General features: G+C 42.9%; 1 protein-coding gene and 2 long non-coding RNA genes across 3 annotated transcripts; 2 read left to right on the top strand and 1 right to left on the bottom strand.

The window, feature by feature from the left end:
- Positions 1–20,963: 20,963 nt before the first annotated feature.
- On the top strand, positions 20,964–23,328 carry Tspyl5 (TSPY like 5). The gene has a single exon (XM_059247157.1). The coding sequence runs from the start codon at positions 21,022–21,024 to the stop codon at positions 22,249–22,251; it is 1,230 nt and encodes a 409-aa protein (XP_059103140.1). The 5' UTR covers positions 20,964–21,021; the 3' UTR covers positions 22,252–23,328.
- A 125-nt stretch (positions 23,329–23,453) lies between these two features.
- LOC131896597 (uncharacterized) lies at positions 23,454–25,039 on the top strand. Its single transcript, XR_009375470.1, has 2 exons — positions 23,454–24,313; positions 24,421–25,039. It is a non-coding gene; the product is annotated as an uncharacterized LOC131896597 (long non-coding RNA).
- A 13,308-nt stretch (positions 25,040–38,347) lies between these two features.
- Positions 38,348–42,410, bottom strand: LOC131896913 (uncharacterized). Its single transcript, XR_009375547.1, has 5 exons — positions 42,072–42,410; positions 41,168–41,259; positions 39,281–39,408; positions 38,752–38,944; positions 38,348–38,548 (listed from the first exon to the last, which is right to left on the bottom strand). It is a non-coding gene; the product is annotated as an uncharacterized LOC131896913 (long non-coding RNA).
- Positions 42,411–72,089: the final 29,679 nt, after the last annotated feature.

Genomic DNA, 72,089 nt, shown 5'->3' on the forward strand with positions numbered 1-72,089 from the left:
ATAGAACATATTAAGTATTAGATTCAGGTTCTTTAGGATAGAACACCTTTTGGAATGATCCTTGTAACATGCCGTTTACCTATCCTCCAGACTTCTCTGGATTTTAGTGTGTGTCTCTTGTTTCATATTGTTCATGAACTACAACCATGTAGTTCTATTTTATCTAGGTCATTATCCCTTATTACTCCTGGACAATAATTGATAATCATTCCTATTGTATATAGTCTTGTATTAGGTTAGAACCTTCTTATTTAGACAAAAGGGGGAGATGTAGTGGGTAGCCGTTCCAGCTTTGACCTGGAAATACCACCCCCTTTGAGGCTTCAGTAACTGTCATGCCTACAAGGCAGAGCCGAGAGAGGACCCCTGAAGACCCAAGATCCAGATGGGGGAGCTCTCTTGGTTCCTGGACCCTAGATGCTGGAAGGAGACCAAGCAGAGTTCTCGAGAACACCGCTGGACTGCGCTACACCTTTCCCAGACCCTGTTACCTATCCCTTTACTTGTAAGTTACCCCACAAAATAAACCTCCCTTTTAACTACGTGGAGTTGCCTTAATAATTTCACCAATAATCCATTGACACCACAGTGGCCACAGGTGGTGGCCCACATTTTGGGCATCCCTGTGGCCTTAGTGGCAGCATTAGTCATGGACGTCAACATAGATCCCAGCTCTAGCAGACCCAGATATAGCCTTAGGCAGCAGCCCAAACCCAGACGTCAGTCTGGTCCTGGATGGCAAGCAGGCTACCAACATCAGTCCATTCCTCACAGTCCTCGCTTCTTCAGAACCGCCTCTTACCACAGCACAGGGACCATTCCACCTCTCTTTCTCTCTGACTTCACCATCATACACTTGCTCATCATATTGGCACTCAACTGGCTGGTGCCTGTGGGTGCTTCAGGCAGCCCTGCCGGTGAGGACCCAGGCTACCTAGTGATTGTCTTTCACCTGCCTGAGCCGCATGGCATCAGGGAACCTTAAACATAAGGATTTTTAAAAGGGAAAAGCCTGTGTGCCTAGGTTCATGCCCGTTTTCTCCATTTTTCATGTGTATTTGTATATGCATGTTCACTTGTGTGGGGAACCATGCATGCATGCAGGTGCACGTGTGTGTAGAGATCTGAAGCTGGTGTCCAGAGTGTTTGATTGCTCTTCTACTTTTTCTCTGAAGCAGGACCTCTCAAACTCAGAGATCACCAATCCAAGCTAGGCTGACTTGCTGTGGTCTGGGCTGAGATCTCCCAGGGATCTCAATCAGTGACCCCCACAAGAGGGGCTAAATGTTAAAATCAGCAAATAAAAATAATATCTTGTGCTGTAGTGGAGGAGAGATGTCATCTGCCTGTTTCTGGATATTTCAGAGGTTGCTGGAATGGATTTCCAATAACTAGATCTCAATTTCCAATAGCTAGCTTTTTGAGGCTAGAATTACAAGGTAGCCAGCTTGTCCATCCTACATTTAAATGAGTTCTGGGATCTGAATTCAGGTGTTTCTGCTTGCATGGCAAGTGTTTCAACTAGTGCATCTACTACTCTTTTCCATAATGATGGGTTTATGTGGCTGAGAACTATGTACATCAGGAAAATGTAACCAAGGTAACTAGCAAATCCCGATCTACGGAAAGGATAAAAATTCTGTCCATTCTGGCCAGGCTACGGGAGCTGGAGTGAGTGCTGAAAGATACCAAGAGGCATATTGTTTGTTAATGTCTGTGTCCATGGAGTGCTCACTGAACTATATACTGTTCATGCTAAGAGCTTCCCAGCTGTGCCCTCACTCTGCTTCTCAACTGCTGCTGCTCCAGGTCTTTAAAAACACCACAGTTTACAAAGACAACAGTGAGGCTTGGACCCATTAGGCAGCTGACCCATGCGATAAAGCTAATAGGATATGAAATGAGGACTGAAATCTCCATCTGACTGAAGCAACAGCCATGCTCAGACAGAACATCCCAGCATCTGCTCATCAGGAAGCAGGCCACTGTCCATCATGCCAACTTTTCATCAGACTCACAACCTTTGGACACAAGTCTCAGGAAATTGCTGGCTGCCCTCTCTTACTAGTCTTCCAGAATGAATTTCCTTGCAAACGAGAAAGTGGAAATGACATCAATGGGTAAGAATGGATGGATGGATAGGGACTTCCAGATGGAGGTGGGAAATGCTGAAAAGATGGCTTGTATCCATAAATCAGCAGATGTGTCATGGCTCCTGGTGACAGACCCCCATTTGTCCCATAGCCAAATTGTGTGCTTTGGCTTTGCAGAGCTGGGGTAGAAGCCAAGCTGTCTACTACTCAATCAGTGACCCCCACATGAGGGGCTAAATGATAAAATCAGCAAATCAAAATAAAATCTCATGCTGTAGTGGAGGAGAGATGTCATGTGCCTGTTTCTGGATATTTCAGAGGTTATTGGAATGAATTTCCAATGACTAGAAGGGCCAGAGGGACAACTTCCTTAATTTGTGAACATAAAGTCTGTTTGTCCTTTTGCTAAGGAGTAAACATAGCCAGGACAGAAGGAATTATTATGGGACAATCATTCAACTACTATTAAAGATGAAAGTGAAACATAAGAGGGAGCCCCCCCAACGTTGTAATATTTAAGCTAGACAGTAAAATCTAAGGCCTTTATTGTAAGCCGTTTTTATTCTGTTACTAATTCAGATAGGCCAGTGGATCTTTTGGAATGCCTTGCTTTTTAATGCAAATTTAAACCATGAAACTTGAAACAGTGTAATAAGAAAATAATAAAGCTCTCTGAAGGTACAAACCTAAGATAATGTGAAATTCCCATGTTGCCATGGCAGGAAACAGATGGCACACTTAACCTATGAGAAAGGACTGTGTCTAAAGGTACCTATTCCCCTCCAGAGGAAGCGGCATGAAGCAAGGGAGAAGGTATCGAGTCCCTGAGATTGTGCCTGGGTGGCCTGGTAAGAGTAAGGTCTTTCCTGCTGATTTAGAGATTGTGCCTGGGATTAGCTGCCCCCTCCACCATGATTTCTTGTAAATTCTGGAAGCCTGAGGGTGAGGAAACGTGGTGAGGTAGTCAGTAGACATAGACTTCCCCATGGTACAGGAAACCTTGTGAGGTGGTCAGCGGACACAGACTTCCCCATGGTACAGAGCAAAGTCAAGCAGGCTCTAGGACAGGCATGTGACAAAAGACTATATCCCACTCCCGAATTAAACCAAAGGGAGAGAGACAAGCCACACAATTTCGGCCTGCGATGGCAGGGTACACTGTAAACGATGCTGGTGTTATCACGTGGCAGTGCCGTTTTGGCCAGCAAAGAGCTCCCAAACCGATTTCAGGATTGCTCTTGAACTGTCGACTTAGAATTAGAAAATGCTTCCAGGAAACACACCTTCCAGTATATTCAATCTTCCCTATTCCTTTTCGCTCAAATAGTAATCTGGATCGAAGTCTCTTGCATTTAAGCCACAGGTTAACTATCAGACTACAGAAAGAATTCCAATTTACTTTCCTTCATATAGTTTCTGTGCTTGAAACGGCACAAAATTAGGATTTTAAAAGCACAATTCTATTTTCATTTTGAGGAATGAGGCATTTATTGAGCTATGCAGCTTTCCTTTGTCCTGGAATTGACCATTATTCCAAGATATTAATTGGAACAGAGTAAACAACTTCGTTGGATGTAGTCTACAATATACCCCCAACTTCCAGCATAATGTCTGGCTCTTAGATTACGTGATAAATATTTTTCTTTTCAGTGTTGGGATTTGACCCCAGGGTCTCACTTATACTGGACAAGCACTCTACACTGAGCAATATCCCCAACCTTCAATATTTCCTAAACAAACAAAAATTTATTTAAGGTGGTATACCAACTTATAACCACACTGCACGTTTTAGTTTTAATAAAAGATGACAGAATTGCAATACATGAAGATCAGCTTCCCCTCCCCACTACAACAGGGGGTAAGTGGCATGGAATAGTCAAGACCAGTACTTGAGCTATGGGCCAGTCATTTTGATGGTTCCTGTAGGAACAGTCATTGCCAATTGAAAGCATTTTCCAATAAGACCCAAAGAAAAATAATTTCAGATTCCTGACTATACAGAAAACCTGAATTTCTGACCAAGCTAGGCATAAGTATCATCATGGAGGTAGGCTCACTCTGTGTAGCCATCTTATTTATATAGCGTTCATCTTGGCAGTCTCAAAGTTCAGCCTCACATTGGTTGGAGATTTTCTAGGATCCAGCCTGCATTAGCTGTCAGAAACAAAGAACATACACAGTAAAAGAGGATAGAATGAACCTCTGCCCCATCAGAGTGAGCTTTGATTGAAAAGTCTGGCATCTGGGATATTTTTAATCCAGAATCTATGTGCTTGATTTTCATTAGGGAGGAGCCTCTGTCTCACTATCTGTCTCTATGTTTCTGTCTCTTCTCTCTCTCTCTCTCTCTCTCTCTCTTTCTCTCTCTCTCTCTCTCTCTCTCTCTCTCTCTCTCTCATAATTTCCTCAGTATATAAATCTCATCTCCTCTGTCTCTGTGTAGTGATGTCATCATGGCTTGCAGAAGCTGGAGGCATGGGAACCAGCCTCTACCTCCACAGCCACTGCTGATTCATCTCTGTGACTCATCTGCTTGGATCTTGGGCTGAGAAGGAGTAATGTTACTGGATAACCTTTCCCTGGATACCTTTTTAATTTTGTATGTGTTCATCTAGGGTTTGTTCAGCTGAGCAGCTTGCAAGCCTAAGAACTCACATAACTTCCTAAAGGCTGGGTGTTCCCAGGAAGGGAGCCCAGGGATGCTCATCAGTGCAGAGCTGAACTTCTTAACCTTGCTCACCATGAAGCCATTTATAGATTTAGATAGCCAGAAGGGGACCCACCTAATCTATCTGTCTTAGTTTGAGTTTCTATTGCTGTGAACAGACATGATGACTATGGCAACTCTTATAAAGGAAAACACTTGATAAAGTGGCTTACAGTTTGAGAGGTTTAGTCCATTACTACCGTGGTGGGACATGGCGGTATGCAGGCAGACAGTGGTTCTGGAGAAGGAATTGAGGATCCTACATCTTCACCTGTAAGTAACAGGAAGGCGTCTAAGACACTAAGTGTGACTTGAGCATATATGAGATCTCAAATCCCACCCTCACAGTGACTCACTTTCTACAACAAGACCACACCTACTCCAACAAAGCCATGCTTCCTAATAGTGCCACTCCCTATGAGCTTATGGGGGCAATTACATTCAAACTACCATACTACCCAAGAAATCATACAACCTTTTCCACCCTGCCACGCCTCTCTGTTTTAAGGTGAATTGTTATAAACTATTAACTTTGTAAAAATGCTTTCAATTGTGTTATAAACCATGGTCCATTTCTTTATGATTTTAATTCAAAACCTTCCAGGTAACAGTTTGATCGCTGGTTTGATTCTTCTTCTTCTATTCTTCTCTTCCAGTACAACCTCTGTGCCCTGTTTCTAACTTAACAGTTTCCAGCTGTGTATCATTTGGTTATGATCCTACCCCAGCCTTTTCTGTAATGTTCAGCTGGACTCTTTCCAGGTCCCAGATGAGCTATATATTTATGCTGCAGCATCTGGGCTTTGATATAGCTCAGTCACTGCAACAATGCAAACTTGTGGAAGAGCTGACTGACAGCTGGCTGGCAGGCTGCATCATCCTGAAAGCCAGAGAGGCATTTCAAAGGAGGATGAGGCAGACAAAGGAATGGATGTGAGGAGCAGTGGGGACCCAGCTGAAGCCAGAAGCTGTGGTTTTTATGGCTGTGTATGAGTGCACTAACATGGGAGGATGAGAGTCTAGATGCTTTGTAAGCAGAGTGCTGGTGCTGCAGAATTCAAATAACTCATTAGTCTCCATTTGTACACCAGAAATGGAGGTATCAGTGAAAGAAGGGGTGGCAGTCTTCAGTGATGGAGCTGTGAGCATCAGGGTCAGACATTTAGGAGCTATGGGAGACTAGGAGACAAAAGTCCTGGTTCTGATTTCAGCTTTCTACTTGTTCTTTCTGTGAGATCAGTTAAGCTATGTTTGTGGGCTTCTGTATCCTTCCCATGAAATAGAAAGAATGTAATGATTTGTGGCTTTTCAATCTGTTCTTTTAACACTTCAAACAAAAGCCAAAGTAGAATCCTTAAGTAGAAATGTTGAGTAGGAGTGTATGTGCTCTCAACACTATTGTGAGAAGTAGTGTTAACTTCCATTCCAGCTCATACTCCACCATTGAAGAGTCTAAGGGAGGTATAGATGTGAGAAGTGTGCATCTCCTCCATTCGGTCATCCTGACTTCAAGAGTCAGAGAACAAACCTCGTCTGACCTTTGCTCTTGTCCCTTCCATATCTATGATTGGTAGTTGGGGTTAACCCCCTCTTCCTTTTGGCTTCCTGAATACTTTGCCAGTCACTCTGCTCCATCCTGTCTGTATAAGGCAACCAGGATAAGGACCTTCTGAGTCTTAGGCAAGCCCCAGTGATGAGGGCAAAAGTATGTAGCAGTGTAGGCCACCCTTTGGCCATTTGGGGAACTTTTGTAGAACACAGAAGATTTCTTAGAACATAGTTTGAGAAGCAATCAAACAAGATACATTCACCACACCAAATATCTGAGCTGTACAAAACACCCCAAAGAAGCATGTTCTTTATGTAGACTAGAATTCTAAATGAGGGAGGAGAACCTCTGTAGACCACCATTACCCTCTGCTATATGAACTGCCTGGCACCAATGGAGTCTCTCTAGTTGGAAGAAAGCTTTCTTGAAGAACAGTTCATAACTCCTAGAATGTACTTGTCTTCAGGTCACACACCTTTGTCTCTGGTGGTGGAATGTTAAACCACTTTAAGCATATAGATAAAGGAAATTTTCTGGTTCTGAAAAATCTCCATTTATAAAAATGGCTTCTTATACACAATCCCAGGTGGCCTGTAGGTGAGAGTCGTAACATGAGGGAACACCCCAATCACCTTGACTCTCTGTGGTAATTATAGTGACAAGAGACCACTACTTTCCTGTAATGCCAATAAGCACAAGGTTCAGAGCCATGGTATGGGGTGACTCTCAAATACCTGCTATGTAGATGTCAGGTCTTATCATTAAGTTGATTGGCCAATGAGGGAGTGAGCAGAATTGATACCCATCACATCTAAATCAATGCTCTAAAAGCCCATGTGAAGCCCCATCATCTCATTCTTTCTCTTATACTAACAAGTGAAAAGATCTGCGATGTAGGTGAGCTAACACCCACATGGTGGCTGCTTCTTCAGCCAGGCTCTCAGAACGATAGTGCAGAAGAGATGAGTGAATTTTGAGATCTGAAGCACAATCAGGAATACAGCTTTGTTGTTATAGCCTCAGCATACTTGAATTGTTTCTTATTGGTTAGGAGTCACATGGACCTAGGCTTGAATTTCAGACACTGGCTTTTCTCATTCATGATATGAGGGCGATAATGACACTTACCTCTTTGGATAACTGAGAGATTGCATCCAAGTAGACTGCTTGGTGTAGGACTTAGAAAACACTCAGTAAGGTCTACCTATTGTTATGTTTAGATTTAGGGCTCAGGAATAAAAAGCCATGGGCATGTATAAGAGGGAGGTACACAATCATGAAGCATGGTAATGGATCAAACACCTTTGAACACTTCTCTTTTAAAAATAATACTTCCAATTGTAATTACATGTTGGTGCGCATGCACACACGCACACACACACACACACACATATAACAATTAATATAAAAGAAAAAGTGGCTATCATCTTAAGGGGGGTCATAGGAGGTACTGGAGGGAAAGTACCTGGAGGGCATGTGAAGGAAAGGGAGGAGAAGTGATATAACTGTGTTTCTTTCCTTTTTTTGAGACAGAGTTTCCAGGTGTTCTCTGTGTAGCCCTTGCTGTCCTGGAACTCACTCTGTAGACCAGTGTGGCCTTGAACTCAGAGATCTACCTGCCTCTGCCTCCTGAGTGCTGGGATTAAAGGTGTGCACTACCATGCCTGACTGCATGATAATATTATATTTCAATTAAAAACATATTTTAAAAATCGGTAACAGTAATAATACTTCCTTATGTCAGGCAGAATATCATTCTCAAGATGTCCAAACTCTAAACCCCAGAACCTGCCAACTTGTTACCTTATAGAACATAAGAGACTTCACAAATGTGGTGAAGGATTTCAGAATGGAAGAATGTTCTGCTGATCTAAGTGGGCTCCATGCAACCACAAGAACCCTTACGAATGGGAGGAAAGTCCCAGTCAGGGACGATGTGATGAAGGAAAAGGCATGAGGGATGATACAGTTCCTGGCTGGAAGAGCCAAAACCTGCAGTGAGCCTGTGGAAGGAGAAGCCGCCTAGGAGGTGGATTAAGACTGTGATCCAGTGCAACCGATTTGGACCTCTAACCTCTAGAACTGTGAAACAATGAGTTGATCTTGTTTAAAATGATCAAATTCATGGCAGTTTGTTTCAGCAACAGTAGAGAACTAGATCCTGTCCCAATTTTCTTTCCTTATTTCAGCACTGTAGCATCTTTTCTGCATGTAGCTTCACTTTTTCTGAGTTGAAAATTAGAGAGGCCTGGACTGGATTGCTTAGGTACTGGTGCACATGGACCTGAGTTAGCCTCCTAGCTGTGGCCACCCTTTTCTGACAACCCCCGTCCCACATGATTCTACATATAGAGTCTTATGAGCACAAAAGGAATTTTCTATTTTGAAACAATATTTTGCTATGTTAATGACGTGTATATTTATGGGGTGACTAACCATGATATTTTCCTGCTGCTGCTGAATGGTAACGTAAGACTGTAGCTAGAGTTTTCCTGCCTGGCCCACAGTCAGGACAAATCTCTGTCACCTGCCAGTCCCACAGCCGCTCAGACCCAACCAAGTAAACACAGAGACTTACATTGCTTACAAACTGTATGGCTGTGGCAGGCTTCTTGCTAACTGTTCTTATATCTTAAATTAACCCATTTCTATAAATCTATACCTTGCCACATGGCTCGTGGCTTACCGGCATCTTCACATGCCGCTTGTCATGGTGGCGGCTGGCAGTGTCTCCTGACTCAGCCTTCCACTTCCCAGAATTCTTCTCCTCCTTGTCCCACCTATACTTCCTCCTGCCTGACTACTGGCCAATCAGTGTTTTATTTCCTAACCAATCAGAGCAAAACATTTGCCATACAGAACATCCCACAGCGTAAGACCAGGAGGCCAGGCCGTTAGATGAACCTGAATTATGCCAGCATTATTCTTAACATACTTTTTCTCCCCAGGAAACTCTGATGGTAAATGAGTTCTTTCATCATCCAGAGAATGTCACATAAACTCTCTTGATGGTAAAACAAAATCATTTACTATAATAACACTTTGGACATATGGAGTTATTTGTTATAAAAATTGTTGGTTCCTCAAATCTGGTTTGATAATAAATGTGGAGAAGTGATTGTTGTTGCTTGCTTTTAAGACACTTTTGTTTTAGTTTTTAATTGGTTTGATGGATAGAAGGTGAGAAACGGGAGAGATGTCATGTCTTCCCAGAGGCACTTTGTTACACGGCTGCTCTGCTTTCTCTGTGTGCTGGGAAGGACGCCTAGGGACTCCAGGAGTATCTAATGTTCATAAATCTGCAGAAGGCAGCTGGTGTCCACCATCATTTCCAGGACTGTCCCTGCTGCAGTGGGTTCCTCCAGCAGGATGCAGGGGCTTTGAGTTAAGACAATATGTCATTGAAAGAAGCATTAAGCATCCTGTTTTCTCAAGTAAGTATAAATCATGCACTTAATCATACAATCACAAAATGGCATCAAAGCAGCAATTCTACTGCTTAATTTGCTCATTTTTCCTGAAAAGGTAGAATTAATGCATGGGAGGAGCATTCTCTACATGTTAATTCCAGAAAGATCTTTATCTTTTCTTATTTTGAGCTTGTGTTCCTAGAACTTTCCCCATAGATATGTTAGAGCTCAGAGCTAGCAGCTTCCTGCATCTCAGAGGAGTTTTCCAACTCTGAGGAGTGGTCCTAGAGAAAACTGTCTACTTATGATGTTTCCAGTACTTGCATTTCCCATCTATGGCATCTGTAAATCCTGGTCTCAATACTGGTCTCAGTGTTCTCGGGTTAGAGTCCTGCTGTTACATTTCAATCCAGATCCTGAGGTGGGAGCTCTCACAACTTTACTGCCACATCATTCATTTGTGTTTAATATTTTGTCTAAATATGGTTAGATTCACTTTCAGCGAGACATTGTATGATTTAGTTCTGAATCATGCCTAAGATCACGTGGAGCTTGCTTTTTCCAAGGAAGACAAAGCATGAAGCTTGCTAATTTTCATTATGAAAAATGCCAGCTGGCTGGTATCCTAATTATCTTAATCTGTGAATCAGAGGGGCCATATGGCCCACCCAATCAATTATACAGGTATTGATTAAGTTTAGGAAGAAAAAAATGTACCAAAAGAGGCATCATTAGTCACTCAGGCTACCACTTATGTCAGGAGCCTGTTAGGCTCTGTAAACATTTGCAGATGTGGCTAGGATAGTTAAGTGGATGGATGTTGTTCAGCTATCTTGAAAAGCTTTCATATTGTAGGGTGGAGAAAATGTTTGGAGAAAATGTTTATCCATGGTAAGAAACCAGGGGTAGTGTGGAGTCTCACGTGTGAAAAACAAACATTGAAATTAGTGATCATCTTTGAGGTTAAAAATAAAAAAATGATAGAACCTTTGTTTAACAATAAATAATGATAATAACGATAATAATAATCCTTCCTTCTACAAACTGTCCTCCAGTTACCACCAAGTCCTCATCCAAGGCAGACCCCCAAGGCAGATCCCAGCTGTGACTCCAGAACGGCATTTGTTTTCTAAGGCAGCATCAGAGTGATAGGACCAAGAATCTCTTTTCTTTCAAGTAATTCAAATAATAGTATACAGACATATGTTTGTGATTTTATGTGAAACTTCAGAAGGGTGTGGAATAGGGTTGAAAAGGGGCGTCCATAAGCTGAACTGTTTTGTTTGGTCCTTACTGGATTTTACTTAGGAGGAAGTTCTCAGGAAAATGAGGATTTCTCCATGGCAACAGTCTCATGGGATTGAGTGGCACCTGCCAGCTTGAGAGAGGGTATCCCTAGACCCACAACTTCCTAAGACCATGTGATAAACTGTGTTCTGCCTCTCTGGCCCTGACCCTGGCGACCACCTCTGATGCCGTGGAGAAGCACGAAGGAGCTCTGATAGGAAAGTGAAGTTTTAACTTCACTGAGATTCAGTTTTTTTCTTTGTTTTGTTTTGTTTTGTTTTTTCAAGACAAGGATTCTCTGTGTAGCTTTGCACCTTTCCTGGATCTCACTCTGTAGACCAGGCTGGCCTTGAACTCACAGAGATCCTCCCGCCTCTGCCTCCCGAGTGCTAGGATTAAAGGCATGCCACCACTGCACGGCTGGGATTCAATTTTAATGTGAGTGAGGAGGCCCAGGTGCAAAAACAGTTTTTAGAACAACAGAAATAACTTCTCTAGACATAATTGTGTGGAGAGAGCAAAAAAGAAAAGTGAGAGGTAGCAGCCCCAGCAGCCCTGGTCCATTCCTTGTGTGATGTTGTCTACCACAGACAATACTCAGGTTCTAGGAGAAAAACCGTCATAGACGAAGTACGTATGGCCGAGGATGACTGTGCTCTATAAAGTCTGTAACTAGTGCCTGTATTTTAGTCATTCTGGATTTGGATCTGAACCGCTATGGAGCTGCTTTTACAGAATGCTGTCTTGCTCCCCAGTCTATAATTCTGGAGCTTGCAGGATATGGGCTATGGAGTGGGAGATGGTTAGAATCTCGTGGGGCTTCTAATCCTAAAATTCCTCACAGAAAATGTGTAAGAAGCCATTCTCCCCAGCCCCTCCCTCACCAGTAATATAAACATTATAAATGTTACTACACATTGATTTCATGCATGAAGGGTCAGAATTAAATCCATGGCCTATCACTAGGGAGAATATGAGCACCAATGGAATGGAAGGTATTTATTCTGGATTTCCAAGAATTCTTGAATTTCCTTTGTCCTTTGCTTACCTATTAACTTTTAAGTGCTTTAAAAAATGTCTTACTACAGCAGGTATTACACTGCAGAATGAATTGCCAAAATGGGTGTTCTAAAAGTCAAGGAGTATCTTAAGTTAAATTAGCCCAAATAAAATAAAGTGGAATGATGAACTCTAAGCTTAATTGCAACATAAAATATTTAACCCCAAGATGCTTGCCCATTAATTAAAATTCAGCACAATTGTATCATTGCTCATTCTTCCATGTCTTTGATGTAAATTCCTAGTTCATTAGGGTTAGGGTGAAGTCTTCTGATTGGCTGCTTCACCTTCATAGTTTCCAAGCTGGTGTATAAAATGAGATGGGTTATCAAATGGGCTTCATTCCCAGTCCTTGCTCCATGATCTAACTCCATTCAGGTCCAGGTCATTCTCTGAAGCAAGACCAGGTATGTTTCATGAAAGATTTTTGCATATATGGGGCAGAGGTGACTTCAGTATCTGTTGTCTAGACCACTCTTTGTCAAAAATTTCCTGGAATAGCCCAAGACATGCCAGGTTCAGCTCCCAATGGAATATTTTCCTCCTATCAACCTTTCCAGTGAAGATGTTATAACTTCACTTTCTTTTATCCTGTAGCACATTTCTGTACTACTAATTGGGAAATGTCTTGGTTACCATACTATTGTTGTGAAGGACCACTATGAACAAGGCCACTTATAAAAGAAAACTTTTTTTTTTTTTGGTTTTTCGAGACAGGGTTTCTCTGTGTAGCTTTGGAGACTGTCTTGGAATTCACTCTGTAGCCCAGGCTGGCCTCGAACTCACAGAGATCCACCTGCCTCTGCCTCCCGAGATCTGGGATTAAAGGCGTACGCCGCCACCACCTGGCAAAAGGAAACATTTAACTGGTTGTTTGCTTACAGTTTCATAGGGCTACTTCATAATCATCATGATGGAATGTGGCGGAAGGCATTCAGACATGGTGCTGGAGGAGTAGCAAAAAGCTTACATCCTGATCTGTATGAGAGAGAGAGAGAGAGAGAGAGAGAGAGAGAGAGAGAGAGAGAGAGAGAGAGAGAGAGAGAGAGAGAGAGAGAACTGGGCTTTTGAGACCTCAAAGCTCAAAACTCACTCCAAATGACAGATCTCCAACAAGGTCACACCTCCTAACAGTTACATCAACTGGGACCAAGCATTCATATATGAGCCTATGGGGCCCATTCTCATTCAAGCCACCACATGGGTGCATGTAGTAATAAAGATATAATATTTAGGACTATGATCGCAGCAAACACTTCTGAGCAGCATAAAAGGAGATATCAAGGAAGAGAGAGAACCATGTCCCACTGGTTTTTGCCGCAGACAACACAGAGCATTGCTGACTAAGAACAACTTTATTTTTGATTTGGAAATTATTGTGAGTTGTTTGCTACGGCCATGGCTTTGGGCCAATGCAGGGGAAAGGTGCTGAAAGCTTTATACACGAGGCAAGCTTGGCTTTTATAACTCATTGAACTTCCTATCTGCCTGGAGACAAATCTTGCCTAGATAACTTAACTTGGGAAGAATTCAAGTACATGATAAATTAGAAAATCATTCACTAAAAGCAATAACCTTGCTGGGCCTGATAGTTCAGCCCTTTAATCCCAGTTGTTCTGAAGGATGATGCAGGATCATAAGTTCAAGACCCGCCTGGATGACAGAACAAGTTCAAGGCTATTTTGGGCAACTTAGTGAGGCTCCTTATCTCCAGGTAAAAAGTAAAAATAAAAGGACAAAGGATACCAATCAGTAATAGAGTGCTTAGCTAGCATGCACAAGGCCTGGGGATAATCCTTACTACCAATAAATAAATAAACAAATTACGCTCAGTAAATGGGGCCTCTGTGCCTACACATCTAAGTTCAGTCCATACCCAATGAATGGGAGACTTTCTTGTAGAACACTTAATTTTGTGTGAGCAGTAAAATCTACTTGGAATATAACGGATCTCTTCACATCTGCTGTCACAGTCATGTGTTACAAGACCTTCATTTTTAAGGATTTATTAAATTATTAAAAATTTTTAATCGTGTGTGTGTGTGTGTGTGTGTGTGTGTGTGTGTGTGTGTGTGTGCATGTGAGTGCAAGTGTCCACTGAGGTCAAAATAGAAAGCTGGATCTCAAGGAGCTAGAGTTGAAACAGTCATGAGCCTCCTGATGTGGGTGCTGGGAACCTATACACTCCCAGTCACTGAACCATCTCTTTAAGACCTTCTTTAAATATTTTTCTGCTATTGTAAAATTATGAATAAATTAGATACTGGGTATGATCTAGATGATAACATTGTAGTAAGCATGTATTTTCATAATTGCAAGATTTACACAATGTTGTTGAACTTAAGTTGGTGATTCAAGTGACTCAGATAGATATAAACCACTTAATCATTTGGGATAGTCTCTGTTTTATTTCTCTGTATCACCCAGGGACTAAGAATTATCCATCATCACTGATGAAAGTGTAACTGCTCTGTGTCTCCTGTTTTTGCTGATCTCTGCTGGGTTTATCTGGACCTGCTGGTCTTTGAAATTGGCTTCTACTTTCAAGTGTACAGTTATGAGACATGCCCCCCAGAGAGTTCTTTATCATCCTTTATTCTGAGCCATCTGTGGCTAGATTGCAAGACCCAATTAGACTATCTGATCATAGCCAACCTTTGTGGCTTTATTATTTAAGGAATGCATGGCTGCTCTTCTGCTTCCTTTTGTGAGTCAGGCCATTTCAGAATATTCTTTATTGATTTACCTCATGTGTCCTATCATCTGTCTTTGGCTGTCCTTTATTGATGGGAAGCCCTCAGGTAGAATTTGTCTGAGCTCCACTTGTTGAGAGTGATTTCTCCTTAATCTCACATCTCTACCTTTTTGAGGAAATGGGGAGTCTTTGTCAACTCCTCAAAGGTTTGGACCTCTGGAAGGCCATTGTGTGAATCCCTTTCTCAAGATTCTATTCCAGTTCTTCAGCCTCTGGATCTCCTCCAAGCTCTTTAATCACAGATCGGATAAAGGTTTGTTCTCTTTGTGTGGTGGAGAAATGGCCAGTATTCCACAACATACTTTTCTTCTATGGTTTATCTTACAAATTCTATGCGCTTGCTACTCAGGAGGATGATTTATGATTTACCATATATACACATATATTGTCCCAGTTAAAGGTTACTATTGCTGTAATGAAACACCATGACCAAAAGCAAGTTGGGGAGGAAAAGGTTTATTTGACATTTTAGTCCATCACTGAAGGAATTCAGGACAGGAACTCAAGCAGGGCTTGAATGTGGAGGCAGGAGCTGATGCAGAGGTCATGGAGGGGTGCTGCTTACTGGCTTGCTTCACATGGCTTGCTCAGCCTGCTTTTTTTCTTTTTCTTTATTCTTCTTTCATACAATACATCCTCCACAGCTTCCTCTTCCTTCACCCCCCCCCCCCCCACAACACTGCCTCCCCTCTCCTCCAGATCCACTGCTCTTCTGTTTCTCTTCAGAAAAGAGTAGGCTTCCCAGGGATATAAACTGAACACGGTATAACTAGATGCAATAAGCATAGGCATAAACCCGCATGTCAAGGCTGGATGAGGCCACCCAGTAGGAGGAGAAGGGTCTCAAGAGCAGTCAGCCTGCTTCCTATAAAACCCAGGACCACCAGCCCAGGGATAGCATCACCCACAATGGTCTGGTCTCTCCCTCTATCGATCTCTATATAAGAAAATGCCCTGCAGCTGGATCTTGTGGAAGCATTTTCTCAACTGAGGTTCCCTCCTTTCAAATGACTCTAACTTGTATCAAGTTGACATAAAACTAGGCAGCACCCTCTCCACACATATATATTATTTCTGGCATAATAGCATTGAAACATATAAATATACGCACATACAAAGTAATATGTATATATACATATAAATATACATATATTTGTATATATATATATATATATATATATATGTATGTGTGTGTTTATATGTTTCAATGCTATTATGCCTTTGCTTCTCAGGATACATTTTGGAATTAAAAGTGATAAATTTTATTTAAAAATCTTTTTCTGGATTCTTAAGTATTTTCCTTTTACTAACCTAGAGATCTTTTTTAATTAGTGTTGGTATTTCAGAATAAAAACGAATTCCAAGAAGGAAAAACACATGTGGAAATACTTTAAAATGTTCTATGGCTGCTTATATGAATGAACTGAGATGACTTAGGTGGTCTACTGTGGAATTGTAGCTTTGGGGCTTCTGAAGACACTAAGCACATTTTTCAAGATTAACATCTTGAAATCAGATAGTCTGGACATTTACCATAAGAGGTTAAGTTTTTCTCTCCTTCTTTTATTGGCTTTGGAAATATTCCCTTGACACTGCTTTCTTTTCCATGCCCTTCTAGAAGCTGAAGGTGGGGGTTAGTTGGCAAAATTCCACACAGCATGCAGTACTCACTGCCATCTAATGGGGCTTGAAGTGTTTCCTTGGGGAAGAAAAGAAAAGTTCCATTGCTAAAAATGTCAAGTCTGGGATCCTGAGACCCTGTTAGAGAGACTGTGGGAAATGTTCCCTTGGCTGGGGAACAGACTGGGTGGCTGGGATGTCCTTTTCCAAGTTCATTAGTGTCTATGATTTGAGGAAAACTGACCTTAAAAGAAACAGAAGGAACCAGACTTTCAAACAAAAGCAAAGCCTAACTATAACAACTTGACTTATTTTTAAGTTTGCCAAGAATAAAATGCCACAATAAAAAGAATTGCATGCTCACATTATTATGGACTAAGTCCTTACATATTAGGAAGAAGTTACAACATCCTTAAATCCCTTGAGTACATGATAAGCTTATGTTTATCTAATAATAGTCACAGAATGCTTAGGACAAGCAGAGCAGAAACTGAAGGGCTGTATTCCCACCACCGGCTGTCGAACTTAAACTTACTCATGTTGAGTACTGCAATGTCAAGTATGTTAACACACCCTTTGACAAATCCTACTTGCTGTATATGTTGTATAGATGTTAGCATATGCATAATAAATATATATGTATGCATATATAACTTTGTATAATTATGTATATATAACTGAAAATACTAGAGAGGAAAAGAGCAATTAGGGTGCTGGAACAATTAGTCTTTCAAGTTACAATCTGACATCATGGGCCACTAGGGAAGAGCATGATGCTGGAGTTGAAATGACTTTGTGAAAACCACTTGCTGGCTTTGTAACCTTAGGGAAGCTGCTGAAACACTTTGTGTAGCAGTAACCTCATCTTCCAATGAGAGCAATAATTGCTTCTGCCCCTTAGGGTGGCTATAGGGATTAAATGAGTTAAGATGTGGCATTGTTTAAAGTAAAGTAAATGTGAGCTTTCATCATAATTACTAGTATGTGCAAGGCTCCATGCTAGGTGCTCTGAGGGATAAAATTAAAATGATACACAGTCCCCTTTACACAGTTAAGCTTCAATCATATAAGCTTTGATATTAATAACCGGGAAGAAAACCAGCTCATTGCCACAAACCAGCCTTTTAAATGTAAAAGCCACAGGGACTAGGCGATCCAGACCAGAGAGTATTTCTGTAAAGAGTGTTAGTCTCTTACTTGTCTCTACTTACGTGATACATATCTATTTGACAGGACAAGACAAGGCTCAAGGCAGATTGCACACTAAACTGTGTTTGCAGTGACCTGGCCACTGTTAATCCTGCAGTGGCTTAGCTTCTGGTGAGTTATATAATGTAGATACTGTAGCTGGATTAAGACTTTTGACAACAGAGATGCCTTAAGCCCCGAGTGCTCAGAGAAGTGTCCCAATTTGTAGAGGGATATAGGCCGCTTCAGCTTACTTTTTATTTATTAGAGGTTTACAGAGTTCCAGACCATGATTATCCGGTTTAAGAAGTAATTCTGTGATAGAACTGGGAAAAAGAGTGTGTGTCTAACCGCTGAACAAAAGGTACAGTGAGCCAGTGCCCCATGAGAGTCAGGTCAGGACTACTTACTGTAGTCTGAGCTGACTAGAAGATGGGGAAGCAGTGGTTAGGAAAGGCCTTCAACAAGGACTTAAGGTGATCGCTGGACTAATTAATCCCCGTTAGTCAAATAGAAATCCTCTCAACTTACGTTTTTCATCTGTCACTCCAGATTTTCACTTACACATTGTCCCTGAGGGGTACTTCATAACAAAAGACAGATTTCTGGCCAAATGTTGGGTTTAATACGTTCCCACAGGTTGACTTGAAAATATAGCTTTTGCCAATAGCTTTGCTTCTATGAAGAAAGGGGAGTATTTTGAATTTAATATACCAGTTATAAACTTTTAAAAAAATTCTGCTTTACTTGATTCTTCCAATCTATAATGATTAAGTGCTATTCGTATGCAGAAACTGAAGATACAGTGAACAAAGACCCTTCTATTAGCATTCAGGAATCTGTACTGGCTGCCCTTAGGGTCCTGACAGGATACATCCTCAGCGGAAGCCACTACGAGCACCCCCTTGTGTGCATTTGCTATGTTCCCTTATAAAAGGCAGGCCCTGCCTGGCTCTCATTCTTTTCCTTTGCTCTAATCATCCCCAGGACTGGTCTCTGCCCCCTTCTCTGCTCCTTTTTTCCCCTCCCCTCAATAAACTGCATATGTGGGCCCTGTTGTATGGTGTGACTCCTTCCCGCTATTTTTAAAAGAACACCCTCCGTCCATGGAGATGACATTCTGGAGGGGAGACAATTAGATAATAAACCGTGGGGCTCTGAACTGACGCAGCTCTGCAAGCCTCACCACCTGAGTTCAATCCCAGGAATGCACATAAACACAAACAAACAAACAACAACAACATCAAACAGTGCAGTGGCCTGTGCTGCATCTGTGACCTCTGTACTCCTGTGGTGGGGTGGGAGGCAGACACAGGAGAGACGCCCAGAAGCTCTGGCGAGCTAGCGTGGGCTACACAGAGCAGCGAGAACAAGAAGGAAAGCTCAGACTCAACAGTGTGGAAGGAAAGAGCCTGCCCTCTCCAATTATCCTCTGACTTCCACACCTTCACTGTGTTACACTTAAACTAACACACACACACACACACACACACACACACCAAATAAATAAATGTATATACTTTAAAGATGATATATAAACTACTCTAAACTATAGGCAGTATGTAGGATGTTGATAGGTGCTATGGAAAACAAACAAACAAGCAGAAATAGAAAGATTTGACAATTTCAAATATGACGGCATTGAAAGTGAGAAATTTAAGTGAAAAAGGGCCCAGACCACATGTGGGGTAAGGAGCATTTTAAAGTAGTAGGAAGGACCAGCACAGAGGTTTTGAGCCTAGAGACCAGAGTGAAACCAGTGTCATTGCAGAGGGTAGCAGACAGACAGACAGAGGTGAGACTTGTGTTGGAGCTGGAGCCTTGCAGGTATCTGCCTGCCCTTTGGGAAACTTACAACTCACCTGTATTGAGTTGGTTTAAACTAGGGCCTGTCTGTGTCAGAGTAATGTCCCCCTACCACATCTTCTACACTTAAATTTTTATGTGCATAAATGCCACCTGAGAACTTGTTAACATTTAGCTTCTGATCTGGTAGTTCTGCACCTTGAGCAAGCTTCTGGATGTTGCCCAACTGCTGATCCACAAAGACACTGAATGATAAAAGCAAGGAAGGGTTGAACCCCTAGAGGCCGGTGGGCTCACTTCTCTGTTACTGCTGCAAGGGCTTTGCTGCATTTGGACCTGGAAGATCCACTCAGGTTTCTGTTCACACATCCATGCTGGCCATGGATTCCCTTACTACTACTCATGGTCCTGTAACCTGGCTGTTGGATCTGGGGCTCCTCCAGAAATTCCAGTCAGGTTGGCTGCTTTTCTGCTGGCTGTGAAAAGTTCCTAGGGCCTCTTCATTGCTCCTAGAAACCCTCTGCCTCAGAATCTCACCTGGAAATCCTTCTATACTCCTACAGCGATTTTTTCATTTTATATGTGTCCTATTCCAATGACAGCAGCTTGGACTTGGGACCTTTACTTCTGGCTCTGGACTGGGATTCACAGTGCAACTCTGTGTAGGTCTGAGGCAGCTGGAGAACTTGGGCCCAGGCAGAAGAGTCTGGGGTCTGTTAACAGCCTTTCTTAGGAGCCAGCACAATCATATGCAAAGGGCCAACAGATTGTGATAGCGTAGGTAATGCAGTCAGATACGCCACGGCCTCCTCTCTTTACCTGTGTAATCTCCAGAATGTTCCTTCCTCTCCTTCCCCTCCTGGCCTCCTCCTCCTCTTCCTCCTCTTCACTAAGGACTGAAGTTCCCACATGCTGTGCAAGTGTCTTACCACTGAATTGTAATGCCAGCCTTTCAGCTGCAGTTTTATCAAGAAACTGGGAATAATAAAAATACCTCCTTCATGAACAGAGATAATGCAAAAAAGTATTCAGCAAAGTGCCTTGTGTGTATGATTATACAATACCAGCTGCTATTACTTTTTGTTCTCTCTAAATCATTCTGGATCAGTATTATGGCACCTGCCTACACATGCCCTAGAGTTAAGTTGCTGGGGCAAATCTCACAGTAGAATAATTATGTGATGAGACAGAAATGTTGATGAAGAGGAGGAGCAGAAAATTGATGATGGTGACTGGTGGTGGTTATCTTCAAGATGCCATTGTAAGAGCAATGGCTGTGTCTTACTGGGGACACGCTTGCGATCAGTGGTAGGAGATGAATCAGCAAGACAACCAAGGTCAACTGCAGGTGGAAACTGACTTTCTAACAGCAAAAGAAGATTAAGGGGGTGCGGCGTGTGAGGGGTGGGCTGGTGCGCAGCCGCTGCAGCGGAGCCAATCACTGGGAGCAGCGGGTCCTGCCGTGGTGACGTCACGGTTGCCATGGAGAGGCCGGCTCGGTAGAGACCCCGGGCTGACAGAGCTTTGAAGCGGTGTCCGTCCGCACCATGAGCGGCCGTAGTAGGGGTCGAAGGTCTTCCCGCGCCAAAGGCCGGGGCAAAGGCCGGGCCAGAGCCCGGGTCCGCGCCGCCGAGGACGAGGCCTGGCGCGACGCGAAGTCGCCGCAGGACCCGCAGCTCGGGGAGGACGCCGCGGCCGCGCAGGTGCAGGCCGACGCTGCTTCCGGAGGCCCGGAACCAGCCGAGCTCGGGGACGATGCGGCCTGCCGCGTCCCGCTGGACTGCGGCCTGGCGCTGCGGGCTCGGGCTGCGGACGAGCGCGGGCTGGCGGCCTCTGACCCAGCCCTGGAATTGGCCACATCCCTCGCCGAGCGCCTGGCCACCGACACCGGCTTCGTTGGAACCGTAGGAGCCTTGGCGAGGCTGCGACACCGCACCCGCGTTGGAAATCGGCGAGTCCCCGGGAGGAGGGCCCCAGATACTCGGAGTGCCGCGGGGAGGAGACCTCAGGCCACAGTCAGTGGGAAGCCAAAGATGGGCTCTGCGGGGCCGTGTGTCGCTGTCCCAGTGGGGGAGGAAAGGAAGGTGGCAGAGAAGCATGCTGGGTCAGGGTCCTTCGCGATGATAGGCAGCATGGATACCCTGGAGACGGTCCAGCTAAAGCTCGAGACCATGAATGCACAGGCCGACAGGGCCTATCTCAGGCTCTCCCGCAAGTTTGGCCAGTTGCGCCTTCACCATTTAGAGCGCAGGAACCTCCTTATTGAGAGCATCCCTGGCTTCTGGGGGAAAGCCTTTCAGAACCATCCCCAGCTGTCATCTTTTCTGAATAGCAAAGATAAGGAGGTATTGACCTACATGAACAGACTGGAGGTGGAAGAGCTTGGCCTCGCTAGATTGGGCTACAAAATCAAGTTCTACTTTGCCCCAAACCCCTATTTCCAAAATAAGGTGCTCGTCAAGGAATATGGATGTGGTCCCTCCGGTCAAGTGGTGTCTCGCTCAGCTCCAATCCAGTGGCTCCCAGGTCATGATCTACAGTCCCTAAGCAAGGAAAACCCGGAAAATAATGGTAGCTTCTTTGGGTGGTTTTCAAATCACGGCTCTATTGAGTCTGACAAGATCGTTGAGATAATCAACGAGGACCTGTGGCCCAATCCTCTACAGTACTACCTGGTCAATGAAGAAGCCCGTGGGGAGAAAGACAAGGAAGAAAGGCCAGGCCCAGCGAAACAGCCAGTGGAGACCGCTGAGCCTGGGGCGAAGCAGTCCAACTGATGCTGCCCGGATCTCCCCACTACCTCCTGATGGACCTGTTAGGCTGACCACGTGCGTTTGGTTGTCTGCCTTCTGTTGATGCCATCTTATGTACACCGCAGCCGCTTTGGACTGATCTTCAAGAATGTGGAATTTGTGATCATGTTCTTTGCTTCTCCGTGGCCTCACCTTGTCACAATAGTGACACATCTCACTCTCACTGCTTGCATATTAAGCACTAAGATGTATGCAGCTTTACACTATCCAATCCCTGTTATTAGCTCTGGCCCTTCCCACCTGTCTTTCTGGTGGACATTCCGAGTCATCGTCCAGATGGATACTCAAGCTATGTTACTTCGTGGCCAGTCAGCTGGGCTTCCTCTTCATTTTAGCCATGCATGTTATCAATGGCAAGGTTTTCTGTTGCCTTCACAAAACGAAGCCAGTGCACATGGCATTGGCCATCAGCCAGATTTTATTGTTCTGTGGGTCTGGGGACAACAACCAAGGTTCTTCCTGTTTTGTTTCCAGCTTCAGCCTAGGGTCCAGCAGACTACTGGGTGTGGATGAGGTCAAGGGCAAACAGGAGTAAATTCTGTGTTCTTCACATCTCTTCTTGCCTCTGGGCCAGTCTACTAGTGAACCTTCATCCAAGTCTGGCCATGCCTGATTGTAGTCAGTCTGTTGACTATTGGCTAGGTTGCTGTTGGCTCCAATTGACTTGTTCATGAAAGACTTCAAGAACCTGCCTATGGACCCAGGCATCCTCACAGTGCATGAGCTACAAACCTACCCTCCACAGACTTTAGGAACCCTCCTGGTGGGCATCCTGGTATTTGTGAGTCCTGAGGAGGGTAGGGCTTTGGGCCACAGCCTTATCAACTAGGTATCTGTGTCAACTGTCCTTGTTCCTTGCTGAGATGGGACAAGAGCACTTCAGTGGGATGCTGAGGAAGACAGATTTTTCATTTGTATGCTTGTGTTTACTTCACACCTCCATGCAACTAGTCCACTTCCCTATCTACCCACCCTGTCCTTCCTACTCTCCTCCTTGTTCCCCCACCCCCTGCCTCCTACCTTTAAAATAGCATCAGCTCAGACAAAGAAATTCATCACCCAGGCTTTTCTGTATACAGCTAGGGAGGTAGATAGGGCTTCCCATGCACACGCATGTAGTAGGCTGAGATAGGGAAAAACAAAAACAAAAACAAAAACAAAAACAAAACAAACAAAACCAGAAGGCCTCAAGAGGGTCTATGGCTAGACCTGGGCCCTGAATCCCAGATTCATTCTGTAGTTCTGAAGTTGTATGCATCTGCTAGGATGCCCCTAAGGCAGCAGTGTTGTGGACTCTAGTTTAGTCTTCTGTGTGTTCATTTAAAGACCCAGGGGCTTCCTTTTGTCTCCGTTGGTAGCCTGTGCAACTGGGATCCTCAACCCTCACCTTTCCTTGCTTCTTAGCCCAAATATACTCACTATGGGGGAATCCCAAGGTGTTCTTAGGGACAGGCATAGGCAGGGCCTGTTCTAGATATTTCTAGTGAGTGTGCAGGCTGAGCTGGGCCCTCTCTGCCCAGGCTTGCCTGTGTCCTGACTTGCCTTCAGTGGAAAGTAGAACTCTCTAAACCAGTTTTTCCCCAGACCCACATTCTGCTATGAAAGACTTCATCCTAACCTCTGTGAGGGGGTCCTTGACTCAGAGGTAAGGAGATGATAGGCAGGGGAATCATGGCAAGAGAACATAGAATAGGTATGAGCCTGGTATTGAGTGGATCAGGAAAAACTTGACAGAAATGGCTTGTGAAGATGCAGAGTGTGATCCTATCTCTCAGTGATGAAGGTGACAGGAGAGACCTTACTCAGGGTTGGGAAGGGAGAATTAAAGGGGTTGTTGGTAAACATACCTGGGCAAGGATGGATCCAGAGTTCTGGACAGTCTTTATTATCATTAGTGGATTTTTTTTTTTTTTTGTAATCATAGAAACAAACCAAAAGCAATGTTACTGTGTTGGATGTTTTCTGTTCTAGGTGCAGCTTTGTGTGTGTGGAAGATTGTGCTATATGCTGTGTATCTGGCCTCAAAGTAAAATCTTATAACTTTTTGTAGTTTTGCCTAATGAGGGAAATAGAGCTGTACAAATTTGCTTTAAAATAATATTTGCTCTTTATTATGTAAATTTACACAAACAGGAGTGGAGGAGATGGTTCTTGGACCCTGTATGCCTTCTACCTCGAAGCATTCATCATCAGCCACAAGCAACCGAATTTCATCTGTAGCTCCTCTTCCTCCTGCATTGTTTATCAGAAGTCCAAGGTACTGTTGCCAATGCAGTCAGATGTACTTTGGGAGACTGGGGCTCTGGTGTTGATAGTTGTGGGGTACACTCTTACGATCACAGCAAATCGACTTCTGTGTATCATTTTGTGTAAATTAATGATTTCTCAGAAGTGGGCCTTATAAATGAGTCTTCATAATTGTGAAACTCAAGGAGTGATGATGAGGATATTCTACTCTCCCCAACATCCACAAAAGAAGAGGCCATTCTGCTGTAAATCTGTCTAAGATCCTAATGTAAGATACCCTTCACAATATCAGTCTTTTCTCCTGTGTAACATAGAGACTTTTATGGACTGTTAGGGTTGCTGTATTCTGTGAAAATAATCTCTCCAACATAATCTTTCACTGGTTGTTGTAGTTGATATTTCATACCCTGGTAATAATGTGATTATTTCCCTGTTACTAAGCAGCATAAATACTTGCAAGTGTGCATGTTTGGTGGAAAAATAATAATAAAAATTCTTGTGTTACTGTTTTGTTTCACATTGCAGAATTATAACCGGAGGGGTTATTAGACAGAAGCTGAGCAGAAGTGAGGAGTGGTATTCACTGGCCTACATTAGTGGGTCCCAGGCCTCAGGCCCCCTGACTGATTACACAAGAACTCTTAAAATCCTGCTTCTCAGGCCCTTCCCAGAGACTGGCATTTATGTGGCTCTGGAGGAAGCTAACTAGTCTTGTTTATAATGAGTTTTCCAGATACTTCTCGTGGGAATTCAGTGTTTCTAGCATCTTGTAGTAAATTTGAATTATGTGGAGAATCCTGCTCAGTGGATTTTGATTTAGTAGTCAGGCAGAGCCGGGACTCTGTAACAAGCTTCCAGGTGATGAATTGTTGGTGACATGAGGACTACACTTCGAGTTACAACTGAGATGACCTTAGAGGCCCTTTAAAGAGCTAATAAAAAAGATGAGAAAAAATGTTTTTTAAAAAGGCCCTTAAAACTAGAGTAATGGTGTTCAACCCTGGTTGCATGTTAGAATTAACTGGGAAGTTAAAAACAAAAAACAAAAAACACCTGCCCTAGCTTCACACAATGATCAACTAAGTCAGAATGAGGAAGGAGATTCACCCAGCCACAAGTGACTCCAAAAGCTTTTCAGGTAACTCAACATTCATCTTGAAAGTAGGCTCTGCTCATTCCACACCCAGAGAAAGGAACATTTCCATCAGAAGAAGCCATCTTCCGTGATGACCAAACACCACAGAAAATGATTAGAAAAAGAGTGGTTCTAATGGACAAGGAAAGCACACAGGGGCTGGCATGATGCTCACTAGGGAAAGGTTCTGGCTATGCCTAAGACTCGAGTTTGAGCCATGACGTAGGTGAAGGAGGAACCAACTCCTTCAAAGTGACTTTCCCGTGCATGCCACAGCCTGCCCATCCCCCGTACAGCAAATAAAATTGTGATAAAAAGTTAGGCTTGCATACAAAGGTGAAGATGCTAGATAAATAATATGCAGTGTTGGGGCATAGTCGGTGCTCCAGTGTTGGATAAACATTTATTCTTGGTTTTATTCAGATGTCCTGGGGCTAGTGGGGTAAATACATTAAATGTGTTGATTGTTTCATATGTACATCTACATTAGTTCTCTTCCTGCATGAAGTACCACAGACTAGGGTCTACAAAACTATAAAAATTAATTTCTCAGTTCTGAAGGCTGTAAGTCTAGGATCAAGGGGTTGCCATGGTGAGGTTCCTTCTGAGGGCCTCTCTCCTTGACTACAGCCAGATTTGTGTATTCACATGGTCTATTCTTGGTGTGTGTCTTGTGACCTCTTCCTCCTAGGAAGCAAGCCATTCATAACTGGGATCCACCCCAGGGGCCTTAACTTCCACTTCTCTTTTAAAAACCTAGTCTCTAAATACAGCTTGAGGTGCTGAGGGTTTGCTCTTCTGTTGGACAATGTACATGCTTTGCATAGTCTCTAAGATTTATCATGTTCAAGGTACTTTTACAGTAACATTATGAAGATTAATTTCCTTCTTTTCATAGTCCTAGAAGATATGTGACCAAAAAAAATGGAATAAAAAGAAGCTAAAAAAATTGTTTGGGTCAGATCCCAGCATTAAGTTTGGGTAGTCTGGTTCAAGAATCCACACCAATTCTTACAGTTCCTAACAGTAAGTCAATTGCCAGAATACGTTCTCACCTGCTTTTAACTATTTATAGAGACAAACTTGGGTGCAAAAGTATTTTCTACTATAAGGATAACAAGCTGACCTGATGCTCAGAGACCCTGTGAAACGAGGAGCTGATGCCTGTGTAGAAGTTGTTCAGGCTGTGTGTAGGTTAGGGACAGCAACTCTGGCACTCCAGAGTTTATTTAGGGCCATGAAGAGTGGGGAATGAGGATCTTTCTGCAGATTTCCTAGACTTGTGTATGTGTGGGTGTGAGTATACCCTAACAGGTGAGGAGGTCAGGAGACAACTTGTCAAAATCAGTTCTCTCCTTCCACCACAGGTGTCTTGGCTTGGTGGCCGGTGTCCTTGCCCTCTGAGCCGTCTCATCAGTCTTAATTTTTTTTAACCCAGTGTTTTTCTTTAAATTTAAAAAATTAGTATACAAGGTATTAGATGCCATTATGGCACATTGATCAAAGTGTGTTTTAGTAGATTCTCCTCTGGCCTCACCATTCCCACCGGTGTCCCTAACCCTTTTGGTGAGTCCCTTAGTCTCTTTTCCTCTTAATGCCACGTCTATTCTTTTGCTCCTCTTTGGAAATTCTTTTTATTCTCTCATGGTCTCCTATCTAGATTTTTAGGCTTTACCCATATTTCACCCATCACTACACACACGTATACAAGCTATGATCCACAGATAAAAAAGAACATTTGTAGGTTTTGTTTTTATGATTCCGGGTTATCTTGCGTAATATACTTTTCAGATCCATCTATTTTTCCTGCAAATTTCCTTAAGTTAAATAAAATTCCACTGTGTATAGGTACCAAATTTTCATTATCCATTCGTCTGTTGATGGACATCCAGACTGGTTCCCTTCTTGCTGTTGTGAACAGAGCAGCAATCAACGTAGATGTGTAAGTGTCCCCAAGTTTTTTACTGGCTGATGTGTAGAGTGTAGAATGCCATTGACATCTGCTTGTTTTTCCAGGCAGGAGCCTCTGGTTAGGAATTATGCAGCGTCCTCCTATCATTACACTTGGGTTCCAGCTAACTAAGCTTGTGTTCCTACAGATGTAGGGAAAAGGGGCTGGCTAAAGAAACCCACTCTGACCCTGGAGCCCAGAACTAGGGGAAGATGGCTCAGATAAGGCCAGTGAAAGAAACACAGTTTGGCTCAAATCAGAGTCATCTCTCCCCCTGGCCAACTGACTTGTGAAACCAACCAGTCAGGACATTAGAACCCTGGCCCTGGGGCCCAGGACCAGGGAAAGAAAGCCTGGGTTTGGGACCTGAGCCAGAGAAAATGAACACTTTGTCCCCAAACCCAGAACCGAGAAAACATGCCCTGACTCTGAAACTAGTGCCAAGGAAACACTCCTGGTCCCTAGAATGAGAGTCAGTGAAAGAAATGTGCCCTGGCCTTGGAATTAATGTCAAAAAAGCTAAGTAAGGCCAGTGGAAAAGGAAACTGTTTGGCTCAGATCACAGATCAGGACAGTAGAACCCTGGGCCTCAAGTCAACTTCTGGTTGACTCTGCCCCAAGACATCCTGTATAAACCACCCTGCCTGGTCAGTTGTGAGCTGTTTCCTTCACCCTGGTAGAGGCAGCTACTCTACTGGACTACTCCAGTAGTGGGATGTTCTGTATGGCAAATGTGTTGCTCTGATTGGTCAATAAATAAAACACTGATTGGCCAGTGGCTAGGCAGGAAGTATAGGCGGGACTAACAGAGAGGAGAAAAGAAAGAACAGGAAGGCAGAAAGAGACACTGCCAGCCGCCACCAGGACAAGCAGCATGTGAAGATGCCGGTAAGCCACGAGCCGCGTGGCAGGGTATAGATTTGTGGAAATTGATTAATTTAAGCTGTAAGAACAGTTAGCAAGAAGCCTTCCACGGCCATACAGTTTGTAAGCAATATAAGTCTCTGTGTTTACTTGGTTGGGTCTGACGGCTGTGGGACTGGCGGGTGACAAAGATTTGTCCTGACTGTGGGCAAGGCAGGAAAACTCTAGCTACAGCCACCTCACCTTGCCAGTTTCTCAGCTGATCCTGTTTCCTCAGACTGGAAACCTCTGTGTCCTCATCAGGAATGAATCTCAGCTGAACTGTGCTGCTCAAAGCCTAAAAGCTTAACCAGCTTAGTTCCTGGTTTTCACACCTCATATACCTTTCTGCTTTCTCCCATCACTTCCTGGGATCAAAGGCATGAGTCACCATGCCTGGCTGTTTCCAGTGTGGCTTTAAACTCAGAGATCTGGATGGATCTCTGCCTCCCAAGTGATAGGATTAAAAGTGTGAGTGCCACCACTTTCTGGCCTCTATGTCTGTCTAGTGGCTGTTCTGTTTTCTGACCCCAGATAAGCTCATTAGAGTGCACAATATTTTGGGGAACACAATACCACCACAGCTATTCTGTGAAAAGAGGCACATTGACCTAAGGTGACATTTAAAAATCAGTCTTGGGAATTCTTTGGTCAACTAATCTGGTCTCTGAACATTTAGGAAAACTCTTCTGCACTCTTACCCTCATGGTATCCTCGGCCTTGGAGAGCTACTGTTCCAGATACATGAAGTCATTTCCCTCAAGTGTCCAGGAAGCAGGAAAGTCAGAGCCCCAGCTATCTGCCCCTGGTTTTTCTTTGTTTGCCTTCAGTACGTTCAGTTTTGTTTTTGGAATCTTCTCCAAATACATCTCACTATTCAGGCTCAAAACTCATTTCTACAGACTCCCATTTTCCTTGACTCCAGCCTTGTGTTAGCGCTGCTTCTCTACTTCAGATCGTCCATCTCTTCCCTCTGTCTGGGTGACAGCTCATAGCTTACAAAGAATATCCATTTACATTGTCTCCACTATAATAACTATCTCATTAAAAGTTTCGTAAAGCCTGTGACCAAAATTACAAAGTCAGTAATTATGAGAGGCCAAATTTCAGTCTTCTGATGCCAGACTCCATCCATATACCCTTGGATGGATTAGCCTAGTGCAGGTGTCTGGCTCTCTGAATCTACATACTCCCGGGCACAGAGCCTACATTTAATATTGTTCATAGTATATTAGCTAATCAGTGTGAACCATTCTATCATCCAAACATCAGTGTTCACACCATTAGAGCTCAGTTAGAAGGACTGACGACTCAGAGAAGTGGGTAAGACTTTTTTAAATGTGTTGTCCTAGCAGTGTACTTCCACATAGAAATCTAGTGGTCTGGGTTAAAGGTTCATGTCAGTGACTCCATGATATTCGGGCTCTGGTCTAGATTTCTGCCTTTCTTTTCTTGGCCTTCTCCCTCCTGACCTACAGTTGCAGTGGCCCTCGCCAGCTGTACTCACGAGCAAGAAAGAGGGAGCAGTGGGAGAGGGTTCTTTACATCTGTTTTTTTTTTTTTTTTTTTAATCAGGGAAGAAAGCTCTTGCATGTAGCCTCTTAGTTAGGGTTTTATTGTGAGGAGACACCATGACCATGGCAACTCTTATAAAGGAAAGCATTTAATTGGGGCTGGTTTACAGTTCACAGGTTTAGTCCATTATCATCATGGAAAGAAGCATGGAGACAGTTGTGGTGCTGGAGAAGGAGCTGAGAGTTCTACATCTTGATCCTCAAACAGCAGAAGGAGACTGTGTGCCATACTGGGTGTAGCTTGAACATATAAAACCTCAAAGTGATACACTTCCTTTAACAAGGCCATACCTTCTAATAGTGCTACTCCCGATGGGCCAAGTATTCAAGCACATGAGTCTATGGGGCCATAACTATTCAAACTACCACAAAGCCCTTAGAGAAATTCAGGAGACCTAACTAAGGTCCTTTGTACTAGAACCTTATTAGGCTGGCTATATGCCTAAACCACTTCAAGGAAGTCTAAACTCTCCAGCATCTTTCATGGGAATAGAGTTTTTGCCATGAAAGAATAGGGAGAGCAGGAGGCCAGAGCTGAGAGGCAATTTTTTTTTAATTTTTTTAATTTTTATTTTGCAATACAATTCAGTTCTACATATCAGCCACGGATTCCCTTGTTCTCCCCCCTCCCACCTCCATCACCTTCCCCCGAGCCCGCCCCCCATTCCAATCTCCTCCAGGGCAAAGCCTTCCCCGCAGACTGAGATCAACCTGGTAGACTCAGTCCAGGTAGGTCCAGTCCCCCTCCTCCCAGGCCGAGCCAAGCGATCCTGCATAGGCCCCAGGTTTCAAACAGCCAACTCATGCAATGAGCACAGGACCCGGTCCCACTGCCTGGATGCCTCCCAAACAGATCAAGCCAATCAACTGTCTCACCCATTCAGAGGGCCTGATCCAGTTGGTGACCCCTCAGCCATTGGTTCATAGTTCATGTGTTTCCATTCGTTTGGCTATTTGTCCCTGTGCTTTATCCAACCTTGGTCTCAACAATTCTCGCTCATATAAACCCTCCTCATTCTCGCTAAATGGCCTAGCCATGGATCTCTGCATCCAGATCCCTCAATATGGCGCTTTCTTAGAAAATTGGGAATCCATCTCTCCCAAGATCCAGCTATACCACTCTTGGGCATATACCCAAGGAATGCTCAACCACACCAAAAGAGCACTTGTTCAGCTATGTTCATATCAGCATTGTTTGTAATAGCCAGAACAATGAAACAACCTAGATGCCCTTCAACTGAAGAATGGATAAACAAAATGTGGTACATATACACAATGGAATACTACTCAGCAGAGAAAAACAATGACATCATGAGGTTTGCAGACAAATGGATGGATCTAGAAAAAATCATCCTGAGTGAGATAACCCAGACTCAGAAAGACAAACATGGTATGTACTCACTCATAGGAGGATACTAGATGTGGAACAAGGATGACTGGACTGCTACTCACATCACCAGGGAGGCTTCCTAGAAAACAGAACCCCAAGAAAGACACGGGGATCGCCCAATGATGGAGAAATGGAAGAGATCTACATGAACAGCCTGGACATGAGTGGGGGTAGTGAAGGGCGAGGGTTGAGGGAAAGAGAGCTTGGGGGAGCGGGAGATCCCAGCTGAATCAACAACAGAGAGGGAGAACAAGGAATAGGAGACCATGGTAAATGAAGACCACATGAGAATAGGAAGAAGCAAAGTGCTATAGAGGCCCACAGAAATCCACAAAGATGCCCCCACAGTAGACTGCTGGAATGGTCGAGATACAGCCCGAACTGACCTACTCTGGTGATGGGATGGCCAAACACCCTAATTGTTGTGCTGAGAGGCAATTTTAAGTCATCTGTTGGTCTCTCCTTCTGAGAAGCCTTTGCTGACATGGATAGCCAGCTTACACCTGCAGGCACTGTACACCACCTTCCTCCTAGTGCTCCTGGTTATGCCAGACAAGAAGGGTCTAACCTGGGCTACATCTTTTGCAGCTTATCTGTAGCCAGGTTGCATGACTTCAGTTTGTGTCTCCTACAGCATCTAGTTTAGGGTTTGTTTCATAATGGTGATCAGTAAATGCTGGTTGAGTCAGTCTAATAAGTACATCTAGAACTGTTGGAATGTGACCTTGATCATGCCAGTTACTTGCTGAAGTCTTTTGGCAATAAGACCCAGACTCCTAATGTGCTCACATTAAGCCCTTCATTATGTGACGTTGATTTTTTTCATTTCAAACATTTTAAGTTAAAAATCCAAATATACTAAAGTACATATATTCCCATATATGTTTCACTTACATTCAGTGATCTCAGACCTCTGTCATATTTATTTTTATATAAATATATGTATTTTGCAAACCATTTGGAAATTAATTGCTTGATGCTTTACCCCTAAGTACTTAGCATGCATATCAGGGAAAAATAAGAATACTTTGCTATGTAGTCTCAGATAATTATCAGACTGTAATAAGTTAGAGTCCCAAATCTAGCTAGTGTCCAGTGTGTATTTAAATTTCTTCATTTCTAAGATCATTTTACAATAAGGGCATAATCATTTTGTAGCATTGCATTTTGTTGTTATAATTCTCTGGTCTTTTTTGAACACCAAGCAATTTTCCCACTGTTCTATGTGTTTCCTGTTCCTGACAGTGGTTTTCTGATGAAGGTTGGGCAGATGTTTGTAGGAGGTTCTATACTTTTGATTTATCATATTGCTTGTTTGTTTGGGAGTTACTTAACCTTTTCCTTGATCTCTTGCATTCCTTATAAACTGGAAATTCCAGGAACCACTTTTGCCAAGAGAGCTACCCTAGGCTGTACGTATCCTGATGCAGCAGACTAGATGCAGTGCCTGGGGAGCCTGTTGCTGTGCTGTTAGCTTACGTCTAGGATAGAATGGTGTCTCCAGCTCTCTCCCTTGCAAAAACATTTTCCCTTTGTCTCAGCAAGTAGTCCCTGGAATGGCACCCAGCCTCTTCACTGAAACTTCCAATCCCAGCAGCCATTCACAGCATTAACTCAGGTGCGATATTCCTGTGGTTTACAGAACAGTGGTTTCCTGATCTTTTCATTTCTTGTAGGTTTTTGAGTTTTCAGTCTAGTATAAGAAGCTCATTCCCTTGTCCCTTCGTGGGTAAATGTTCCTCCTAAACAGGTAGTGCCAAATGCTGAATTCTTTCCCTTAAGTCAGTTTCCAGAAAGTTGGAGTGATGATCAATGCTATGTGTCCAGTGAGGGCACACTTTCCTTCTTGTCTAAGATTTACTCCTTTATAGACTTGTGCATTTCCATTTCTTGCTTTAAAATCGTTTACACTCATCTTCCTTTCAGTTGCTTAACTGTACCACGTTTTGGCCCTAGCTTCTGTTGGACTTTACCAATCATCGTCCTGTCCTCACTCCGGCCCTCTGGACACTCTTTTGTGTAAGTTGTTTCTGAACAAGAAAATAATTTCATATATGTCTCAGGTATACTTGTTCTGTGGTGTTATTTTTAATCTTTCAAGTTTGGATTATTTCTCCTTTTTAAAACTTCCTAAATGGTTTTTTTTTTGTTTTTTTTTTCCACAATTCAATTTATTGTACTCATTTATTGATCTGTCTGCTCTTACCAGAGACTTTGGAATCCCAGGTTATAGAATTAGTAAAAACATTTTTCCATTCCCATAGCTCAGATACTTACACGTAGTAGGTATTCATTAAGTAGAAATGAGTCAACAGGTGTGGTGGTTTAAATAAAAATGATCCCCATAGGCTCATAGATTTGAATGCTTACTCACCAGGGAGTAAGGTACTATTTGAAAGAATTAGAAGGAAGTGTGGCCTTGTTGGAAGAAGTGTGTCACTGGAGTTGAGCTTTGAGGTTTCAAATGCAAATGCCAGGTCCAGTTTCCCTCTCTCTCTCTCTCTCTCTCTCTCTCTCTCTCTCTCTCTCTCTCTCTCTCTCTCTCTCCCTACCTCCCTCTCTCTCTCTGGATCAGGATGTAGCTCTCAAGTACTTTTCCAGCACCATGCCTGCCTGAGGGCTCCTTGCCGTAATAATGGACTAAACCTCTCAAACTCTAAGCAAGCACCAATTAAATGCTTTCTCTTATAACAGCTGCCTTGGCCATGGTGTCTCTTCACAGAAATAGAACTGTGAATGCTGAACATGACCTATGACTAGAACATGAATGCTGAAAATGCCCAGGAATAGAGACTGTGAGTAATTCTGAATGAAGGAGAAGTATGAACCTAATACAAATGGGGTGGGGGTGGTTAAGGAAGCTATTACCTGCAAAAAGCCTCAGGCAAAAAACGTAGACATCAAATCACTCTCACAGCATATTAGAAATCAAGCAGGAAAATGAAACAGAGCAGGAAAGCAAATGGAAAATGCTGGAAATGCACTGTGTGCGATGGGCTTTTGTGACGACGGTGGCACGTGAATCTGTAATTGGAAACGAGAAGTAGAGAGTTCTGCAAGATCACCTCCCAAGGATGCGCCTCCTTTTCTATGTAGGCATGTGCACGTAATCTGAGGTTTCCTAATGGGGCTTGAGTATAGACAACTCTAAAAAAGTTAGGTTAGAACAAAGAGTCACGGAAAGTAAGCCAGATAGGAGATTAAATCTGCAGGATAGAGCAGAGTGAGCAGATGGGACTGGGGGGAACCTCAGGCCTCAGCACTAAATGGCACTTGTTCCAGGATTCTGGGGAAATAGGATCATTAAATCCCAGTGCTTCTCTGCTAGTAATGGAGCAGCAGATACTTGGGAAAATTCAGCACCCCCCTATGAGAGGATCGGGTGCAGAAAGATGCCTTTAAAACCCAGGGACATTCTGGTTAAGATTTTATGATCATAGGGCAGATTGTCCCTCCAGAAGTGATGGTGTAGGATTGCTGGGGTATCAAAAGGATACACTGTGGGAACCTGTCTTATTGTTGGCAGCATCTCTAGCTCTGGATACATATATCACCCAGCTAGCACACAGAGGGGCACCAAGCTCCTGTCAGCTTTCCTGAAGTTCTCCCTGCAAGAGGCTTTATCTGATGTCCCAAGCAAATGGCACTCGCCCTCCTACTGCTTACTCCAATTTCCTTCTCATAGCTTTTCCTTACTTTGTGGACTCAATCTCAATTCATGTCATGAATTTTCTCTCTGAGTTTGCCACTTTCCTTGGGCTAAGGTGTAATGGATATTTTTTCCACCTATGACCTTGGGGTACCAGCCCCCTAGGGCATGGCCTCTTAGCTAGCTTAGGACCTGAGGAGCACATACAAGGGTCCCTTCTCTCTCGAGTTCTTGGAAGGTGGATACTGACTCAGGTGGTGTGAAACAACATGGGACTGGTTCTCAGCCTTCTAGGACTCTGCGATAGATTTGCCTTATCCTGCATTAGTGAGTTATTCTCCTCAATATAATTCCTTAATCAATAGTTCCTTTATTAATTATCTGTGGACTTTCTGCATTACTAAGCTGTCAAGGATCTTTGTTTACTGCTGGGTCTCAAGTGCTTACATATAGGACACATTTAGCAAATATTTTAGACCAATAGAAGTGATCATTAGTCTTATAAACCAATGTCAGTTAAGATGGCATTTTGGCCGGGTGGTGGTGGCACATGCCTTTAATCCCAGCACTCGGGAGGCAGAGCCAGGTGGATCTTTGTGAGTTCGAGGACAGCCTGGTCTACAGAGAGAGAGATCCAGGAAAGGTGCAAAGCTACACAGAGAAACCCTGTCTAAAAAAAAAAAAAAAAAAAAAAAAAAGATGGCAGTTTGGGTGAACCAAGTGTTGGAGTTTTCCTAGGCAAAAAGAGCTGTCACTTCCTAATTTGCAATAGGACCTGTAACATCCATTCCACTGAGTGGACGCTATGTGCCAAGCAAAGACTCCACATATTACACCCATTATCCAGAGAGCTGGGGTTATACAATTTAGGCAAGGCTAGAATTCCCAGAGCTACAAGTGAAGCTCGTTGATTGTTCTTCTACACTGTTGTCGGGTTAGGGTTTGCCACACTAGTGAGTGAGGTGGACATTGTGCTCGTGCCTTCAGAAGGGACAGACTCCATTGACTATAAAGTGGTTTAGAGCTATTGTGAGGTGGCATCACAGAGCCTCATCACTAGGGAGGAGAAGTGTGTGTTCTGGAAGGCCATGGGGATGCTGGCTTTGGATCACAGAACATAGGGTGTCTTGCTGCTTATGCCTAGGTCCACATACCCTGAGAATGCCAGGGCATGATGAACACTTTCCCAGGGACTGTTGTTTACTGAGGCAAATGAGTCTGCATTTCAAAGGTTCCCAGCTTATAGTAGATAGACATTTTGTGGCCTGAAGCAGCCCAGAAGATCAGGCCTTTCTGAGCAGAGAGGCATTGATCAGAGGGTTGGACCAGGAAGCTGAGTACAGATGGTGGTAGACTCAACAAAAGGCAGCAGCAGCTACATGAGGGACAACACAGATAGGCCTGTGATCAAAGCAGTTCTTTGAGCTCCAGCCTCCCATGAGGAAACTCTGGTAGTTCTCTTGTTCCCAAATAAAGATGATGAAAAAAAACAAAACCCACGATTTCTGGACATCACCACTGGGGCACACTTCCCTTTGTACTGATATTTATATTCTATGTAGGGATCAGTAGAGAGAAAGGGAACAAAGAGTGAACATTTATTGAGCACCTACTGTATGCCTAAGTGATATATGTACAGTTATAGTTATTTATAGTTTTAGCATTCTCAAGCCTATAAAGTTTTCATTGTTCTCTACATTTAAAAAAATTTGTGTGTGTGTGTGTGTGTGTGTGTGTGTGTGTGTGTGTGTGTGTGTATGTGTATGCACGTGTGTATGTATGAATACCCATGGAAGCCAGGAGAAAACACCTGGTCCCTGGGTGCAGGGGTTCCAGGCCTTCTGATGTGAGTGCTAGCATGTGAGCTTTGGTCCTCTTATAGAGCGGTAAGTGCTCTAACCACTGGGCCATCTCTCCCGCACTGCCCTCTTTCATTTCACACACACCGTATTTTAAAGTTGCTATAGAAACTCTGAAATTTCGACAAACATCCTCAGGGTCCTCATCCAGAAATCTGTCTGATTAGAGTGTTTGGATCCCAAACCTCTATTGTCTTAGTCATGCCAGGTCACCTTGTTAGAAGGCAGCACAGCTCTTCCAGGTCACTTTGTTAGAAGGCAGCACAGCTCTTCCAGGTCACCTCGTTAGCAGGCAGACACAGCTCTTCCAGGTCACCCTCCTCAGCAGGCAGACACAGCTCTTCCAGGTCACCCTCCTTAGCAGGCAGACACAGCTCTTCCAGGTCACCCTCCTCAGAAGGCAGACACAGCTCTTCCAGGTCACCCTCCTCAGAAGGCAGCACAGCTACTTGTATATGATCAGTTAGAATGCTTCGGTTGCAGGGGACAGAAACGCTGACTAACCAGGCCCAAGAACTAGGGCGGTTTCTGTTTTCATCATAAGGAATCTACACGTAGGCTTACAGCTCCCATACATAACAGGTCCCAGATTTTTCCCATCAGTCTAGTTCTTCTATAATCTTTGGTACAGACCTGGCAAGGACTTTATGTCCTCAAATTTGGTTCATGCCTCAAGATGGCTATTCCGTTCCGGGCACTGTATCCTCAATAATAGTGTCCAAAACAGAGAAGTTGCGGGGGAGAAGGCAGAGTCCTGTTCTCTGTCATTTAGGAGGGAAATGTTCCTATAGCCTCCCATTGACATTTTCAGAATACTATGAGAACTGAGAACTTTAAATACTTATTCAGCTTGCTTGTATGGAATCATCTCTAACTTCAATTTGGAAGCATGATGTGTTAAAAGAACTATAAGACACAAATATATACATACTGTATAATCTAAATGATGGAGAACATATATGTGTGTATACATACACACATGAACAGTTCAATAGAAACGTGAAACAAAAATCTGACAAAAGTTTATATGACCAAGTGGTCTCTGGTTCAGAGGGCAACTAAGTAGACCCGAGAAATCCTTTGCTTTGCTGGTGGTTGGGTAGAGCTCTGTGTATGCTTTTTAATCAGGATTTATTTTGTATTCTGTTTCTATTATTTCCTCCCAAAGAAAATGCATGTATTTTTCAGTGATCTATGCTATTTTTGGACAAGGAAATTATTTTTGGACATTCAAAACAGCATTATTGACTTCTTAGGGAAAAAAAGGAAACACTTGATATTTAAGCAAGAAATGTGAACCAACCATTTAAATGTTAGCAGGTAAGCCGACTTTTTATGAATGTTTTTCCTTTGGGTGGGTTCCCTGGGTTCTTTGCAGCACTGAAATGAGATGGTGGTATCTTCCATTCGAAGTAAACATGAACATTTATATGAACAGCTACCCCAAAGGCGTTTAAACAAAGTAAGAACCTGCAGCAGCAGCCAAAACTTGAATTTGGCTTCTGGTTCCTGGCAGTTCTCTCAGTCATCTGTCCCTGGTTTCTACAGTAATCCTGCAAGATTAAACACAAACACATCCTTTCTTGATAATTTTGTATGGCTTCTCTGGTAAATGGGCTGAACACTCATCTTTTGTAATCACAGATCTCCAGATGATGATTCAGAATATGAACCCCCCTTTCACTACCTCTTTTGCCAAAGACCTTCCTCCATAGCCCACCAACTGCTAACATGACCCTTTGGAGACACATTTTACCTTATTTATGCAGCTTCTTCTTGGGTGGGGTTGGAGGATCTTTCTCTTAGGATACAGGCCCAGGAATTTACAGGCTGTCTTCTCAGGAATTATTCTAATTAGATAACTGGATGGTCTGTGTTTTCCTGTCTCAGTCTTTTCTGATGGTTATTTTCAATGTTCCTCAGGTCTAGTTGAGCTATGATTATGGTGTCTGAAATAACACATAAAGAGAAGATTCTGCTAGTCATCCCTCTGTATTTCTCTTTCCCTGAGTGTTCCAGTAGTTGAGTAAGAAGTTATAGATATTTTGGTCAAAGGAAAAGGGGAAATGAAGATTGCAGAACATGCTCATTATGTAGCAGGTTGACGTCTATGTTAGAAAGTCCTGACGTGCATGACCCAAACTTCCTTGGAACCAGGAAAGAACAGTAAATATGGACTGTGCATTGAGAACCTGCTGGAGCCACTGACTTTGAAAATGGTTGACTGCTAAATGTTTGTCAAAGTGAGGTTTGGTACCTACAGGGTGAGAAGGCAGAAATCTTACCAAGGAGCTGCAGAGTACCACTGCTAAGAGTTGCAATCAGGTGCATCCCAGTTCATGCCCAGTTCATTGCCCAGTCCTGATAACTCCAGTCAAGCATGTAGTGCTTTGGCAAGATCTGCTTCCTTTATCTGTAGTAGAGAAGTAAAAGTCAGACAGAAGTTGTTAAAAATAAGACTCAAATTAGTGTAATAAAAATTATTGGTGTGAGGAACTGAAAGTCCAGGACAGTGTGTCCAGATTGGCTCAATCCCAGGGCCTGGGCCTTTTTCCTTGTGGCAGGGTGGCATACTTGGTACTACAAGCCCACAAATCATATGCTCTCAGCAACCTCAATAAAGAAAAGAGAAAAGCATTTCTTCTTTGCCAGCACACACACACACACACACACACACACACACACACACACACACACTGACCTGAGATTGACTCTCTTGTCTTATTAGGTCATTATAAACACTTGAGCTAAACGCAGGCCTGAAACACTGCCCATCCACAAAGCCAGGAATAGGGTCAGCTCCACCCAAGCTCCAAGGACTGACAATAGGAAGGGATGAAGAGTTCTCCAAATGAAAATAAACCAGTTCTAGTACCGGAGGGAAGTGGATAGATGCTGAACAGGCCGAGATGACAGCTGCCCCCCAAACAGAAGCTGTTCCAAGTCATCCCTGTTATGAGGAAGTGGGTGTAGGTAGGAGCAAACCCCTGTTATTTATAAGGGTCTGGTTAGGTCTCAGGAATCCAGCACTGCCAGCTCTTATCCAGACTTTTCCCACAGTGTAGCAGTCTGTGTTGTAGAAGTCTGGTTGTCATTTAAATAACCCAGTCTAATCCTTATTTAATTACTGTTCTTCTCTAAGGTTTTTGTGCTTCCCAGCTTATTTTATTCTGGTGTTCCTTTTGGGAATAGATAATCCACAAAGTGACTCCTATTTATGGTGATGTGAGAGTGAAAAACACAAAAAATGAGGCAGTGGATTCCACTTACAAATGACAAAAGCATCTTCAGGAGGCAGAGAGATGGGGCCAGGTGACACAGGTTAGTGCCTGAGAACTTGAAAATGGCATTTTCCATTTTTCACATACTACCATCTCTCACTGTTCATGAGAAATTGGTTCTTGAACTCCAAACACACACACACACACACACACACACACACACACACACACACACACACGCACACTGAGGACGTTGAAGTTCCTTATATAAAACGGAGAAGAGTTTACATGTCATCTACACAAACCCTCCTGTATAGACACAGTCACTGTTGGCCTAGAGAACGCCTGTGATGTTCAGTATAGACACTTCACTGTTGGCCTTGAGAACGTCTGTGATGTGCAGTATAGACACTGTCACTGTTGGCCTAGAGAACGCTTGTGGTGCTCAGTATAGACACTGTCACTGTTGGCCTAGAGAATGCCTGTGATGTTCAGTATAGACACTGTCACTGTTGGCCTAGAGAACGCCTGTGATGTTCAGTATAGACACTGTAACTCTGGGCCTAGAGAACGCCTGTGATATTCAGTATAGACACTGTCACTGTTGGCCTACAGAATGCCTGTGATGTTCAGTATAGACACTGTCACTCTGGGCCTAGAGAACGCCTGTGATGTGCAGTATAGACACTTCACTGTTGGCCTAGAGAACGCCTGTGATGTTCTGTATAGACACTGTCACTCTGGGCCTAGCCAAAATTTCAGTCTGTGTTTCCAGAGCCCTGCTATGCACAACACACATGTACAGAGGGCTGCCTGCCTATACTTTAGAGTTCAGGAGTTTTTCACCACTCACTTCCCAGGCTTCTGTCATTTACTTCATCCCTCCTCATGGCTCCTACTCTTGAGACTTGCCCCAATGTAATTCCCCTTTCTCATCTCTGCAGTACACACCTGGTTTGGCTGGTTTTGCATCACAGGTTCCCCCTCATGACTGAATGCAGAGGGTTTACAGGTGAACAGTCACCTCCCAACACTGGACAGTGCTAGTTAAGAGAGGATGGGAGACAGTCAAAGTACTTTGGGAAGATGGTGATGGCCACCAGCATCCCAGGGACTGTGGAGCAGCTCCAAGGAACCTGAGAAACCATGGAGGTTTTGAGGGGAGACACCGTGGCAGAGGAGGAGTTTTTAGAGCCCACAGTATCACTGGAACAACTAAAAAAAGACAGGTCTTATGGAAAGATGCTTTTAAAAAGTGACCTCATGAAACTGGAAGGACAGATGGTGGAGCAGAGTTGCACGAGTGGTTGAGAATGGTGAAACCAGAGGCATGGTGGTGAAGGGTATGGGAGTGGTATGGCATGCCATTACTGAATAGGGCTGGTCCTTGTCCTGTGGGCCAGCCTGCAGCATTAGCCACAGCTGCTGCAGCCTGTGCTGCTCACCCTTCTGGGAGGAGGAGAGCACAGGGCTGTAGTGCTGTTCACAAGCTGTAAGTACCGGGTGAGGTTTGGGGGTAGCTAGCACCAAGGGCAGGGAAGTGTGCTGCGGCCTAGAGTGCTCAAAGGTCCTGCCCCTGGAATCCCTGCCCAGCTGCAAGATCACACTGACTCTGAGCAACAACAACCCCATTTAAACAGCTAGGGAGCTTGCTTTGGATACTTCCTGAAGGGTGTAAACTGGGGAGTGGCTAGTCAGTGGAGATGCTCATCCTTGGACAGCCAACAGTCAATGAAAAGTGAACTAAAAGGTGGTTCACATGCAAAATTCTCAACCAAAAATAAACTCCCACTGCTTCACTCATTTTCAGTACAAGAACAAGGACTTCCTTATGGAAATGTTGGCAGCTCCTTACCCTGTGGCTGGCTAGGGCAGCGCTAATAGGTTGTTTACTTGAAGCTTAGCGTGTATCTGGGAGAGGCTTCTATTGCAGAGTGTGGTCTTGGCAGAACTTCCCTTCTCCATCTTGTGTTTGTGGGCCTCTCCCTTCCGTAGTTCTTACTCTTGACTCCACTGCTGCAGGGTTTTTGTAGATTGGAACTGGGCTTCTTTTCGCCTTTGGAAGAAAGTGCCGCTGCTGTCTGCAAGCCTCTTTGGAATTCCTTCTGTCTGCCTGCATGGGAAGGGTACGGGGTCCACTAGAAATCATAGTGACCCATGAATATGCAGGAGCTACAAGGGAGAGGTGTCTGTCATCCCAGAGCAGACTTTTGTCAACTGGCCACTCCGTGCCTCCAGTCATAGGTGGCATTATGACAGTGTGTGGGACAAGGGCAGGGTGAAAGTTAGAAGGAACAAAAGAACAAGACAGTGTGACATTAGTGATTAAAGCACTGGCTTTGCCACAAGACACACAAGGGTTTGAATCTTGGCTGCAGGATATTGGGCAAGTTGTTCGACTTCTCTGAGGACCATTTTCCTTGTGTGTATGAAAGAGAGTGAACTTGCCCATGTAGGTACGTAAGGCCAGAGGTTGGTGTGGGGTATACTGCTCAATAGCTTTCTCACCTTATTTTATGAGACAGGGTCTCCCATTGAACCTGGTATTGGGATTAAATCACTAGCAATCTACTGAGTCAGCTTAATGATCAAAGGAATTTATTTAGGGGTTAACTCACAACCACAGGAGATTTATCTTAAGAGTCGGGGAAAGCTGAGCTATGTCCCACGCTGATCTGCTTGGTCCAAGATCTCAGCATCCAAACCACGAGGTAGCCAAGAGAGCTGCCTAGGTTGTGCATCCCAGGTCTTAAGGGTCCCTGGGTGGCCACGCCCCGGGAGCAGTACTTCAAGGTCATAGGCAGGTGTAACAGCTACAGCTGCCTCACTAGGGGCGGGGCTTCAGGGCACGGCTCACACAGCACCCACTACAACCTGGAGCTCAGTTGGCTGCCCCCACCCATGCTCAGCTCCAGGGATCCACCTGTCCTGACCCCTCAGCACTAGATTACAGATACATGCCACTGAACCTGGCATTTCACACAGGTGCTAGGGATCCGAACTTAGTTCTCCATGCTTGCACAACAAGCATTTTACCGACTGAGCTGACTCCCTGGTTTTCTGATCCTTAATTTGACAACAAAACTTCCAGCCCAATTAAAGGCTTTGGAACTTTTATGCCCCATAAACTACCATGTGGTTTGAAAGAAGTGTCTTCAACTCAGATCTTTAGGTCCTGGTTTTTGAAAATCCAAATCTTTCTTCAGAAATAGGGCTTATGCTCTGGATGGCTTGTCAGGTTTAGCTGCTGATTCTCAGTGCAACTCACATCAGCACACACTCAAAACTCTGCGCTTTTGAGGAAAACCAACTCATGAAAAGCACTTGGTGAGTGTATATGCTTGAGGGCCATGGGGGACAGAGCACTGGCAGCTCCCATCTCATGCCTGGTTTTCCCATCTCTTCACCTGTGTCGCCCTAGATCACTGAACTTCTCTCTCTATTTGCAGAGTGCTGCAGCTCTCCCTATTCTCAACAGTGTGACCAAGAGCAAGAAATAGATTCCACTAAATATCTTCAAACACAAAAGAGAAAACTGCAAATCATTTTGAGGCAGTTCCCATTTTTTGGCATGTTTGTCAAGTCTAAATAAGTAAGATGAGGGTGTCCTGCCACCACAGTTACCCATATACACACCTTCAGCTACGGCCAGCTGAAAAAAAAAATGGGCTCAGTGCATCTGATTATCCAAGAAAGGATATTGAAGCGTGATACTAATTAGTCTGATTAATAAAAACCCAGAGTCAGATATCAGAGTGAAAGCTGAAAGATCAGAGAAGCAGAGCAGCCAGCCATTAACTTCTTACCTCTACGAAATCTCAAACCAAAGAGGGCGGGATTCAATCTCTTCGAATCCTCAGACTGAATGGGCCGAGATCCTGTCTCCACCAGCTTCATATTCCTGTCTCCACCTCCCTAGTGCGGGGATCAAAGGCATGAGATCCCAAGTGCTGGGATCAAAGGTGTGAGCCACCACCACCCTGCTCAGCTACGTTTCTCTTTTAGACTGGTTCAATCTCGTGTAGCCCAGGGTGGCCTTGAATTCCTGATCTTCCTGCTTCCTCCTCCCAAGTGCTGGGATTAAAGGTGTGTGCCACCACTGCCTGGCCTCTATGGTTAACTAGTGGCTAGCTCTGCCCTCTGATCTCCAGGTAAGCTTTATTTATCAGAACACAAACAAAATATCATACAAGAGGATATTTACATCCTGGTGAATCAAAGAGCAAATTGGGGGCCAATACACACTGTTTTAAATCCACAGGCATCTGTTTTCACCCTGACTCTGTAGAAGGGGAGCAGAGTAGCTTCCTCACACCCTTTACATAGGGAGATACAATGATTCCCTTACTCACTAATTGGGTAGTGGCATGAATGAGAAGCGAGCACCATGTGAGTTGAGACCACTGGGGTGTCTCTCAGACTCTCTTCCACTCTTCTTCCATACTTATTTCCCAGCTAACAACCAGCTGAGGAAGGTGGACATCCAAAAGGAAGATGTGATTCTGCAACTTTCTTTGCAGATGACAATGTGCTGATATTTTGTCTCCTGGGCTGACAGTAGAAACATTAGTAGCAGCTTCCAGGAACTTTCCTTTAAGAAAAGCCAGTGTAACAACTTCACTCCCCTCACCTGCTGCCTGTTGTGTGAGTGTGGGCTGCAGACCGACCACAGAAGGCCCAGGCTCTGGAAGGCCCTGTGGAGGCCCTTGTCACTTCTACACTAGAGTCTAGATAGTTATGTGAAAGGAAATAGGCATCTGTGATGCTTAAGCCACTGCTTCTTTGCATCCCTGTGATTCATGCAGACCCTTATCCTGCCTGATACATCATATTGCCTGACTCCAGACCAATAACCGCAGTGGGTGTACAGAGGTGATGAACGCCAGCCCCGAGTTCCAGCTTCTTGTTGGATATTGAGAAGGTTTAGACTCTTCATAGCATGTAGGATTTCTGGAAGCAGACAGGAGATGGCATTGGCTTCTGGGATATTTATTATAGACTGATGTGTGAGAGGGAGAGGGGAAGCAGATGAATAGGGCAAAAAGAGAGGACAACAGCAATGCCCATGGAGCTGTGGAGCATGTACTGCCTACAGAGGTGTCCCCACCATGTCCATTATGGCCATGCATGTGGGCTTCAAAGAAAGGAAAGTGATGCCTTTGGGTGATGCCTGAAGGAACTAGTTGCTGCAGATGGTGAGCCTTTCATTCCAGAAAGTACGTTTGAGCAGGACAGTGCCCAGTATACTCTTCACTTGTAACATGGGGATCAGGACAGTGCCAGTCTTGCATGATTTCAGTCAGTTGTGGTTGTGTGTCTCTTGGAAACAGATCTTGTTATCTTTAAGCACGCTATGGGTACTCCTCCTGACAGGCAGCCTGGGTGGAGGTGTTCTTTCACAGCAGAGCTGACCCTAGCCTTTGTTGATAGGATTAGCTCCCCAGGAATGTCACTGGTGAATCCACAGCCCTCAGAATTGGACACTGAAGACTGTTTTATTGAATCTGTCTTGCCGCCCACTCATCTGTTTCGTATTAAATTGAGATCAGGGTTGAGAGCAAGATGGGGTCTGATTAAAACCAGCAAAATTAAATATGAGAGAAGTCTGAAAAGGAGGGTTGCTGAAGGAGGCCAGTGTCATTCTGCTCCGAGGAGTCTTGAGTTTGCTTATTCTAAAGCCACAACCTGAAGGTCAGACCCAGGCTGAACTTGGAGGAGATGATTAGAATGGTGCCTGTCAAAGGTTGTCATGGGGATGGCCTTCAGCGAGTTATGCCTCCTGGTGTTGATATCCTTGCACAGCTCTCACCCATGCTGACTCTGGGACTGGACATGTGGTTTGTTCTTGATCACTGGCATACCAGCAAACCGAAGCTTGTTTAGTCCTATGCACTGCGGTTTGGAAAAGCTAGGGCTTGCCTCCTGGAGAATGAGAAAACAGGTGAGAGAGCAGCCCTCCTGCCAGGAGGAGCCCTCCCAGCTGTCATAAATAATGAATGGCGTTGGTTGTAATTTTTAAAAGTGAAGTGAAATTCACATAAGATTGGCTCTTTTAGGGCATCTTGATGGCAGTTTGATGGCATTTATAGCATATTTACAATGTTGTGACTATCACCTTACTAGTTTTAAGACATTTCCATCTCTTCAAAAGCAGCTATTCCATTAACTAGTCACTCTTCATCCCTTCCTCCCTCTAGTCTGATCTGCTTTTTGTTTCTATGGAGACAGACTTCTGTAACAGCTTCTTTCACTTAGCATAATGCTTTTAGCATTCATCCATACTATATCATGTATAGTACTCTAGTGACCTTGTGCTCTGTACCTTGTGGTTAATCACAGCACTATTCACAATAACCCAAGGGGGAAAACAACCTGTGTCTGTCTACAGATGAAGGGATGAATAAAAGGAGAATAGAGTGGTGCTGAGACATAAATTGTTGATAGTTTAAGCTGTGAGGCATGGGATAGCTTCTTACAGATAGTCTTAAGATTGGTTGGAGCAATGACAAGAGCTACCAGTTCTTAGATGGCTTCTATGTGCCATGTCTGTGAATCCCTTTGCATGTGTGATCCTTTAATCATTACAATAACTTTATGGTTTAAGCACTAATGGTGATTCCACTTAATACATAAGAAAATACAAAGATTATTTTCCCAACTTAACCCCAATAGTCTGACTCCAGGGCTCATGTCCTCAGCACTCATTGTATGCAAGGTAATCGTTTATGTCAGGCCAGGGCTTTGGAATATTTGAGATCATAAACATATGGCTGTGCTCTGAAAGATGCACCATTCTGTTTCATAGAATTCATGGTAGATGTCACTGGTAGAAATGAAATTAAAATCTGTACCAAGTAAAGTTCTGATATGTGAATCTGACTCACACCATTGAACTTTGTAGAAATAATTATCTATAAAAGCTGTGGTGAAAGGTACAACCATAATATTTGGTATAAAAAAACTATGATTGATAAACTAAAGTTTATATAACATGTCCATGCAGAGCCTGGACTTCAGTGAAAATAAGTTCTGTGAAATAAAATATGAATAGAGTTAGGAAAAACTGGAAAAGATTTAACTGGACTACTTATAAGAATTATTCAGGAATTAAATTGTCTTAATGGAATTTCCTTCAGAAAATCCTTTCAGTATTAAATTGTATTCATGATGATGAAATTGTGGCTGAAATGGTTTTATTCTTAGCAGAGAAAATATCCTGAGGACAGAACATCTTTCTGAGTCAGAACATCATTTATTTTTCATAAAGATTCTCTGAAGAGAGTGAAGTTCTATCTAAATACGAGCCTGGGTCGCTCTGGAGTGTCAGGATGGCTTCCTATGATCCTGAGATGTAGAGTCAGCCCCAGGATGCTGGGAGCGACCTGGGAAGTTTATCCAGATGTAGGCAATAGCTGTGCTGAGACTTACCCTCTTTAGACTTTCCTGTTTGGGGGCAGAGCAGAAAATGGCACACAGAAAAAGCACATGCTCAGGGAATTTGATGTAAACTTTCTCTAACAGGAGATTTCACCCTCGAGAGAAGGAAGAACATCTCAGAGGTGTGGATGGGAACCTATCAGCAAAGGCTGCACAGCAGCTGGCCCACAGGACTAGGGCCTCTTTGAGATCCACTAGAAAGGGGGTTGGAGATTGGCTAAGATGCTCTTGGAGTGAGAAGTATAGGGCAATTTATTCATTATTTACCTAGGACCCACAGGCATCTAAGGAATTATGAGAATATTTATTAGTTATTAAAACATAAAGAAAGCTTCAAAGCCAGAAGAAAGGAAAAATTAAATTTTCTTTTTAAGGTAGCATTGCATCACCTAGCAATGGATATGTAGAGGTTTCATATAGTTACATGTAAAAATAGTAAGCTTGATCATAAAAATGAAAGTACTTATTAATTCAAATTTTATGAAAATTGAAGATCATTTAAATTTTTATATAAAAACAATATATGATTAATTATGTGAATAAATATATTTACAACCATCTGTTTGTCTATATACTTGAGTTTTTATAAATGAAGACTGCTGATATGCTAAAATTTAGTTCATATGATATAGAGGTGATACATGACCAAATGGGATGTAAAGGCAGTTTGTTTGTTAAAATAACTGGGCAGGGTCTGAAGCTGGTGACTTTGTTAATTAGCATTGGGCCTTGATTTTTCTCTTTTCTATTTTTGTTTTACTTTTTTGCTTTTTATTTTATTTTTTATGATTCTGGGGATCAAACCCAGGGCCTGGCACAAGCTAGACAAGGGCTGTGACACTGAACTACTCCCCAGTCCGTATTTTCTATTTTTATGGTTTCCCTTATTGTAATTTGTGAGTTTTGTACAATGTATTTTGGTATGTTCACCTTCCTTACTCAGCTTCTCCCACATCTGCCTCCTTATCTACCCACCTAACTTAGTGATTTTATTTTTTTAAACCCATCCAGTCCAGTTTGTGCTGTTCAGGTATCACTGGATGTATAGCCTTCCACTGGAGTATGGTCTACATACAAGGGACCACACCCTTAAGGAAAACTGACTCTATTGTGACAAACACTGTGACTTTATATGTGTAACTGGCCTGCTCTGTCAAGTTCTGGAGCAGTGGTTCTCAACTTTCTGAATGCTGTGACCCCTTAATACAGTTCCTCATGTTGTGACCCCCCCAATCATAAAGTTATTTTCATTGCTACTTCATAACTGTAATTTTGCTACTTTATAAATTGTGATATAAATGGCTGTATTTTCCAATGGTTTTAGGCTACCCCCGTGAAAGGGTTATTTAATCCCCACACAAGTCACAAACCACAGGTTGAGAATCACTGTTCTAGAGGGTAACCAAGAGCACTGGTAATAGTTTGCAATGTTTCAGGGAGAGGGAGACTATGGGACCTCACTGGTCAACTACTCTAAGAGTAGTCACAAAAAAGTGCCATACCTGGTACTGGGCTTTTTATTGTTAGTTATAATGTCTAGTATGGGCATTGTTACTCTGCTATAGGATAGCTCCATTTAAACTCTTTTTATAAATGTATATGTATACAATTTAGGAAGCTTCCTCAAATAGTAGGTGTCTTAGTCAATGTTCTATTGCTGTGAAGAGACCCGATGACCACAGCAATTATAAAGGAGAACATTTAATTGGAGTTTGCTTACAGTTTCAAAGGCTTAGTCCATTGTCATTATAGCAGGGAGCATGGCAGCCTGCTGGTAGACAGTGCTGGAGAAGGAGCTGAGAGTTCTCCATCGAGATCTATAGGCAGTAGTAAGAGTGACTCAGAGCCTATTCTCAGAGACACACTTCCTCCAACAGGGCCATACCTTCTAATACTTTCATGTAGTACCATTCCCTGGTGACCAAGTATTCAAATCTATGAGCCTATGGGGGCCATTTTCATTCAAAACTCCACAGTAGGTTTCCATGTTACTTTTTCAAAAGGTTGCTAAAGTTACTTATCCCTCACTGCATTCCATTTTTTTACACTTTTTCTTGAGGCTAATGCGGTCTATGCGATTAGGACTGGGTAAAATTGTAGAGAGCTGCGTGGAGCTGCACCCTTAAGATGGTGCTGGCTTCCAGCCCCCTCCCCCCCTTCCCGCCCTCCCGATGGCGAGCGCTCTCTGTGTTAAACAACACCTTATTTGGCTTGGCTTTAGATTTTGGCTTGCTAAGGCATACATATACCTATCCGGGAATCCCATGTGGCACATGGTGCCTGGTGGACTGAGACCTATATAAGGCTGGGACGGGCTCTCCCTAGGGGTAGAACAAAAGAAACAGATTGAAAAAGGCCTGAATAAACAGCTTGAAGAAGAGCTCGGTGTTATGTCTTCCTTGCTGGTCAAGGTAGCCGCAACATAAAATATTAGAATCAAACTAGAAAACAAACCTATGTGGTACAGAGAGATTCTATACAGATGTAGGTTTTAATATTTTAGTATATGTGCTGCCAAAGCAAGCACAGGTTTTAATATTTTAAATGTAGACTGTTATTTAAAAAGTATACTTGATACTAAATGGAGTTTAAGTTAAAGTCCTCAGACCAAATTCTGGATATGAATGGAATGTCTCATGTTGTATATCGAGGTGGTCCTGTCATCTTTTTTGGAGTCACAAGAATGCAGAAGGAGGATGGAATCATGGGAACAGTCCATCTGACCTTCCATTTAAGGGGGTCCTTCCTACTCAAGACATAGGGGGTATGGGATCATCAGAGGGCTAAGGTAGGAGACTTGGAAAGAGAAACACATAAACCAAGCTCTTTGTGATATCTGCATTTCATGAGGGAGTAGTTCTGGGCAGTGGGCTGTGGGCTGGGAACATTGTCGTACAGGCTGCACTAATTTGCTGCCCTGTCTTATATCCAAGAAGCTTTACTTATAGGGGATTTCTTTGACCTAATTAATGCATCTATAAGCTTAGTGCCTTTGCTTTTCAGGGGATAAGTCTAAGTCCATTCATGGGGTAAGTGCAAGTCAAGGACTAGTATAGTGGATGTTGACTCTCAGCTGCACACAGCATCCCCTCTTCTTCCATGCTGGTGGCATGGGGGAAACAATTGACTAGTGTGGCTTCTGGAGAGAACTAGAGAGTTCCTGGTTTCCGGGCACAGTACCCACTCCTTCGAAAAGGGAACCTATCCTCTTCGTGCTTGAGAAGCCAAGTGGGATCCTTCCCTGGTCGATGCTGAGAAGTGCACCCTTTTCAAACAGCAATCTTGCCAAATATATTGGGGTGTAAGCTCCAGAACATTCTTCACCCATTGTTTCCTTACGGGTAACATTGCAGTCCCTTTGTATGAACTGGAAAGGTCGTCATTCTATTAACCATACTCCCAGTGGCTCTTCCATTCTCACCATGCCCACCTCACTGTCTTTGCTCTTCCTGGATTTAGAAGCCTGGAATATCATGCTTATATGAACTTGGAAATTTCTCCTACACGATACCTCACTTTTATCCCTTGAGGAAGCAAGATTCAGAAGGAATAAAATCACTGCTAGTTATTCAGCTTGACATTACAGTTGTGGCTAAGTTTGGTCTATAGAAGGCAGAACCATTTCCATCAGGGCCTGGACTTATATTTCTTAGTTTTATGTAAGACTCTAATGCCTCACCAGGCAGAATCCCAGACCTATTTATAAACAGTCATAAATGACTTGAATTCATCCTGGCTACACACTGATGAGGACCAAGTTCCATTGGACATACACGAGCTTTGCTTTGTGGAGGACACATGATGCTGTAATATATACATTTAAATGTATGTGCATTGTTTTGTTATCAAGGGCATGTTATCAACCTATAAGCAGTTTGCAAGTATAAGGAAATTAAAGGTATTCTCTTGTGAGGAAAGTTAGCATTGATATATCAGATTTTTCACAAAAGCCCAGCATAATTTGGATGAGGTGACCCATTTGTGTCTTTGCTTTTTTCCTGACACCACGATCTTGTTAATTCTCAGTACAAACTTGCTAGGTTACATAGGAAGGATTAGCTCTGCCCATGGTGCTAGTCGGGAGAATATACCCTGAAGCATGGACTGTAGATTGTGTATGAGAGGCCATTCTCATGGTTGAAAAAGTTACATTTAGAAGAAGCCCAAAATGGAGGTGTATTGAGTGACTACTATATACCAATTCCAGTATTGTGTGTGTCTTACAGGGTAGGGTCGAAAAGGGGTAGAGTGGCTGGTGACCACCCTTTGTCCTCTAGTTGTGTGGAGGCTCAGTTGTCCTCTAAGTTAAAGAGTGCCCCTGACAAGAGCTTGGAGATAACAGAGTGACTTGCCAACAGTTTGGTTATTGGAGGTAAAAGCCATTTTCCAGTTAAATCCATTTATTGTGTTTACTCCAGTAGAGTTCAATCACATGTTCCTAGAGGGAAACAGGACAAGAGAGACACAGAGAAGGTATAGAAATAAGGTGGCAATCTGAGGCCAGCACTTACAATGCTGAAGTCAGGAACATTCTTCAGAGTTCTGACCATTGTACTCTGTAAGGAAACATCATCCCAGCTTTCCCAGCATTTCGAGCTCCCTGCTGTAAAGGTGAGCTCTGGTTTTCATAGCCCTCTCTCTGGCCCCTACAGTGCCAGTTACCTTTCTGCAGAAAGCCCATCTATGAAAAGTTCACCATGCTTAAAAGAAACGTTGACAGATATGGAGCCTCCCGAACACCATTTCCAAAAACCCATCTCCAACGAGGCATAGCTAACAAAATGTGTACAGTGATTATTTATTCTGTCACAGAGTCCCAAGGCGATAGAATCAGTTGCATGTGAAATTTGCTTTGACAAACCATTTCTGATTATGCAAGCAATCTGCTTAGCTCTGGACTGGAGAGACTCTGCTATTGTCCAAAGTTTCTGATTGACTCCTACTGCAGATGGCAGGATATAGATGGAAGTCCTTGTCAGGCCCCTTAAGTCACGTACCATTTCTTGCCCTTACAGTTACAAAGTTCTGTGTAGTGGGAATTTGGGGGCCTGTAAGATACAGGTCACCCAAAGAAACTGGATGCTGTCTGGGGGTAACACAGAAGTCTAGGTGCTTCTGGCAGAGACCTCAGGGTCTTACAGACGCTATCTTTCAGTATGTACCTCCAGTTTCTGAAGGTAAGCAATCACACCCGCTTTGGAATTCTGGAATTAGGACTACTCATGCTTGATCGGATGTCATCAATGGATGTGCATCTGAAAGGGATGTGTGAGGACTTCCTGGATTCAGTCTTGTAGCATGGAAATACAGCGAAATTCTTCCTAGACAGATGGCTTGGGGCAAGTGGGGTGGTTGACTTGATTTGGGATAATAAGGTCTTCCCTAAAGAGCTGATAAATATCATGCAGCCTGTGCCTGATAGAATTATGTCTAAGTCTTCTAGAAACAGTAGACAGTTAACAACAGTGGTTTAAATAACAAACAGGTTCATTTTCATCTAGATCAGTTATCTAGATAAGACACCTAGTTAAGAATTTATCTACAAGCCTCTGGCTCCATGGTTCAGAATGCTTCTAGAGTACCAACCCTGGCACCCATGTTCTCAGCAGGAAACATGAAGGGGAAGGAGTCAGGCCTAAGGGAATCTGCATCCATTTAATTTAAAGAGGCCCCACCAGAGGAGTTACTTTTATTGGTGAACTCTAATTTCAGGGAAGCTGAGACATGGCGTTTAGCTTGGTCCATTGCTGCTCAGAAAATACTGAGCAGGTGGTAGACATATCTGCCAATAATCTTTCAGGGCTGCCTCTGAGGCTAGATAGAAGAATAATCTTTGGAACCTGGCCTGATGTGCATTTGAGTCCTGGCTCTGCGGTGTTTTAGCTGCGTGACAGCAGGAATGTATTCTAACATTCTAATATTCAGCCTCTAGTTATAGAACAAATACAAAGTCTTATTATCATCTTTTGGGGCTGTTAAAAGGCTTAAATGAGGAAAGTCAGGTAAAGTGTCCAGGGCAGAGTCTGCTGTTTGAATGGGGTTGACTGAAGGTGCCTTGTCTTTCCTGTCTAGCAGGATGGACTCTTCCCTCACATGCAGGCTTTGGCCACTACTCATTAGATGCGCGTCACAATGCAGACTCCTTGGCATAAACTGCTCCAGGAAACTACTATGCTTTCAACTTTCAGTAGCTCCTCTTTCACACCAGACACTGCACTAGGTATTTGACAAACACCGTTGAACCAATGCTATTTCAGAATCCAGCATCCTCTGCCCAGACCCTTGGGCCTCTCACCATGTCTACATTCCCCATGACTCAGAGCTGTGCTCTGCCTAGAGCCTCTTTGCCTACTGTTTAGGGAGCAAGAGTGCTCAGGCTGACTGATCTCCCTGCCAAGGATTAACCAGAGCAGAGGTTTTGAAAACCCAGGTAGGGTAGACCTTGAGACTGACATACCTCCCTAGTAATGGTGTCTTAGTCAGTGTTCAGTTGCTGTGAAGAGACACCATGATCATAGCAACTCTTATAAAGAAAAGCATTTAATTAGGTCTGGCTTACAGTTTAGAAATTTAGTCTGTTATCATCATGATGAAGAGCATGGCAGCATGCAGGCAGACATGGTGTGGGAGAATGAGCTGAGAATTCTACATCTGGATCCACAGGCAGCAAAGAGAGAGAGGGACACTGCGTCTGGCTTGAGCATTGGGAAACCACAAAGTTCACCCCCAGTGACACTTTTGTCAACAAGACCACACTCACTTTAACAAGGCTGCACCTACTCCAACAAGGCCACATCTAATTAGTGCCATTCCCTAATGACCAAGCATTCCAATATATTAGCTTATGGGGGGGGGGTCCTATTCAAACCACCACAAGGCACATGACCTAAATCAATCATGTACATACAAATCCTCATCTCAGGGGCTACTTGTGAGTTATTTGACCTAAGACATCACCCAAGTCCCAGGAAGAAGAACTAGTACTGTTTTTATTGAAAGTGAGTTTGATGCTCAGACAGTTTGGGTCGCTTACTTGAGGTCACACAACCATGGTTATAGAGCTGTGATCTGAGCTCATGTTTGCTTGGCTGCACTTTGAGATCAAATCTTCTACAGATATTTTTTCAAATGATGGTCTGGGAGCTCGAAGACTAACTTCTAACTACTATGACCTTTGATATGCTGAATTCCTCAGCCCTGGTGGTGGTGAAGACAGACCCACAGTTCCAATGAGGTAATAACAATAGCATTGTTATTTCTTTAAAAGTTCTATCAAGGATGCCCTGAAACCCCAACTATCTTGATAGACATTTGGTTCTCCTAAGTTAGGGGAGGAGACAATGGAGCCACTGGTGGGAGGAAAGGTGTATATAACCGGCAGGTCAAACACTGGCCCAGCCAGGAGGTCTCAGGGACAGAAGCCTGGACATCCTCCCTCACATTGATCTTTGCTATTTTCCTTTCTTGGGGCTATACACAGAGCCTGATGAACAGGAATCCATCCCGCCCAGTTAGACTTCTTTTTTCTGTATTGTTTCCAAGTCATCTTGGCTTTGATTCCGGCAGATTGACACCCAAAACCTGGAAGCTCATTCCTTTCCTCCTTTGGGCTTTAGGAGGCTGTCAATGTAATTTCCATGAAAGGAGACTAGGAAATAGGAAAAATAGCAGCACTAATTCTATAATTATACGAAAAATCCTCATTATCTAAAAATGTATGATATCAGAGAAAAATAGACACTTGAAAGTGAGTACACTTAGAACATTGACCAGGTGATTATAGCAAACATAAAAATAATCCTTAAATCAAACAACAGAGATGTTTGTTGGAAATTAATCTAAAATTAATAAAATAAGTTTGTGTTATGCTGAACCAAACAGTTTGTAATATCAACCATCAACTAATTTTTTTTTTCAGAGACAGGGTTTCTCTGTGCATCCCTGGTTATCCTGGCATGCAAGAGGTTTGCCTGCCTTGGCCTCCTGAATGCTGAACTAATTCTTTTCTTTTTTTTTTTAAGTATATATTTTATTTATTTATTTTTTACAGCCCAGATGCTGTTTTCCATCCTTCCTCTCCTCCTAGCCTCTTCCCCCACACTTCCTCTCTGCCCCCATCCACTCCTACTCCCTTTCTATTCAGGGGAGGGCAGACCTCCCATGGGTTTTCCTGTCTCCTACAGTCCTTCCTCTCCTTTTGCAGGATTCCCAAGCTCTCCCTAATGTTTGGCTGTGGATCTCTACATCTGCTTCCATCAGTTACTGGTTGAACCCTCTCTGATGATGATTGGAGTAGGCACCAATTTATGAATATAGCAGAATATCATTAGGAATCATTTCATTAATTTTTTTTGCTAGCCATGTTTGGTTCTAATGTAGGTCTCTGGGCCATCCAATCTCTGGGTCCTGGTCTTTCAGGCAGTGTCAGGGTGGGCTCCCTCTCATGGAATGGGTCTCAAGCTGGATCGGTTGTTGGTTGATCACTCCCACAAATTCTGCTCCACCCTTATCCCAGCACATCTTGTAGGAAGGACGAATTGTAGGTTGAAGGTTTGTGGCTGGGTTGGTGTCCCAATCACTCCATGGGAAGTCTTGCCTGGTTACAGGAGATGGCTAGTTCAGGCCTTGTATCCCCCATTGCTTGGAGTCTTAGCTAGGGTCACCTTCACAGATTCCTGGGAATTTCCATAGCACTAGGTTTCTAGCTCATCCCTGAGATGCCCCAGATTCCAGTTGTCTCTCCTAGTACTCTGTCCCTCTATCCTCCTGCTACATGACTCCTCCTATTCCCAACCCCCCTCCACCTGAATTTATTCTATTTCCCCCTTCCCAGGGAGGTTCATATGTCTCCCATTTGAGCTTTCATTGTTATTTAGCTTCTCTGGGTCTGTGGATTATCCTTTGGATATCCTTTACTTTATAGCTAATATCCACTTATAAGTGAGTACATAGCATAGTTCCATCCATTTGCCTGCAAATTTCATGATATTATTGTTTTTAATAGCTGAGTAAGACTCCATTTTGTAAATGTACTGCATTTTCTTAATCCATTCTTCAGTTGAGGGATATCTAGGTTGTTTCCAGGTTCTGGCTATTACAAATAAAGCTGCTATGAACATAGTTGAACAAGTGTCCTTGTGGTATGATTGAGCATCTTTTGGGTGTATGCCCAGGAGTGGTATAGCTGGCTCTTGAGGTAAATTGATTTTCAATTTTCTGAGAAACTGCCGTATTGATTTCCAAAGTGGCTGTACAAGTTTGCACTCTCACCAGCAATGGAGGAGTGTTTTCTTTGCTCCACATCCTCACCAGGATGAACCATCACTTGTGTTTTTGAACTTAGCCATTCTGACAGGTGTAAGATGGAATCTCAGAATTGTTTTGATTTGCATTTCCCTGATGGCTAAGGATGATAAACATTTTTTTAAGTGTTTCTCAGCCATTTGAGATTCCTCTGTTGAGAATTCTCTGTTTAGATCTGTATCCCATTTTTGGATTGGATTATTTGGTTTATTGATGTCTAGTTTCTTGAGTTCTTTATATATTTTGGAAAACAGTCCACTGTCTGATGTGGGGTTGCTGAAGATCTTTCCCAGTTTGTAGAATGCCATTTTGTCCTATTGATGGTGTCTTTTGCCTTACAGAAGCTTTTTAGTTTCATGAGGTCCCATTTATTAATTGTTGATCTTCTTGTCTGCCCTGTTGGTGTTCTGTTCAAGAAGTTGTCTCCTGTGCCAATGTGTTCAAGGCTATACTTCCCACTTTCTCTTCTATAAGGTTCAGTGTGTCTGGTTTAATGTTGAAGTCTTGGACCCACTTGGACTTGAGTCTTGTGCAGGGTGATAGATAAGGATCTATTTGCATTCTTCTATATGTCAACATCTAGTTAGATTAGCACCATTTGTTGAAGATGTTTTCTTTTTTTCCATTGTATAATTTTGCTTTCTTTGTAAAAACTCAAGTATTCATGGGTATGTGTATTTATGTGTGGGTCTTTGATTTCATTTCATTGATCCACCTGTCTATTTTTATGCCAGTACCATGTGGTTTTTAATACCATAGCTCTGTAGTAGAGCCTGAAATCAGAGACAGTGATACTTTCAGAAATTCTTTTATTGTTCAGGATTGTTTTAGCTATACTGTGTTTCTTGTTTTTCCATAGGAAGTTGAGTTTTTTTCTTTCAAGATGTATAAGTTTTATGTTGAGATTATAATGGAGAGTGCATTGAATTTATAGATTACTTTTGATGAGATGGCCATTTTTATTATGTTAATCTTTCCGATCTATGAGCATGGGAGATCTTTCCATCTTCTGATATTTTCTCCAGTTTCTTTCTTCAAAGACATGAAGTTCTTGTCATATAGATCTTTCACTTGTTTGGTTAGAGTTACACCAAGATATTTTATATCATTTGTGGCTATTGTAAAGGGTGTTGTTTTCCTGATTTCTTTCTCAGCCAAATTATCATTTGTATATGAGAGGGCTACCAATTGCTTTGAGTTAATCTTGTATCCAGCCACTTGACTGAAGTGTTTATCAGCTATAGGAGTTTCCTGGTAGAATTTTTGGGGTCACTTATGTAGACTATCATATCATCTGAGAATAATGATACCTTGACTTCTTTCTTTCCAGTTTGTATCCCCTTGATTTCCTTTTGTTGTCTTATTGCTTTAGCTAGAATTTCAAGTACTATATTGAAGAGATGTGGAGAGAGTGGATAGCCTTGTCTTGTTCTTGATTTTAGTGGAATTATTTGAGTTTCTCTCCATTAATTTGATGTTGGCTGTTGGCTTGTTGTATATTGCTTTTATTATGTTTAGGTATGTCCCTTGTATCCCTGACCCCTCCAATATTTTTATCATGAAGGGGTGTTGGATTTTGTCAAAGGCTTTTTCAAGCATCTAACAAAATGATCATGTTTTATTTTATTTTATTTATTTATTTATTTATTTATTTTTTTACTTTAAGTTTGTTTATATGGTGGATTACATTGACATATTTATGTATGTTGAACCATCTCTACATCTCTGGATTAAAGCAAACTTGACCATGGTGGGTGATCTTTTTTATTGTGTTTTTGGATTCAGTTTGTGAGTATTGAGTATTTTTGCATCAGTGTTCATGAGAGATATTGGTGTATAATATCCCTCTATTTGTTGAGTCTTTCTGTGGTTTGAGTATAAGGGTGACTGTGGACTCATAAAAAGAATTTGGCAATGTTCCTTCTGTTTCTATTTTTGTGGAATAATTTGAGGAGTATTGGTATTAACTCTCTTTGAAAGTCTGGTAGAATTCTGACTAAATTTATCTATCCCTTTGGGGTGGGGTGGGGAGACTTCTAAAGACTGCTTGTGTGGTGGTATTGTGTTGAAAGACCCTAGCCCTTCAGGCTTACACTCCCAAGCCTCAGGAAAAGAGAAACTTCAAGCACCAGGAAATGAGAAACTAAAAAACTAGTTCCAAGGGCCACCTGACTCAGCCACTACTCAATCAACCCTGTAACAATATAACAATGTAAAAAGATTTCTGTTAAGAGATGTGCTCAACTGTGACTGGGATAGTTGCAGGTGTTCCAGGAAGGACCACTGTGACCTTTGTAAACTCGACTCCCGCCCTGATACCCCCTTGAAGTTTCAGGAAAAATGTGCACACTGACATAACTGTACCCTCTCTGTGATCACTCTGTGACCAGACCATGATCTTGTGAAACGAAATTGTAATCTTATGGCTTTTGTGGGTTTTTCCTTTAAAAGCCCTCATGGGGCTGCAGTAAGATGAGGCTCTTGCTCTTAGGAGCAGAGTTTGCCCTTCTGTACAGAAGCCAATAAATTCCTCGTGCTGTTGCATCAACTGGACTGGAGTCTGGGTTCTTGGGGCGCCCACTTGAGACCCTAAACTTTGGGGTCCAACAGTGTTCCCCAAAATGTTGTGCACTCTAATAAACTTATCTGGGGTCAGAGACAGAACAGCCACAGTATTAAACATGGAGGTTAGGCAGTGGTAGCACATGCCTTTAATCCTAGCATTCCAGAGGCAGAAATTTGTCTGGATCTCTGTGAGTTCAAGGCCGCAAGGATACAGCCAAGCATGGTGACACACGCCTTTAATCCCAGAAAGTGAACCTTTAATCCCAGGGAGTGATGGCAGAAAGTAGAAAGATATATAAGGCGTGAAACCAGGAAGTAGGAGAATTTGGCTGGTTAAGCTTTCAGGCTTTCGAGAAGCAGTTCAGCTGAGATTCATTTGGATGAGGACTCAGAAGCTTCCAGTCTGAGGAAACAGGATCAGCTGAGGAAGCTGTGGCTTCTGCTTCTCTGATCTTCCAGCATTCACCCCAATAACTGGCCTCAGGTTTGATTTTATTAATAAGAACTTTTAAGATTCCTGCTACATGCTTGTATTTCCTTAGGAGTTATAAATCTTTTTAAATTGTTTATCAGATCTTGATTTAACTTTGATAAGTGGTATCTATCAAAAAATTTGTCCATTTCTTTTAGATTTTCCAATTTTGTGGAGTACAGATTTTTGAAGTATGACCTAATGGTTTCCTTAGTGTCTGTTGTTATATCTCCCCTTTCGTTTCTGATTTGTTAATTTGGATATTCTCTCTCTGCCTTTTAGTTAGTTTGGATGAGGGTTTGTCTATCTTGTTGATTTTCTCAAAGAAACATCTCTTTGTTTCATTGGTTTGTTATATTGTTCTCTTTGTTTCTATTTTATTAATTTTAGCACTGAGTTGATTATTTCCTGATCTCTACTCCTCTTGGGTATGTTTGCTTCTTTTTGTTTTAGAGGTTTCAGGTGTGCTGTTAAGTTGCTAGTATGAGACCTCTTTATTTTTTTTTTTATGAAGGCACTCAGTGCTATGAACTTTCCTCTTAGCACCAATTTCATTGTGTCCCATAAGTTTAGGTGTGTTGTGCATTCATTTTCATTGATTTCTAGGAAGTCTAATTTATTTTTTTTAATTCCTTCCTTGACCCAGTGGTCATTCAGTAGAGAGTTGTTCAGTTTCCACGAGTTTGTAGGTTACTGTTGTTTTTATTTTTGTTGAAATCCAGCTTTAATTCATGGCTGTCTGATAAGATACAGGGGGTTATTTCAATTTTTTTGTATCTATTGAAACTTGCTTTATGACCAAATATGTGGTCAATTTTGGAGAAGCTTCTGTGAGGTGCTGAGAAGAAGGTATATCCATTTGCTCTTGGGTGAAATGTTCTGTAGATAGCTGTTAGGTCCATTTGAGTCATAATGCCTGTTGGTTCCATTATCTCTGTGTTTAGTTTCTGTATGGATGACCTGTCAGCTGGTGAGAGTGGAGTGTTAGAATCTCCCACTAGTAATGTGTGGGGTTCAATGAGTGATTTAAGCTCTAGTAATGTTTGTTTCACAAATGTTGGTGCCCTTGCATTTGAGGCATAGATGTTCAGAATTGAGATGTCATCCTGGTAGATTTTTCCTTTGATGAGTATGAAGTGTCCTTCCCCATCTTTTTTGATTAATTTTTGTTTGAAAGTCTACTTTGTTAGATATTAGAATGCTATACCAGCTTGCTTCTTGGATCTATTTGCTTGGACCCAAAAATCTTTTTCTAACCCTTTACTCTGAGGTAATGTCTGTCTTTGATGTTGAGCTGTGTTTCTTATATGCAGCAGAAGGATGTTTTTGCATCCATTCTGTTAACTTGTGTCTTTTTATTGGGGAATTGAGTCTATTCATATTGAGGTATATTAATGATCAATGGTTGTTAATTCCTGATATTTTGTTGTTGTTGCTGTGATGGTGGTAGTGGTGGTAGTAGTGTGTGTGTGTGTGTGTGTGTGTGTGTGTGTGTGTGTGTGTTTCCCTTCTTTTGATCTTGTTGATGTGAGATTATTTATTTCCTATGTTTTCATGTATGTAGTTAACTTACTTAGGGTGAAGTTTTCCTTCTAGCACCTTTTGTAGGGTTGAATTTGTAGATAGATATTGCTTAAATTTGACTTTGTCATGGAATATTTTATTTTCTCCATTTATGGTGATTGAAAGTCTGGGTTGGCACTTGTGGTCTCTTAGAGTCTGCAAGATATCTGTCCAGGTCCTTCTGGCTATTAGAGTTTTTATTAAGAAGTTGGGTGCAAATTCTAATAGGTCTGCCTTTATGTGTTACTTGGGCTTTTTCCTTGTGGCTTTTAATATTCTTTCTGTGTTCTGTATGTTTGATGTTTTGATTATTATGTGGTGGGGGACTTTCTTTTCTGGTCCAATCTATTTGGTGTTCTGAAAGCTTCTTGTGTCTTCATAGGCATCTCCTTCTTTTGGTTAGGAAAGTGTTCTTTTATGATTTTGGTAAAGATAGTTTTGGGCCTTTGATTTGGGAATCTTCTCCTTTTTCTATTCCTATTATTGTTAGATTTGGTCTTTTCATAGTGCCCCAGATTTCCTGGATTTTTTTTTTGATCAGGAACTTTTTAGAGTTAATATTTTTGACTGCTGTATCAATTTCTTCTATTGTATCTTCTACACCTGAGATTCTCTCTTCCATCTTTTGTATTCTCTTGGTGGTGCTTGCATCCATTGTTCCTGTTCAAGTACCTAGATTTTTCATTTCCAGAATTTCCTCAGTTTGTGGGTTTTTTTTAATTGCTCCTATTTCCATTTCTTGAACAGGTCTTGAATAGTTTTATTTGTATCCTTCAACTCTTTGTTTTTCATTAAAGGGTTTATTCATTTCTGCCAGTTATTTGTTTGTATTTTCGTGAATTTCCTTAAGGATTTTGTTCATTTCCTCAATCGTCATCATAGAGTTGGTTTTAAGGTCTTTTTCTTGTGCTTTCATTGTGTGGGAATATTCAGGGCTTGTTGTAGTAGGACATCTGGGTTCTGCTGGAGACATACTGCTTGGCTGTTGTTTCTTGTGTTCTTACACTGGCCTTTGGACATCTGGGTTTGGGGTACTTAAAGGTCTAGGTACTGATTTCTGAGTTTGTCTTTGTTGAATGGGCACTTGGTTCCTTGGTTTCTATTTACTCTCTGGTCTTTTCTGCGTGGCCTGGGCTTCTCCCAGTCTGTTTGGTCTCTGGTAGAGTGGGGTGTCTCCACTCCACTTGGAGGCTGGGGTAAGGCAACAGAGGACATGGTGATAGGTGGGAAGGGGTGCCAAGATATTGATAGAGTGGAAGAGTTTGGTGGGCAGGCAGCCTACCTAGACTTCTCCCAGTCTGTATGGATTCTGGTAGAGCATGGAGTCTCCAGGCCAGATGGAGGGTAGGGTTCAACCAGGAGGGTGGGAGACTGGGGATAGGGTGAGCAGAGGCCGAGAGAGTGGAGGAGTTTGCTGGGCAGGCAGCCTACCTAGACCTCTCCCAGTTTCTTGGTCTCTGGTAAAGCAGGGAGTCTCTGCCCTTGTTGTCGGCTGGGGCACAGCAAGTAGGAGGGAGCTGGTCTGGGGATAGGGTGGGAGGAAGCCAAGATATCAAGAAAGTGTGGAAGTTTGGGGAGAGGACAGCCTGCCCGGACTTTTTCCAGTCTGCAAGGTCTCTGAACTTCAAGCTGCTGCTGAACTAATTCTTACTAATCTATTGCTAAGGCACAGCATCTCTGTGTACCCCATTGGCTTGGAGCTTCTCTCAATATTTTGTCTCAGCCTCTGAGTGCTGGGACTAAAGATTTATATCACCATATTTATATTTATATCACCATAGCTAGCAAATTAACTGCATGTGAAAATAAAAATTAACAAAATTATTTGATTGCCCAATGTTAAATTCTTTATACTTTAATTTTGCAACATGATCCAAAGCAAAATACTGTTTACAAACTTCTCACATTCTATTTTTACCCCCAAAGTTTCATTTAAAGTTGTGATGTCCAAATAATTTTTTGGTGCATCTTATTAACCTTACTCCTTTTCTCCCTTCCTCTGAAAGCTGGCCACTTCTCTAACTTCCTGGCCTGTGGTGTTACGGAGTTCAAAACTCCTGGGAAAAGATCTCCAGACTCAGTTTAGACTATAATTAGGTAAATTTATCAAAACCTCTAGCAGGGCTGAAGTCTCTAAGCCAAACCAGAGATGTGCAGTCCAGAGGCAGATGAAGGAAGGTCTTTCTTTCTTTTCTTTCTTTCTTTCTTTCTTTCTTTCTTTCTTTCTTTCTTTCTTTCTTCCTTCCTTCCTTCCTTCCTTCCTTCCTTCCTTCCTTCCTTCCTCCTTTCTTTCTTCTCTCCTCTCTTCTCCTCTCCTCTCCTCTCCTCTCCTCTCCTCTCCTCTCCTCTCTTCTCTTCTCTTCTCTTCTCTTCTCTTCTCTCATATATTACATCCTGACTGGAGTTTCCCTTGTCTCCACCCTTCCCAGATCTACTTAGGTGAAGTCCTTGAATATCTGTATAAGCAGATTACAAAAACAAGAATCAGCAGTTAGTCATATCATAAGGAGCAGATGGTCGTGGCTGTACATCTGACAGTGGCGGTCAAGGAGTCAGGTTGTAGGGAACTTATCTTCCAAGCTTGAGTCAGAGACAAACAGCTATGAGGTACCAAGATGGATGCCTAGTATAACATGGAGTTTCACAGTGGTGAGACTGCCTAAATTAAGGGGCCTTTGGCTTTACTTTTATTACCACATGAAATGGCCCTTTATGGCCAATATCTTTTATTCATCGTGTATTTGTATTGTGTTCACAATATGGTTGGATACTGTGAATATGAGACAGGCAGAAAAGGATACTTCCTCACGGTGAAGTAGTTTGGAGTAGGATCAGTTTCACAAGGACTGTTAGCAGAGCAGGAGAAGCTTTTACTGTCACGTGCTACCCCTACATGTCCATAGTTAACCTAGTGGATATTCCAGCACAAGGACCTCCCGGTGTTCCATCATGTCCCAGCATCTGTGAAGCACTTGGACGTTTCATTTGAGCCTTACTGCCCCCTAGTGAGGAACCATCCTTTTCCTGGTGACTTTTGAAAGCCAAAACGTTCAAGTGATTTGCCCCAATCCCACAGCTCCTTGAGAAACAGGGCCAAGTTGGAGCCCAGTTTTGATAGTCTGGGATCCTCCCATTTTCTCTGCCTGGTTACAGTGGTGTTTTGCCTATGAGGGGTCCTAAAAATATGCATATTAGAAGCAATTTGGTACTTCTACAGGATTCACTGATGCCCTCAGAGTAGAAAAAAAAAATATAATACTCTAGGATTCCTTGAATTAAGTTTAAGGTTTACAGCTGAATTTTAAATTACATGCTGTGCAACTATTGGTTTAAATATTAAGTCAACTCTACATGGTTAAAAGGGAGGTTTATTTTGTGGGATAACTTACAAGTGAAGGGATAGGTAAGAGGGTCTGGGAAAGGTAAAGCACAGACCAGCGGTGTTCTCTGGAGAACTCTGCTTGGTCTCCCTCCAGCATCTAGGGTCCAGGAACCAAGAGAGCTCCCCCATCTGGATCTCGGGTCTTCAGGGGTCTTCTCTCGGCTCTGCCTTGTAGGCGTGACAGTTACCGAAGCCTCAGTGGGGGTGGTATTTCCAAGTCAAAGCTGGACCGGCTACCCACTACATGCAACTTGAGTTTTTCTGGTACTTTCCTTCTGGAAATCTCTGGCCTTACTCACTTGTGTATGTAGAAGAAGAACTGCAGACCTCAAGTGGAGATCTGAAGTGGACAGGGTCCTGATCCTCTCTGTCCCTTCCTTCTAGCTAGTGGATTCCTGAAGTCAGATCTGATACTTGGTGTCTTTCAGGTCCAGCTCCTTGTACGGGCCAAAACTTCTCATTAGCAAAGTTCATTCTGTGTTGGTTTGAAAGAAAATGGTCCCCATAGGGAGTTGCATGATTAGGAGATGTGGCTGTGTTAGAGTAGGTGTGACCTTGTTGGAGGAAATGTGTCACTGTGGGGCTGGCTTTGAGGTCTCTTATGCTCAAGCTATGCCTAGTGTGGCACAGAGTTGCTTCTGTTGCCTGCTCGTCAAGATATAGAACTATTAGCTCCTTTTCCAGCACCACATCTGCCTGCATACTGCCTTAAAGATAATGGACTAAACCTCTGCAACTGTAAGCCAGCCCCAATTAAATGTTTTCTTTATAAGAGTTGCTGTGGTCATGGTGTCTCTTCACAGCAATAGAAACCCTAACCAAGACAATTCCTGAGTTGTCTCATAATCAAAGTGTCTCCTTCTCTTGTAGCAGTATCCACTACAGGCAGGGAGCAATCTGGTCCAGAAGTGTTGTTTGGTTCACATTGGCAACATCACTTCCTTAGGACCAACAACCCCTTACTTGTGCAGAGTTCCTTAAGCAACAAGATAATGCTTCATTTATCAGGATTGTATCTGTAGATAAGTCCCTCTGGTTTACCCAACTCAAATCATCATCAACAGCAAACAGCACGAGGACTTAATATTACTCCAGCACCATCCATTCTTTCTTTTTTTGTTTGTTTGTTTTTTCCAGACAGGGTTTCTCTGTGTAGCTTTGGTGCCTGTCCTGGATCTCACTCTGTTGCCCAAGCTGGCCTCGAACTCACAGAGATCCGCCTGCTTCTGCCTCCTGAGTGCTGGGATTAAAGGCGTGCGCCACCACCACCCAGCACACCATCCATTCTTTAGAGCTTGCTTTATTAGGCTCTCATAGTTTGGAACTAGAAGGAAATGGGCAGTTGACTGCCAGTGAAGGCTGAGACATGGCTACTAGCCACAGTGTCCACGGCTGCTCTGAGGCCATTGAGGGAGGGAGGAGGTGGTCCTTGGAAAGTCCTAAGGGGAGTTTGAGGAAAGAAAGCTGTTTTCCCCCATTTAATTACTTCTAGCTGGTGAAATGTTCGCTTTCTTTTCTTTGACCAGAGAGACCAAGAACTCCTAAGAATTGTCTGATTATTCTGCTTCCTCTAAAATGTTGGCTCCAATGTGTAGGCCTTGGACTCTAGGAGGACAGAGGAATTATTACAGTAGGCCAGGAAGCTAGGAGTGCACCCAGAACTTCAGTTTCTGAAGTGTTTCCAAGGCCTTCTGAGAAAAACAAAATAAAATTTTTATTTAAGAACTATGGAATTCATAGTGGTTGTATAAAAAGCCCATGTGGACATGTCCTCAGGCTTTACAGACTCCCTTTCTGTGAAAACTGAGATCAGGTTTGTGTCTTGTGAACATGTCCTTAATGAGGTGATAGGCCACAGCTAACAAGTGATTGGATCTGCCTTGTGTGAGCTCAGCCAACTGGACTTTCCCCTTTAGGAAACTGGAATGGACCTTCAAAGACAGGCTTTGGGTGCAGGTGACTGGCTTGGAGGCAACATACAGGACCCTGTGAGCAGCATCACGCCACCCTGGTTTTCAGCACAGCGAGTAGGGGCTGTGGGAAGGGAGTGTTGCAAACGGTGAGAGAAGCAGAAACGGGGCAGCACACAGCTGGACCTTGACATTTTCTTGCTTCAGCTTGCGCCTCTCAGAGTCTCCCAGGAAGCCTTCCAAAACATTAAAAATCCATGATGGTGACTCCCGCCGGCTACTGTACACCCAGCCAAAGAAACTGACCAAACAGTGGCTTCTTGATACAATATATTTTCTCAGAAAATAGATGTTAATTGTAATTGCTATTGTGAGGAATCTTGATGTGTTTCATATAGTGTAATGCTGTTTATTCTTAATGATAATGTTTTAGGTGTCTTGATAACAAGGAAAAGCCTGGATTATATAAATCCTCACAGATGCACAACCGTAACTCATAGTGGCCATGTCCACCAAGATGTTCTAATGGGACTGTCATGATTTGAGCATCACTTTCCTCACCCTGAGGCTTTTTGTGGCCAGTGTATTTGCCCTCATTTTTAAAGTGCTCCTACAAGTACCCCATGTTGAATGTATTGAATTGGAAATCCCTATGCTAGGACTCAGATCTAGTTGGTAGAAACTTGAAAGGAGGGCTCAGAGAAGTTACAGCTTTAACTGATGCCTAGGTGTCTGCATCAGTGAATCGTAGTGAATACAGACCTTGGAATTCTAGCTAGACAGGCTATGTGTTTGAGAAAATGTCATTTTTATTTCTTTGTTTGTCTTTAGACATTTGAGACAAGGTCTCTCCTTGTAGACTGGCTTTGAACTCTTAGCAGTTCTCCTGCCTCAGCTTCTTTAGTGCTAGGATTACAGGTGTTCACCACCTTGCCCTATTGAGGAAATGTCTTATATTATCCAAGAAAGTTTAAGAGTCTTTTGCTCCAAGGATCAAAAAAATAAGAAATAATCATCTACAGTAGTTTCAGAGCAGTGGAGGAATTAATGGTCTTCGATTAGGATCCCATCAGTGCAACAATTTCATACCATCATCCAAACTTTATCCTGGACCAGCTTCCAGATTTCAGTTATGAAATTCATCCTCCAGCTCTCATTGAGTTACTGGAATGGTGCTTCCCAAACGTTCCCAGGGCTGACACGCCCAGATGCCTGTGCCTGCGCCACTGCAATGAAAGAACTGGTTTCTCCTTCGCCCTTCACCAGATGTGTCGCTTGGCTAGCCTTGAATATTTTTATTTCAAACTGTGCTGTTTCCATTGACCACAGTTCCAAATTCTTAAAACAAAAACAGAAAAATGATCATCTTCTGGTTTGTTTGATTTTTCTGATGTGGACTTGGTGAAGCAGATGTTATTCCAGGGTCCTAAATCTCACTCCTGAAATTTTCAACAGCATTCACAAGGCTGCTCACTTATATAAGGACTGTAGCACTGGGGTTGACTTTGCCAAGAAAAAGATTTTATATATACAAATGTGTACACACACACACACACACACAGGAACACGAACACACAGGGGGGAGGAAGAGAGAGCGAGAGCAAGAGAGAGAGAGAGAGAGAGAGAGAGAGAGAGAGAGAGAGAGAGAGAGAGAGAGAGAGAGATATGTTGGTGTGACAGCAGTGAATCACACCCCAAGTTCATTCATTCTCTTTATTCTGCTAGGTGTAGGCTAGTCAGAGTTGAATCATACCCTGACACACTCACAGTCTAGTAACAGAGTCACATGAAAATCAGAAGTTGGTTGAGGGTGAGAAGTGATGTAGCTGTAGCTGTAGTAATGGAGTGGCCTGGCCCCAGGCAGCTGCCAGTCAATAGGAACAGAAGAGAACTCTGAGAGTTTGGGCTGTGGCCTTTTGATCCCGATCCTGCAAGTTGCTAAATTTTCTTATGCTGTTTCTCAGCAGTCACGCAGAGCTTAGAATCCACCGAGCAATCAGTGCAAGTGGTTTACAAACCACAGCCCGGGAAGCCGGGTAGAGAACACATCAGGAGCTGATGGAATAAAGTGTGTCGAGGCAAAAGCTTTGCATGCATGGTATTGACTTCATGAAGAAGCCATGTAGCCTCTTATGATGTCTGATGATAAGGAACAGTCTCTAGGAGCACAGGCTGTCCCTGGTCTGTCCTTTCAGTGTAGAAGAGAAAAAAGCTAGGCTATGGCACTAACAGGACCAGCCAATTCTAGGAGCTGGAGTAAAGAAAGTCTAAATTCTAATCCTGCCTCCCTGGTCTAGCACAATGGTTCAGTTTGCTGGTGTTTTCATATTACCTGAAAGGTCAGTAATATTTTACAAGCTAGGCTGTGTAACCACGGAGACATGGACCTGCCAGCCACTTTGCTGGGCAGGACACCAGACACCAGATGGATACCTGATGCAAATGTATGTTTCAGACCCCAGGAAGGCCATGGATTCTCCCTTTCCTCAGTGCTCTCCAATCTTGCTTCACAGTTGTTTTTAACCTACCCAATAGCAAATGACTCTTTAAGAAGGAGAGAGCCCTTCATGGCTGAACTTCCTACGGAGGCCAGGATGCTGTTGCCCTGTGGGAGAACGCACTGCTGTGCACACCAAGACAGAATGAGTACCTGTAGTGGCCTCAGAGAAGGTAGCACAGGTGGGTTGTGACAAGACTACCTACAATTACTCAGTGTTTGGAAACCAGAAGGGCCCATGGCAAAAGAAGAAATCACTGAAAGGTGCCTGGCAAATCCTGTCCCCTCACAGTGGTCTCCAAGATCAGTCTGTCAATGCATGGGAAACTGGAAGGGTGGGACTGATATTTTCATCCTCTAAGCAGGAAAAACAAACGTGAGTTTTGCAAAATATTGAGTTTACTACTGATCCTCATCTAAATGATGGAATAGACTACTCAATAGACATTTGTTAGTTCCTTTTGAGAGAAAGCTAAAGAGGCTGGGTGTGGTGGCGCATGACTTTAATCCCAGCACTCTGGAAGTAGAGGCTTATCTTTGTAAGTTCAAGACCAGCCTGGTCTACATAATGAGATTCTGGGTTATCAAGGGCTAGGAGACCCTGTCTCAAAAACAACAAAACAAACAAACAAACAAACAAACAAACCAAAAAAAAAGTATGGACTCAGAAATACATGGTTTATGAGTCACCTTCCTTCTTGCCAATATTGTGTATAAGGGAAGCAGTAAATAAACATTTGTCAAATAAGCCAACGTAGATTGGAAGTGAACAGCAATAACACAAATGTATTCTCAAATGGAAGAATCAGAGCCAAGAAGAAGAAAATAAATCATAGGGAAAAGTAAATATTTTAGTATCTGAGGTGACTGACTACAGATAAACATGCAGTTCAGCTCTAAGAGTTCTGGAAACCAAAGCAAAAGAGTAGTTGTCAGGTTCTCATATTCTCTACATATTTGTCCAAAACAAACAGGCAAGAGAGAGGGGAAAAAAGCAGATAGAGAATATTACTATATGAATAGATGTTTCAAATTTTTTCTTAACTCTGAATTCTATGTGAAATTTATCACATGAAAATTGTATTTTGCAAGGAGTGCCAAACAACAATATATGTTTCAAAAACTAGAAATAGAGCTTTTGATACTGATTCTCTGTAAAAGCTGAAGAATTTGTATTGAATCATAATTCAGGTAAGACATTTTTCACAGCGTACCATTATAATACAGAGTGGATAAATTTCTTTAGCGACCCCAAAGGAAACAAATAAATATGGGATCTGTTGGCATAGCTCTCTCAAATATCAAGGTACAGAGACAGAGTAGTAGAAAACATGACACTGAGAGATGACAGGTATATCCAAATTCTGTATTTTTGATGAAGGAGAAAACTAAAAGCTAAAAGCTTTATATCTCAGACATACTGCAGCAGACTTAGTATTATGTTATAAAACATAGGGACTTGACAAGAATTCTCACCCACAGAGTCAGCATATGAGGAAATAGTGTGCCAAGATACTGTTGAGGAAGACTAGTTTAAAACACTGCTCTACAATGACTTTGTAAGTTACTTGGTGTCTCCTAACCTTGGGATTTTATTTGACAAAATGTGAGTAACATGACTTACTTTCCAGGCCCAGTGAGAATAGATGCTTCTGTTGGATCGCCTGCAGTACCAGGAAACCCCAATGGCAGTGGCTGACGTACAAATTTACTTTTCCTTCACGTTCTAGACTAGGGAGGACGAGCCCTCTACTTTTCTTTTCTACCATGATTGGCTTCCATTCCTGAAGTCATCCAACAGTCCCAGATGGCTTGTCCTAACACTGGCTTCGCATTCTAACAAGTCAGGAACTACCTTTGAAGAACACTGCTGTTTACATCACTTTGGCCAGAATGTCATCACAGGGTAACTTCAAAAGAGACCTCAGGGCAACCCTATTCTAGGTAATAGGAAGAAGGACAAACGCAGCATACCAGAATGTTAGTTACATCAATGACTTAAAAAAAGTTAGTGTAAGTATGTCTGAGAAATATTTATTAAACCATTTCTGGTTATTCATCTGAAACACTAATTTAAATGACTGTTCTGTATTTATCTGACCCAGTTAAGAAGCCAAGGGTCCTATCACTGACAGGGAAGGAGATGGAGGAAAAAGGAATACTGGGGACAGGTAGCCTTCTCTGCCATAGAGACATGTGAGAGGATGCATGGCATAAATTGGGCATTCAGGAGACGTTGGATGTCTCTTCCCTTTCTCCATAGAGGGGAGCAAAACCAGGGGTGACTGCTGAGAACTAAGGAAAACTTTGCAGGCTAATTTACGCTCATGAATGTACATGCACTGCTTGAGACCTCAGTGAGCGAATGCTTTATGCAGGAAAGAGAAGGGTTTGGACTAAAGGCTAATGAAAACTCTGCTTTTTTCAGCCACATAGTCCTGACTTGGGGCTGCAGAAAGCCCTTTGGAGCTTCTCAGACCCAGACCATGAGCTAGACACAAGAAAACTTCGTGGCAGGAGAAGGGCAGCTGTGTGGTGTATGGTTGGAGGACAGGAGGCCTTGTTTGTGTCCCTCCCAGTTCAAATCCCAGTGTTACAGTATTTGAAGTTGGGGCTTTGGGGGATAATGTAGTCATGAGGTAGAGCCATTATGTATGTGCTGTGGGATGTCCTATATGCTGTGAATATATGTTGCTATGATTGATTGATAAATAAAATGCTGATTGGCCAGTAGCCAGGCAGGA

Source organism: Peromyscus eremicus, chromosome 20 (assembly GCF_949786415.1).
Source record: "Peromyscus eremicus chromosome 20, PerEre_H2_v1, whole genome shotgun sequence".
NCBI lineage: Eukaryota > Metazoa > Chordata > Mammalia > Rodentia > Cricetidae > Peromyscus > Peromyscus eremicus.

Excerpts from the sequence above, each read along its gene's own strand:
- Tspyl5 (XM_059247157.1), top strand. The coding sequence starts at position 21,022 with ATGAGCGGCCGTAGTAGGGGTCGAAGGTCTTCCCGCGCCAAAGGCCGG.